At 41.0% G+C, this 72,089-nt stretch overlaps 1 pseudogene across 1 annotated transcript; it reads left to right on the plus strand.

Annotated features, from left to right (window-relative positions):
- Window positions 1–1,892: 1,892 nt before the first annotated feature.
- On the plus strand, window positions 1,893–39,420 carry LOC308415017 (annotated as a pseudogene). The gene is made up of 3 exons: window positions 1,893–1,944; window positions 5,458–5,657; window positions 38,817–39,420. The product of its transcript is annotated as an uncharacterized misc_RNA (transcript).
- Window positions 39,421–72,089: the final 32,669 nt, after the last annotated feature.

Below are 72,089 nucleotides of genomic sequence, written 5' to 3' on the forward strand. Positions count from 1 at the left end.
CCACTGTGAGCCCATTGTTTTACGTTTATATAAAATTATATACACGTGTGAGCATACACAGACATTTTTAAATAAAACTTTGCCCAGTGAGACGATGATGCGTCCTCTAAGAGCCATAGACTGTTAAAAATCAATGCACATGACCAGGGAGGAGAGACTTCCTTTTGAGATTTTGCACAGAGGAGTCCAAGAGTCTGCCAGAGACAATCTGGTTTACTATCATTGCCGTGTTTGCCTACTAGAACTTGAACAAAGTCCATATTGTTGAAGACACCAGGCCCTTTGGACATAGGCCTGGGGGAACTCACACCAGGTGTAGGAAAGCTTCCTTCCTCCTTTGCCTACACAGGAACAGATGCTGCCGTGCAAGCAGCCACATGTGAGGAAAGCCATCAGTGGTCTACCCAGCCCTGGTGCCTGTGAAACTTAACAAAGACCGGCATTTTCCAAATGTGCAACAGTGGCATTTGAATCATGAGGAGAAGCTACAGTTGGACCGACGGCTGGATCCATGGCTGACAACCCTCTCTTGTACTACAGACCTAGCCGACTACTTGTGTCTGGTGAGGATATGCATCATACAAGAGAACATACTTTCTTGAACCAGTGAAACTCCTCACTGCTTTCCAAATACTTATAGCCACAGGCAAGTGCTGATATCACTACTCATTAAATATATCCTCTCTTCAGGTGATGGCAGCTAAGGAGATGGCCCAGCAGTTCAGTGCACGCAGCTCTTCCAGAAGACCTGTCCTCAATTTCTGAGCTCCAATATGTTGGCAAACAACTCTGTGCAATGGCAGCAACAGGGGATCGCCGCCCTCTGCTGGCCAGTTAGGGAACTGCATGCCCATGCACAGAGTCACAGACCTAGATCCAGGCAGGCATAACACCCACACACAAAACAACACAACACAAAACCTGAAATAATTTTAAAATGAAGCTTCTCTTTTCTATCACGCAGAGACCATTGCTTGAACCCATAATGGTGAAAATGCAGAGCAAACCTGATTGTGGGTGCCCAGAGAGATCTGATACATACACACACAGTACACGCAACAGAACCAGGAAGAAAGTACACACCTGTTTGTGAAAGAGAAAACGCACACTTTATGTGTGACTTCTGCCTCGAGGTCACAGACAATGGCGCTGCCTATAGAGACAAGCTCTTAGAAACGGACAGACACAGGAAGCTCATTGCATGTAGCAGTTGAGGCCAAGCATGGGGTTATCCCAAAGGGCCCCTCAATCCCCTCCCTCTGTGCATGCTCAAGTTTCAATCCCAATGGATGGAGCAAGGGGGTTACCCTTGGGTTCATCATGGAGACTGGGGCAGCTGGATACTCTAGGGGCAGAGACTCAGAGAGGAGAGGCTGCATAGAGTGGGGATGAATGAAGTACACAATGCCCTGAGACATCCAAGCTCTTGGGGTGTGTAGTGGAAGCCAACTTTGGGGTCTCCAGAGAACGCCCCCCTTTCCCCTCAGTGCTGAGAATTGCCCGCCAGTCAGGCTGCAGCAAGTATAAATACATTCTGGAAGTTGTGGTCACTCAGCCGGAAGGTGGGCAGGCCGAGGAAACCTCTGGCCTCTAGAGCGAGGGACACCACGTATACATGGGAGTCAGCCTTAAACTGGACTTGTGGAGAGCCAATCTCACTCAGCAGCCGGGCACACTTCAACAACTTGTGCATGCGGCAGAGCAGCAGCCATCACCTCTATTCAGAAACATGTTGTGTGGACGGATTCAGTAAACTGGGCCACATATTAGTGGAAGGGATCTGTGTGTCAACAGATATACACTGGATACGTGGGAACCAAAAGAACCACAGAGAAGAAACAGCGACCAACTGATTCCATACAAAACCAAGCGTACAGAACCCAGCAAACCGGATGTTTACAGACTGGATGGGGACTGTCAGCGGACTATCCGAAGAGGAACAAGGTGAGAATTGCACTGGTAAAAGGTCTCTTTATGAGCTGCGATCACACTGCAAAGCCAAGAATCACAGAGGCTGGTGGGTGGCTAGTGATGATGGGGTCGCTCACCACTCGGGAAGCCAGGCTTGTGTATCTGTCTCCACAGAGGAAAAGGAAAGAGCTACAGGACTCAACAGGTGAGGAGTGTTACAAATCTCTCCAGGTGAAGCACTGGGGGGAGGTGAGGCAAGCTAGAGATTCTTAGGAGTGGGATCAAGAAGCCTAGTAGATGTATCCTGTAACACCGCGTCCACCATTACAGTCCTGGGGGTTGAGAGGAGAAAAACTACCAGGAAACCCTGCCTATTTTAGATGTGTGTGTGTGTGTGTGTGTGTGTGTTTATGTGTGTGTGTGTGTGTGTGTATGTGTGTGAGCTTTCCTTCTTGCACATAACATCACGTCCAATTTATACAAGTGAGAGGAAATTATCCATAAACTTTTATTATTTGAGAATCTCAAACATTGCATTTGGTCATATCTAACCTTTATTCAGTTCTTAGGTCCCTTCCAGTGACATCGACCCCATCACTTCCAAATCTCCTGTCTTCTCCCCCGTCTTTCTCTTTCTCTCTTTGTTTTTTCTTTTTTCTTTCCATTTCTTTCCTTTTTAAAAACAATCCATTGTGTGCTATTAGTGCTGAGTAAATTCCAGTGGGTTGAGACTGTCCCCGGAACACAGGTAATTTAGCAGGGGTTAAGGCCTAAACTTTATTGACCCAGTCTCTACAGCAACCATCAATAACCGCTAATAGCTCCTCACCCAGTGGTGGGACTAAAGAGTCTCCCCCTTGGTCTAGGATGCTGCCTGGCTGTAGTATGTGGAGGTAGCAATAGATGTTATGAGTAAGATATACAACAGCCTAGTCGTGTTTCCTTGGCATTATTAGTACCATTAACATATTTGTCAGATGCACACATAAGAAAGAGGTTACAAAACATAGTAAGTTTCATTATTAACTCTGATGTAGGGAAGTGGGAAGGAGGGATGGATGGGGAGGAGGGAGAGGAGAGGGAAGGAAGGAGGGAGAGAGGGGGGAAGGACAGGAAGAGAGAGGGTGAGAGAGGAGGGGCACTCAGGGGGCACATGGCCTAAATTCTCATAGGAGGAGGGCAGCTAGACCATTTATAATCTTGAAATTGTGCCTAAAATCTTTTTCTGGTAAGAATTTCCAATGAATTCTTGGCAAATACAGGCAAATATGGGCAAAAGAATATAGAAATAAAACAGACAATTATCCACAAACATGTACAAAAATGGCACATATACATATATATGGACAATGAGACTCTCAAGCAGAAGTTGGGAGAATGCTTTATTAGTTATCCTACTTAGGACCAGCTGTAGATTAAACGTAGTCCAGGCATTGGAGATTGTCTCTTGTGGGAGTGCCCAGGTCAGATCACCCCATAGCCACATGTGTGAGAAATGGTGATTACTGGTTGGTGTGAAGGTTCCTGCCCACTGTGAATGTTCCATCACTGGGCGGGTGATTCTGTGCTGCATCAGACAGGGAGCCGAACTGAGGCGCCACCAGACCCGAGGAGCCATCAGACCTGAGGACCATCAGACCTGAGGAGCCATCAGACCTGAGGAGCCACCAGACCTGAGGACCATCAGCGGGCTGGTGACCAGCATTACCTGTACTTGTCTGCTTCACTTTCTACCTCCAGGCTGCTGCCTTGAGTCCTGCCCCCATCTCACCCCATGGAGAACTGGGCATCTAGGATGCAATGGACACTTTCCTCCCCAGGCTGGTTTTGATCAGTGTCTCATCACAGCACCAGAAAGCAAACCAGAACACCGGAGAAGGCCCCCTTCAAGGATGTCAGGAAGACATCTCTAGGCAGAAGGATAGCAAATAAAAACTTGGATCTTAACAAGGAAACGATCCATGGGAAACACAGTAGATGGAGGCAAATCAAAACAACACAGTGGTTTAACTGCCCTGAAGAATAATTAAACCCGGAGGAAGCAGAGGTAACTTGCTCTGGTGTTACCTGTGACAGTTGTTCCTCTGGTGGCTCATCTTTTCCAGAGAGTGTAAGTGGGGGGTTCAGGGAGGATACCCAGGGAGAAGAAGTGCAGGCAAACAATCCTTGCTTAGGTAACACAGGTAACTAGAGGAGTTGTGGCCTCGTTGGAATAGGTGTGGCCATGAGAGCCAGCTTCGAGGTTTCCTAGGCTCAGGCTTCACCCAGTGATGAGTGACAGGCCCTTCCTGGCTGAAGGCTGAAGACAGTCTCGGCCGCCTTCAGAGTGGGACATGAGAGCCCCAGGGCCCCGACGGAGCTCAGAGCTCAGGGCACTGCACGCGTGTACAGCTGCAGCTCTCTGGAGTGAACACACAGTCATAGGGTGCCACCCTGGAGGGCAGGTGTACCACCAGCTCCCACATCAGAGGGTAGAAACACCAGGATGTGGCATGAGAAGTGCAGATGCGCCGGGCAATGGCACTGGGATGCGTAAGTGCCATTATTTCCCATCGCCATGTGCGGGCACACCAAGGAGTGTCACGTGCGAGCACACCAAGGAGTGTCACATGCAGGCACACCAAGGAGTGTCACGTTCGAGTACTGACACAGCACCATGACTGGCATTGCGGGCGAGGTGCTCCAGCCTGACTTGCTTGGGAGCACGTGTGCAGGGCACAGGCTCCACTGCAAGGGCAGATGCTCTAGTGGTGATCATGTGGTGTTGAGCTGCCCTGGGGACAGTCACTGGTGAGTGCAGGTGAACCAGAGAGTTACTTACAAATTCAGATGCCCCAAGAACACTTACCTTGCTTAGGCTTTTATTGCTGTGAAAAGACACTGTGACCACGGCAACTGTTATAAAGAAACCATTTAACTGGAGCTGGCTTACAGTTTCAAAGGTTCAGTCCACTGTCATCATGGCACGAAACTTGGCAGCATCCAAGCAGACATGGTGCTGGAGGAGCCAAGAGTTCTACATCCCGATCCAAAGGCAGCGGAAGGGGCTGTCTTCTGCAGGGAGACAGGTGGCGGCTGTCATTCCACACTGGGCACCAGGACACTTCAAAGCCTGCCTATGTGCTGACACACTTCCTCCTACAAGGCCACACCTAGTACAACCAAGCCATGCCTCCTAAGAGTGGCACTGTCTGAGCCAAGCATATTCAGACCAGCACAGTCCTCAACTGAGAACTCAGGCTCCTCGGTGTGTGTGAGGACAGCAGGAGTCACATCTGGAGGTACTGATGCAATGGGCACCTCCCCTGATAGTGCAAATGCACTGTGCCCTCGATGATTGGATGCAACCCAGAGTCGCATCTGGAAGTGATTGCACATTTGAGAATCCAGATTGATCTGAAGAAGCTTAGGGAGACTGTTATGCATAGGAGGGCCGTGTATGACAGGACAGGAACCACAGGTCTACCCAGGTGAGCCATTCTCTGAGAAGCAGGTATCACAGAGCAAAAGGCATTCGTACTAGACTCGTCTCTCCTGTGCATTCAGCTGCAGCCTGGGAACTCATCTGCATCTCCGGCAGGAAGGTTACTTGCTTGAAGTCTGCGTACACCACGGCTCATCAACCAGAGGTGCAGGTGCACCAGAATCTCATCAGAGAGTCCAATGGCCAAGAAGGTATGGCAGCAGGATTTGTTTGCAAGTCAGGGCAACTAGGGGAACACCTGGAGACGCAGGTGCCACAGACGGTCTGATTTCAGAGGCCTGGTACCTGAGGGTGTAATGCTGGGGTGTGTAATGTGCATCTGTGGTGCTCAGGCAGAAGTGTATGGACGAGGGTGTAGGTCATCTAGAAGAAAAGCAGGCTCCCGAGAGCATTTGTTCTAAAGTCAAAGGTTACCAGGGACAGTCCCCTTAGAGCAAAGGTGCACAAGGTGCCTGGCCTGGAAGGGCCTGCACGACGGGGACCTGTCACACCTCAGAAAGCATGTGCAGCAGGGAGTCTCCCCTGGAAGGACAGTTGTACCAGGTGATCTGACCTAGAAATGTGTACCCAGCAGAGAAGTTCACCTAGAAAACCTAGACAGGCCAAGGTGACTCTGTCCTGGGTCCCAGGGATTCCACAATGCAAGTGCAGGCTCATCAGCCTGACAGACAGGGGACTTTATTGCACAGAGGAATGTCTCCTGTGGTGCTGGTGGGGGGTAGTTCCCATGGAATCTGACAAGCTCCAGCAGAGGCAGCAGGGAGTCCTTCCTGGTAGGACAGGGACAAAGAAAGGTCAGCTGCTCTAGGGTCACTGCAGGGGCATGTGACCAGGACCACTGCTGTAGAGGTGCTGGTGCCTCAGGGGGCCTTGAGGTTATTACAAGGAGACTTCTGGGAGACTGCTGTGCAGGAGGACTCATCTTGCAGAAGGTCAGAGGCTTAAAACACACTCCCTGGGCCTGCATTAGCAGCATGACCTCTCACCCAGATGTGCCTATCACTAGGGAGAATCTCCTGGGAGCAGAGGCGCACACTGTCATGTCCCATGGTGCACGGTCACCAAGGAATCAATTATGGAGGCTCCAGGGGCAGAGTCTCTCATGTGGCAATGCTGAGTCAGCAGCCAGCCTCCTCAGGAAGAGACAAGACCACCAGGGACTCTCATATGGAGGTGTCTGGTGTTTCCCTGGGTCTCAGCTACCAATAGCTGAGCAGCAGAGTCTAGGGGATGCAAACGGGGTCAGTAGCTCTGCAAAATCTCACAGGGGATTTGAGGAGGCAGGGGTCAGCCTCCCCTCAGGGGTCAAATAACCCAAGGAGGGCTGGAAAAGCTGTCTTAGCAGATGGCAGGACCTTCAAAGAAACTGGTTAATCATGGAGATGCTAATCCAGCTCATCCTATGGGTAGGTACTGGTGTATCTTGAACCTGCACAGAAATGAAAGACTTACCTGCAAATGCAGAGGAACCCAGGACACTTGTCTGTTAGTACTAGGGGACACTCAAGGGAGGGGACATGGTGAGTCTACTGGGAACCAGCAGAATGTCAGGGATTCTCACTGAGGAGACAAGGCACACTGGGGATTCTTTCTGAGAATTCAGTCCCTTGTCTACCTGAGTGCACCTCTACCAAGATGTCCACCCCGGAATCATAGGAGCAAGGGAGAGTCCTGTCTGGGCCTTCAGGGACACTAGTGGAGGCAATCAGGCAGTACAGCTACATCCAGATTTTAGCATCTGTGCTCTGACCAGATGTTAGAATCTGTGTTCTGAAGGCATTCCCGTGACCTTCTATGAATCTCTTTTTCGACCTGCCAGCTGTCTTCATCACCTCTGGGGACATAATCTCTGAGGTCATCATGCCCCCTGTCTCTAAGTTAGCTTGTGTTTACTGGCTCCAGTGTTGGGAACAGTGACTTGGGGACACTGTGAGCAGCTCTCTTGTCCCATGGGACATGGGTCCTAGGACAGGAGAGTGTCAGCCACTGATACCAGTGTCACTTCTTGGTAGGGCCTCCTGCTGGGAAGTACATATATTCCCTGCCTGACAGTGTAAGCCTATGGCCTCAGAATCTGTATCTGAAGGAGCACAGCACGTAATGTCAAGTATCCTCTGAACAGGAAGGACTGAGACTCATATTTTTATGGGGACCTGTCCTCTCGAGGAACGTTTCGGCTCATGCCTCTGCATATTTCTTGGTCAGCACGTGCATCCGGCCAGTCAGAGTCCGAGGAGTCCTAACAAATGCAGCTCAACTGTGCAATGTGAGGCGGACCAATACACACTGGTGTTAGCAAAGAATCTTTCATCACATGTCCCTCCAGTGTTTGCTTTAGCAGAACATCTCTCTTCTGTGTCTGCTTCATTGAAATGTTTCTTCACAAGTCTGCCTCAGTTTCTCACCTGAGTTCTCTTCAGAAAAACACTCCTTCCCATGTTTTCCCCAGGAAAACACCACCGGACAAACTGACTCTCCAAGGAACCCTTACAGTTTCCACTCCAGGACATTCCAGGACATTCAGGACTCAGCTCCAGCACCTTTATTTTCCTGGGCCAGATGTCCCAGGACCTGACTCAGCTCTGAGCTAATCCTCTCTTGGTCAGAGCCATTGATGATTAACAGCCCACTGTCAGAAGCTCCCTCTGAGGAGCCCCATCTCCTTCCTGGAAACCCTACTCTTTTTCATTTTCAAGGTTATTTTGTGGGGGGCCTCTCAGTTCCCCCATACCCCATTCTCCAGTGTCTGTCTCCAGGTTCCTGCTTTGAATGCCTGTTCTGACTTCCTCACAGATCCTCCATAATTAGGAAGGATAAGCTGGACTTAACCCTTTCTTTGACAAGCTGTTTGTGGGCATGGTGTCCTGGGACAGGCAGAGAAATAAATAAGGTATTCGGCCACAGTCAATTCTCAACCACCCCGTGCACGTGTATATGGACCGGAGGCAGCTCAGCCCCCTTTCATATTCAGGGCAGGTGTGGACCTCTGAGCAAGGCAGGCTCAGATGCTGGTCTCTCTGGAACTGCTGTGTTCCATGCTCTGGTCACTGTCATTAACCTAGCAAGTGCCAGACTGGATCAAAAGCAGCCTTTGGGATGTAGCGGGTTGCGTTGTTCTGAGTGCAGGACCATCTGTAGACAGGGGAGCAGGAGGGCACAGATGGCCACATATACTTTCTGAGTAATGTCTGTCTTCAATTGTGCAGGCCCAACCTATACTCATCCCCACACGGTTCAAATGAATTAACACGAACCCTGGAAAATGACAGCAGTTTCATCTGCTATAGACCCAATACTTACAGAGATCAAAGGGTTAAGTTCCTACAGCATATGGACAGCTGTGTAAAGACAATCCTGTATGTGCTTTGTGGGAGCTTCACGGAAAAAGCCTATGGCCAATGACCCGAGGCAGGATTAGAAGGTCTGACATCTGTTAGGTAGGGATGCTGGGGTAGATTCAGGTATGATGTGAGATTCACAGCAAACTATGCAGAAGATGGTCTCTAAAGAGAGGTGACTAACCACATGGCAGGAGAGAACGTAATAAACAGAATACTTTAGTTAAGAGTTAGCTGAAACAAAGTAAAGTTCTTGGCTTAGGTAACTTTTCATAAATAATTCAGTCCCACAGTCATTATTTTGGGAACTTGTATGTGGGTGGAAAAGGCTGAGGTTTCAGAGATCTGCAGAGGTAGTCACTCTCTCCTTGAACATTACTGAGAAATGCCACAACAGAAAAATAACCTCTGCTTCAGGCAGTAACGTCCAAAATAGAACATGAAAGAAGACAGAACCAATGGACACAAGACATACATCCTCCCCACACACATGCACACATGTTAGAAAATGCAAAATTATGCTGATGTATATAAGACCTGTCTTCCTGGCCTGGAAAGGACCATCTTTTACCGAGTTCTCACTCGGCAGGACAGGAGGTGGGGTGTGGAGAGAGGAATCCTGGTATCTAACTATAAACAGTGATTGCAGGAGATCAGCATCCCAACTCTCTGAGTCATATAAAGGTAATCAGAACCACTAAGGTCATGTCTCCAAATACAACCACACCTGTTACTGATGCATCAGTGCATGGATTTTTATGTAAGGATCCAGTCCACAACTATGAAATAATAGGTTATTTTTTATGAATACACAAACACACACACACACATTTTAAATATTGATACTGGTCTCCCATCCCCACTCAGAAATTTCAGAGCACCAATTTCGTGTGGGCATTGGTGCAGGAGTTAGTGTCAGTGATAGACCATCACTGTAAACAATTCCTTTGAGAAATATTCCCCTTTCCTTTATATATGCCAATATAGAAGAGGACATGGAAATTTACCCTCCTAATTATCAGCTGAGAGACTTTTCCCTCCCGTCCTGGCTGTATTCAGTGAAGGGGAGGCAGGCAGACATCCAGCTAGCCTGCCTTCATGTCAGCATTGGTTCTACTGAACGGGGCCCACACCCTGAGCACATTATACAGCAAATAGAGCTGATTGCTCTCTAGCTTTGTCACTAGAAGTCAGTGCTACAGCAATGGTTCTCTCAAGACAGCTTGCCCTGGCACATTGCCACCTTTGTTTACATGAAGGGCCACTTTGAGAGCTGCAGGCACAGTCCCTCCTGTGCAGCTAGGACTGGGTCTTGACCAGAACAGTCGCCTGCATTCATTTGCATGAACAGCATCCAGACTGATAAAATAAGCAGGCCCATCTCCTAGTGTATTTCCCTTGGGAGTCTCATCTGGGCATGTAGATCCTCCAAGGGCTCTCACACGGAAATATAAATATACTACCAAAGCCTGACTGAGGTGTTTTTGGCACAAGGAAGACTGTCCTGGAAGTTCTGCCACAGAAGGAAATCTCACGTCCAGAGTGTGTGGAGTCTTGGCTGTAAATGTAGCATCTTCAGGGCATCAGATTGGAGAAGAATGAGTTAAATCAGACAGACCTTTCAGGCCATTTCAGGTTGTAAACATACAGCAAAATGGCCCATTTGTGAGTTTCTCAAGCACCACAGTGTCCCATGAAGCCACAGAGACTCTGCTTACCCCAAAAGCTGATAACCAGATGTTAAGAAATGCTTCATGTTGAAGTCAGGACATTCCCTATCCAGTACAAGGCAGCTCAGAGGGATGGCAAATACAGACCAGATTCCTGTTGGATCTCTTCCTTCTTGGCCACGTAACCCTGACATTGTCTTCACAGGGAACAATCTGGAGACCCGATTCAGAGTCAAGTATTTTAGTGATGCTGTGCAGGCTTGACTAGCACCATTACACCATGTTCCAAATCTCTAGGCCTTTGGCTGAAATGCACTACATGGTGTTGCTGCCCTGACCTCCTTACTTATAAAATACAGTTAGGCTTCCTCAAAGCTTTTAAGAAACTAGCTCCTGATATGTGTCAGTTTCCTCTTTGAAAATCCTGCCATTCGGAGTACGATCAATAGACACCCTACTTCAGACCAACTTTCAGTTAAAAAAAAATCTGTATGTAATCACACGATGAGTATGTCGCCAGGGAGGCCCTCCAGCTGCTAATAATTTGAATAATTTTGTCCCTGACCATATGCCAGTTTGTACCTCAAATCCTGAATTCGTGTCACTGATGTGAATGGCCTGTAGCATCTAGGAGGGTCTTTGGATTCCATTGGTAACAGTTTGCATAGTGGCTTCTTTTCCTCATGATTCATCCAGGGACAAGAACTCACATGTCAGAGACTCCCACGACTAGTACCTTTTGGAAAATTGTGCCTCCACACCCATACCTATATACATGCTCACACACACACACACACACACACACACAGGAGCACACATGAATATGTGCATACAGTACAGTCCTCTGCTTTTCACACACTACTGACAAGATTCAATGTTTCCAGTGAAATCACACTGCTTTTTCTTTGGCAGTTAGTTATACTGCATGCTGAGGGCTCGTAGAAGGAGCACAGTTCTTTCTCAACCCCACCTATTCCTTCAAGAACAATTTCTCCTGCCAAGATATGTGGTCAGATTGCTCACCATTTAAAAGACAGAATCTTGGAGTTGTTTCCAGCAGCTTGGGGTCCATGAGTTCTGCTGTGAGCACAGCTGGCCTCATAGAGGATCCTGCTGCCAAATCACTTGGATTAATTTAATGGTAAATGCATGCTCTGAGACCCTCTGGATGAATATGAGTGAGAGAATTCCATTGTAGAGCAATGCTGGGAGCTTCCATGCTTGGAACAGTTTGAAACTGGACACAGAATACGACTCTGTGGTCGCTTTAAAGGCTGAGGGTCTCTGGATGCTCTAGCTCTCTGAGTATACTGAAATGCTGACGATAACCTCTAAAAAGTCCTAAAAATGATCTTGCGATTTCTGAGGATTAAAAGCTGCTGTCTTAGGCAATTGACATCTGCAGCCTAACATAGGGGGATTAAGTAATGTTTGTTACATCTTTGTTACATCTCAGCAAAACTGCACTGCTCTAACTTTTGGCCTGCTAGTAAAAGTGGCAGGAAGAAAACGGGATACTTTGAAAAGTGAGTATAGCATTTATTACTAAGTTGTAAAAGTTTCCCATGAAAGCTATCTAAGAAATCCAAAGAAAGCAGAATTAATTAAAAAGAAAGATAAGGAAAAATTGTTCTTCAAACTCTTCTCTTGTTCTCAGTCCTTAGACATCTTTAAGAATACATGATCACATGGTAAGAATTGATCACACGTTCACACATAAAATTCAAATCTCATTGAAATAGCAGCTTTACAACAGATAATGATTACATGCACATCCATTAGGAGTATTTATGAGGCTGAACAGCCATCACCTGTCTCAGCTCCACAGGTTCATGGAGAGGTAAAAGCCATAAGTAAGTTATTAGTGAAGTTTTGTATAGGTGAACCAAATCAATATTGTATCTTCTATCTTAGCACCTATAATCAATCATTAGTTCCCTTTTTATGTCCTTTGGTTAATTGTTTTGCAACCTCTTGGAATGTGTTCTGATTAGGAGAAAGTCTGGTTACCATCACAGAGGCCATTAACTGCTAACACTTGGGAGACTGACAGAGTTCTCATTGCAGTTTTTACCATTAGAAAAGGACCAAACAGCAGTCCCACTATTAAAGAGCTTAACAAATACTATTATAATTTTAAGAATTCTGATAGGATCATCATTAAGAATTAAGAAATCATCTCTTTGTATATACGGCATCACCACCAGGCAGTACATCTTCTTAGTGCTGCAGAGATTTCTCAGAATAGGTGGGCTATTGCCTAGTCATATATGTGAATGATAATAACAAATAAAAATACTGATAAAACCGGAATAATAGCAGGAATATGTCCTAAAATGGTTTTCTCCTGGGCCTTGCCTATCAGAGCCTCATCCTAGATGTTAATCTAAGGGGAAGTCATTTCAGAAAGATCACCAGCTAGTAATTAGCTTGTTGGCTTGTGACATAGCAAATTTATGGTAGCTAGAAGAAACAGATGGGGCAGTAACAAACAATAGGCCCTTTGAGCAAGGAGGAGAAACAGCTCCCCTGAATGGGGTAAGGTCTGTATTCTGGGTGAGGAATGTCAGACTATAGGCCAGAAAAACAGAAAGATCTAACAGAGATCAGATCACAGTCATACATAAAAGCAGGAAGGAGATTCAATAGGAAGGTCAAATGAACCATGGATGTACAACTGGAATCGTAAGTTTCCCTGAAGGGCATTGTCATGCCTACATGATCTACATGCCCATTTGAAATCATGCTTAAGAAAGGGGACAATATTTTGGTTCTACCTCAAATCTTCTACTAGATAATTATTTCATGATATGATAGGCAGTTCAGAATTCCATACATTATTGACTCCACATGTCCCAGGACCAGAAATAATTTTTAGAGCCCTTCTCCTGGGTTTTTTTCTCTGTGAGTAATTAAAGTCTAGCATTTCAATTCCTGGTTTGGTAAAGTGATTATTATGTGGGAGGAATTCACATTTAATGATCTGAATAAAGGGTTCTCCACTGTAGCTCACTTTCAGACCTTAATAGACAATCATGTGTACGGAGACAGATAGTCTTTTGCAAGACCATCATCTAAGAGTGGATCAGGTGCAAAGAGAAAAGATAAAATTGAGGTACCAGTTCAGTCTACAAGCTCCAACGACTAAGAAGTGATCACCACCAACATGAAGAGTTAACTAATTCGCGACATGTTAATCTGGAGATTAAATTCCAGAGACTTTCACTGAAGATCCTGGTGGGTTTGAACCTCATTTTGTAGGTTTAGTAACAGAGATGAGACATGTAACTTTAACAGAATTGTCAGAACAATTCTAGCCTTGGTGAAATGATATCCTTGGAATCTATCCTTGATGAAATGATATCCTTCCAATTTCCAAGGAAGGGGAAATGTTTATGGAAAGACAGGATGAGACTGGAACATGACGATTACAGGGTGAAGGGAGTGAATGGCCTATGGTAGGCAAAACTAGCATTAAAGGTCATTTGAGTGTCTCCATGGAAAGCTACTTTTGTACAAGTTTCTTAAAATGGAGTCACCAAAATAATGGAAGAGGTAACGCCTTAACTAGATATCTTACATCCAGGGAAACCTCCAGTACCAGGAATGGAATATATCTAGCTAAGTTGTTGGCCAAAAGATTTCCTGGGCATGTAAAACAACCAAGGCTATGGTCACAGCTATTGCTTGTTTTCCACAATCTGATAGTAAAGCCCAAATGTAGAACAACAAATATGTAAGTCCAGTAGGTGTCTATCTAGAGCCCTGACCTCCGCTGTTAGTACTCACCAAAGGTCCTCTGCTCTCTACCAGAGCAGACATGTAACTACCAACCCATCTCTAAATCCTGAAACCTACCACAGCAACCTGCCTACATTATATATTTGTGCAATTATGGCAAAATATTGTGAGAACAACCAACTGTTCTCTGATTGAAATCAATGTGCACTCCACAAGACTGAAGCTGGGATTGTTTGTATATGCTTGGGCCAGGAAGTGGCACTTTTAGGAGGTGTGGCTTTGTTGGAGTAAGTGTGTCACTATGAGTGTGGGCTATAATACCCTAGTCCTAGCTGCCTGGAAGTCAGTCTTCCTCTATCACGCTTCAGATGAAGAGTTAGAACTCTCAGCTCCTCCCCACCATGCCTGCCTGGATGCTGTCATGTTCCTTCCTTGATGATAGTGGACTGAACCTCTGAATCTGTAAGCCAGCCCGAATTAAATGTTGTCCTTTATAAGACTTGCCTTGGTCATGGTGTCTGTTCATAGCAGTAGAACCCTAACTAAACAGAGTCATGAATTACACTGCCTTAATGCCCAAGAACCTGTAACTGGAGAGGCCATAGGCCAAGGGGACGTCCAAATACTAGTGTTCTGCTACAGGAACATAGCAATAAAATTACTTCCAAAAACCTTCTGCTCATGCATCATCAGAGATGTATCCTATTGCATTAAGTGATTTTACCCTCAGAGTTTTAATGTCAGCCAGAGTATATGTTTGTATAATCTTCTCAGGGGACATTAGAAAGGAGTATGGCTTTTTATTTGGTCATTGATCATTACTTTCTTGTTATTGGTTGAATCTGGCATATAATTTGTGTACTTGTGTTCCTCACACGAATCTCAGTCTTTTATTTTGAACATTTGTCTAGCCACTTACACAAGAGTAGTAAAACTACCAGCCTCTCTAGCCAGCGTTCCTGATGACATTTTAATATGTCCGAGGCTAAAGAAACAGACCAGGACCACCTGGTTAGAAATAGAAATAGAAAGTTTGTTATGAAGAAAACGCCCTCGAGGGAGTGGGCTAGTGAGGGGCAGGGAGACGTCAAATGCTCAAAGGTACTGGCCACTCTCACTGATGGATATAGCAGGACCCTCTCGTTTGTGTTTCTTGGGGTTTTCCTGCAAAAGCACCCCCTGTTGTACAGGTGAGGCGGCATTTTCAGTTCCTCTGCCCACTGACTTCTCCACTGTCATCTATATACTGTTCACTGTGGTCCTCACGCTCATGACATCCGGACCCCGAGTTGTTTTGTGCTCTCCGGATCAATGTGTAAAGATGGTGTATGTGCAATGTCTGTCCCTTTGAAGGCTTTCCCTGGTGGTGGAACAACTGTTTATGTGACAGGAGGTTCTGATTTTGTTTGGCAGCACAGTCGATCTGATTGCTAGGCTACATGGCCCGGTTTGGCATCTGTCTGCAGGGGTTTGTAGTATGAACGCTGTTTCTACTCTTCTTGAGTCAGTCAAGAGCCACCTGATGTCATTTCTGCTGCCTGATGTTTGAATAAACATTCGGGTGCTGGGTTTTATTGTGGGATGATGATTAACATGCTAAATTACATGTTAATTGGAGCTAATTTTGTTTGGGTAATTCTGTTGTGACTTGTCAAAGCCTGAGAAACACTCTATGCAATCTTGGTGGCCCCTAGGGAGCAGCCCTGTTGATTTCTCCTTTTAGTGTTCAAGAGTGGGCTCTGAATGTCTTTAACACTTTTGTGTGACATTTGTGTATTAAACTGTTTGTGTGTTACCTGACTTGATGCAGGCTGCTGTGCTGCTGTTTGAGGCAATCGTCCTGCTTGGGATTGATTCTTTTTTATTTTTTAACAACTTTATTTTACAAAACAAAGATAAATGTACAGATTTTAAACATTTTTTTTGCTTAAAATTATACATTTTTTGTCAGTACTTTTTTTCAGATTTTAACATAATTTTTACATAAAACTATATGAATATATTCTTTAGTCAGTACTTGATTTTTTTCAAGGTTTGATTGTATGCCTTGAAAACTTAATAGTTACAATGAGCTAAAGTACATGTAAAACGAAATGTAACATCGAAATAGTTAAAGTTTTCTTGTTTTGTAAATATTTTTTTTGTTTTGTTTTGTTTTCTTTATTTCTTGACTTCATACAGTCTGTGAGTTGTTTCTGGCGGAGAGCAAGCCTCTGGGATTAGCATCCCACTATCAGTGACTGCATATTATGTCTGTTCTTTTGTGACTGGGTTATCTCACTCAGGATGATCTTCTCTAGATGCAGCCATTTTCTTAAGAATTTGGTTAAGTCATTGTTTCTGGTGGCTGAGTAGTATTCCATTGTGTATATGTACCACAATTTTTGTATCCATTCATCTTCTGAAGGACATTTAGGTTCGTTCCAGCTTCTGGCTATTATAAATAGAGCCGCTATGAACATTGCGGTGCATATATCTTTGTTGTGTATTAAAGTGTCTCTGGGGTATATGCCCAGAAGTGGAATAGCTGGGTCTTCAGGTAGTACTATATCGAATTTTCTGAGGTATCGCCAGACAGATTTCCAGAGTGGTTGTATTAGCTTGCAACCCCACCAACAGTGGAGAAGTGTTCCTCTTTCTCCGCAGCCTCGCCAGCATCTGCTGTCATCTGAGTTTTGGATCTTGGCCAATCTGACTGGTGTGAGGTGGAATCTCAGGGTTGTTTTGATTTGCATTTCCCTGATGGCTAAGGATGTCAAGCACTTCCTGAGATGTTTCACGGCCATTCGGTGTTCCTCAACTGAAAACGTTTTGTTTAGCTCTGTACCCCATTTTTTAATAGGGTTATTTGATTCTCTGGTGTCTAGCTTTTTGAGTTCCTTGTACACCTTGGATATTAGGACTCTATCTGATGTGGTGTTGGTAAAGATCTTTTCCCATTCTGTTGGTTGCCGTTTTGTTTTCTTGACGATGTCCTTAGCCTTACAGAAACTTTGCAATCTCATTAAGTCCCATTTGTTAATCTTTGACCTTAGAGCTTGAGCCGTTGGTGTTTTGTTCAGGAAAATTTCTCCTGTGCCTATATATTCTAAGGTTTTCCCTACTTTCTCATCTAATAGTTTCAGTGTATCTGGTTTAATGTGGAGATCTTTGATCCACTTACACTTGAGCTTTGGACAAGGAGATTAGAAAGGGTCTATTTTTATTCTTTTGCATGCTGAGTGCCAGTTGGACCAGCACCATTTGTTGAATAGGCTGTCCTTTTTCCATTGAATGTTTACTGCTCCTTTGTCAAAAATCAGGTGACCATATACATGAGGGCTCATTTCTGGATCTTCTATTCTATTCCATTGATCCACATGCCTATTTCTGTACCAGTACCATGCAGTTTTCAGCACAATTGCCTTGTAATATAGCTTGAGGTCAGGGATAGTGATTCCCGCAGATGTTTTTTTGTTGTTGAGGATAGATTTCGCTATTCTAGGTCTTTTGTTATTCCATATGAAATTGCACATTGATCTTTCCAATTCCATGAAGAACTGGGTGGGAATTTTGATGGGAATTGCATTGAATCTGTAGACTGCTTTTGGTAGGATGGCCATTTTTAAGATGTTGATTTTTCCAATCCATGAGCATGGGAGATCTTTCCATTTTTTGAGATCCTCCTCAATTTCTTTCTTTAGAGGTTTGAAGTTCTTTTCATACATGTCCTTCACTTGCTTAGTTAGAGTCACACCAAGGTATTTCATAGTTTTTGTGACGATTGTGAAGGGTACCTTTTCCCTAATTTCTTTCTCCACATGTTTGTCCTTTGAGTATAGGAAGGCTACTGATTTGTTTGAGTTAATTTTGTATCCAGCAACTTTGCTGAACTTGTTTATCAGCTGTAGGAGTTCTCTGGTGGAATTTTTGGGGTCACTCAAGTACACTATCATGTCATCGGCAAAGAGTGATGTTTTTATCTCCTCCTTTCAGATTTGTATCCCCTTGATCTCCTTTTGCTGTCTAATTGCTCCAGCCAGGATTTCCAGTACTATGTTGAATAGGTAGGGGGAGAGTGGGCAGCCTTGTCGAGTCCCTGATTTTAGTGGGATTGCTTCAAGTTTCTCGCCATTAATTTTGATGTTGGCTGTTGGTTTGCTGTATATTGCTTTTATTATGTTTAGGTATGGGCCTTTGATTCCTGTTCTTTCCAGGACTTTTAACATGAAGGGGTATTGGATTTTGTCGAATGATTTCTCAGTGTCTAGTGAGATGACCATGTGATTTTGGTCTTTGAGTTTGTTTATATGGTGGATTACGTTGATGGATTTCCTTATGTTAGACCATCCCTGCATCCCAGGGATGAAGCCTACTTGGTCATGATGAATGATCATTTTGATGTGTTCTTGGATTCGGTTTGCAAGGATTTTGTTTAGTATTTTTGCATCAATGTTCATAAGTGAGATTGGTCTGAAGTTCTCTTTACTTGTAGGGTCTTTGTGTGGTTTAGGTACGAGGGTTATTGTAGCCTCAAAAAATGAGTTGGGTAATATTCCATCTGATTCTATCTTTTGGAATAGTTTGGCGAGCATTGGTGTTATATCCCCAATAAGTGTCTGATAAAATTCTGCACTGAAATCATCTGGACCTTGGCTTTTTTTGGTTGGGAGGCTTTTGATGACTTCTTCTATTTCTTTAGGTGTTATAGGGTTATTTAGATGGTTTACTTGGTCCTGGTTTAACTTTGGGACCTTGTAACTGTCTAGGAATTTTTCCATTTCCTCCAGATTTTCCAATTTTGTGGAGTATAAGTTTTTGTAGTAGGATCTGATGATTTCGTGAATTTCCTCAGTTTCAGTTGTTATGTCGCCACTTTCCTTTCTGATTTTGTTAATTTGGATACTCTCTCTTTGCCCTCTAGTTAGTCTGGCTAGGGGTTTATCAATCTTGTTGATTTTCTCAAAAAACCAACTCTTTGTTTTGTTGATTTTTTCCAATGGTTCTTTTTGTTTCTATTTGGTCTATTTCTGCCCTAATTTTGATTATTTCTTGCCGTCTACTCTTTTTGGGTATATCTGCTTCCTTTTGTTCTAGGGCTTTTAGCTGTGCTGTCAGGTTGCTGATGTGAGCTCTCTCCAGTTTCTTTTTGGAAACACTTAGGGCTATGAGTTTTCCTCTCAATACTGCTTTCATTGCATCCCATAGGTTTGGGTATGTTGTGTTTTCGTTTTCGTTGAATTCTAGAAAATCCTTAATTTCTTTCTTTATTTCTTCTTTGACCCTGCTATCCTTTAACAGAGCGTTGTTTAGTTTCCATGTGTATGTGGGCTTTTTGTTGTCTTTGTTGTTGTTAAAGACCAGCCGTAGACCATGGTGATCTGAGAGGATGCATGGGAGTATTTCAATCTTCTTATATCGATGGAGGCTCGTTCTGTGTCCAACTATGTGGTCAATTTTCGAGAAGGTGCCATGGGGTGGCGAGAAGAAGGTGTATTCTTTTACTTTAGGATAGTATGTTCTGTATATATCTATTAATTCTAGTTGGCTCAAAGTCCCTGCTAGTTTTGTAGTGTCCTTGTTCAGTTTCTGTTTCCCTGATCTGTCCATTGGTGAGAGTGGGGTATTAAAGTCTTCCACTATTATTGTGTGGGGTGAAAAGTATTTTTTTAGCTTTAGTAGGGTTTCTTTTATGAATGTGGTTGATTTTTTATTTGGAGCATATATGTTAAGGATTGAGAGTTCCTCCTGACAGATTTCCCCGGTAATGAGTAAAAAGTGTCCTTCCTTATCTTTTTTGATAACTTTTGGTTGGAAATTTACTTTATTCGATATTAGAATAGCCACTCCAGCTTGCTTCTTGGGGCTGTTTGCTTGGAAGTTTTTTTCCCACCCTTTTACTCTGAGATAGTGTCTGTCTCTGTCTCTGAGATGAGTTTCCTGTATGCAGCAAAAGGCTGGATTTTGTTTATGTATCCAGTCTGATAGTCTATGTCTCTTTATTGGGGAGTTGAGACCATTTATGTTAATAGATATCAAGGAATAATTGTTTCTGTTTCCTGCCATTATTGCCTTTTTGGGTTGAGTTGTGTCTGTGTTTTTTTCTTCTTTTAGTTTTCTTTTTTAGGAGTTTTCTTGTTTTTACTAGGCTGTATTTTCTCTCATTGTATTGGGTTTTCCACCTATAATTCGTTGTAGTGCTGGGTTTGTGGTCAGATATTGTGTGAATTTTGATTTGTCTTGAAATATCTTTGTCTCTCCATCGATGGTGATTGATAGTTTTGCTGGGTATAGCAGCTTGCGCTGGCACTTGTGCTCTCTTAAGGAGTGCATGATGTCTGTCCAGGCTCTTCTAGCTTTCATAGTCTCTGTTGATAAATCGGGTGTGAGTCTGATTGGTTTGCCTTTATATGTTACCTGACCTTTTTCCCTTACTGCTTTTAGTATTCTTTCTTTACCTTGGGCACTTGATGTTTTTACTATTATGTGTCAGGAGGTATTTCTTTTCTGGTCCAACCTATTTGGAGTTCTGAAGGCTTCTTTTATGCTCGTGGTCATCTCATTCTTGAGGGTAGGGAAGTTTTCTTTCTATGATTTTGTTGAAGATATTTACTGTGCCTCTTAGTTGATACTCTTCTCCCTCTTCTATTCCTATTATCTTTAGGTTCGGTCTTCTCATTGTGTCTTGGATTTCCTGGACATTTTGGGTTAGGAGCTTTTTGTTTATTGCATCTTATCTGGCTGTTTTGTCTATGTTTGCAATGTTGTCTTCTGCCCCCGAGATTCTCTCTTCGATCTCTTGTAATCTATTGGAAATGATTGCTTCTGTGACTCCTGATTTCTTTTTTTGGTGTTCTGACTCTAGGGTTATCTCTTTTAGCGTTTTCTTTATTGTGTCAATTTCTGTTTTAATTTCCCTCTTCCATTCCTTTATTTCTTTGGTTCTGTTTTCCTCTAGTTCTTTGAGTTCTTTGAGTGTTTTTCTTGTTTCTTCTTTAAAAGCTTCTGAATCTTTTTGCTTTTCCTCTCTTTTTTTGTTTAAGTATCTCTATCAGCATCTTGAGGTATGATTTCAGGTCTGTGTCTTCTTTTTCTGGAGTGTTTGGAATTCTGATGTTTGCTGTTATGGGAGAGCTGGGTTCTGGTGTTGCTAGATTGTCTTGGTTTCCTTGGGATATACTCTTTCTCTTTCCTCTTGCCATTTTGTTGTCAGTGATATGTTCTTGCCTTTCCTTTGTATCTGGTCTGTTTCCATGATTCTCCACTTGTCCAGGTGTCAGATGGGCTGAGCCCTGTTTTATGCCTCAGAGTCATCGGGTGTTAGCAGAAGTTCCAACGTTCTGTTTCTGGTTGCTGGATCAGGCACGGCAGGGCAGGGCAAGGCAAGGGTGCACGTTCTGTGTGCACTCCGCAGAGATCCCTCTGCTCCCCTGCAGCCTAGGTCTCCCACTCACCAGTTGTTCAGCCTCTACGAGCCTCCGTTCCGGATGGCAGATGTGCCAGGCTCCGCTCTCCGTCCTGAAGTCGCCTCTGGGTGGAAACAGAAGTTCTAATTTTCTGTTCCCAATCGCTGGATCGGGCAAGGCTGGGCAGGGCAATGTAGGGTGTGCACTTTCCGTGTGCACTCCGCAGAGATCTCTCTGCTCCCCGGCAGCCCAGGTCTAACACCCACCAGTTGCTCAGCCTCTACGAGCCGCCGTTCCGGGTGGCAGATCAGGATTGATTCTTATATGCATTTCCTGAACACAGAGGAGAAGAGATAACTTCTCTTTCCAGTTCATTCTGGGACACTCTTCTGAGCAAAGATTTAACAACAGTGTCAGGCTCTGTTTGGCACCAGGATGTCACAGAGAGTCATATGGGAAGGCTACACAAGTACCATGGTGCAATATGACCTCCAATAGTTCATTTGGGAGATACACATAAAGTTTAGTCACCCCAGTCACTGAGATACTCCATACCTCCTGCTTCAAGGACTTCCTAAGGCACTTCCCCACTGGTGGCCTTCTGCAATGGAAGTCCCACAAATCACCACATGATGCTTACCTGGAATAAGGCACCTTGGCATTGACTTTTGTTTATGTTGCCAAAATGATCCACTGACCTAAAATTTACTCTAGAATTCTCCAAAATTACAAACATATTTATGTACAGCCTTGCTATTTTAGTGCATTATTCTAGATTTCTTCATTTTTACCTTTATTATTATTAAACATAGGTGTCTGTGTACACACATGTTTATGTACCTGTTACACCTGCCCCTGGCCTTTGGGGCCCGGATAGGGTGTTCAATCCCTACTAGTGCAGTTTCAGAAGTGTGTGGGTTTCCATGAGGTGCTAAGCATCAAAACCAAGTGCCCGAAAGTACAACCAGTGCTTGTAGCTGTTACTGAACGTTTAAAGTTCCAACCATTCTAAAATTACTCTGACAGGACTAATAAAATTTTTCCTGACCCGCCTGTTCAAGGCAATGGTACCTGGGATCTCAGGACTGCTGTCTTTCCAACCCTCTTTTTTGTTTCTTTGTCTGTTTGCTTTTTCTTTCCAAGGTCATTATCTTCATCAACTCAAACTGAAATGTGAATTCCAAAATAGCTTGAGGCCCTGGTGATTTATTCAGGATTCGGCCCTATCAAAAATTAATTTTGGAAGTTTAGGCTGAGGGATAAAATCCAGAGTCACTTGAGGTTTACAAAATAGGGAAGGAACTGGATGCCAGCAAATGAAACCATGAGCTGAGTATCTCAATTCTACACACACAAGCTAGATATTCTTACCTCTGCACTAGCCAGGAAAGGTTATCCTGTCTCCCAAATGAAGGGACTCTCAACTTCTCAAACCCTATTAGGTAGAGGCCAGAGGTGGGTCAATGTGTATGTCACCTGCCCCTAGCCTGACAACATGAGTTCACTACCCTGCATCCATATGCTGTTAAGAGGGACACACCACCTGCACGGTGACCTCTGACCTTCCATGCCTGAGCATGCAGCACAAACACAGCTAAAAAATACTACAAGAAAAATAACTTGGAAGAAGTTGATGTCCAGTGTAGGTGTCTTCTATGTGTCATCTGTCCATGAGCCATAGTTAGTAATCTGTGACCTCAAACTACAAAGGAGAAAACGTCCCCATCCGAGTGAAGGAAAGCTTGTGGAGGAAGTTTCTTGATTAATGATTGAGGTGGACACATCTTCCGCACTCTAGAAGATGCCATCCCTGGACAGGTGGGTCTCTGTGGTGTAAGAAACTCGAATGAGCACGCCATGAGGAGGAATCTGTCTTCCTTCATAGGTTCTGCTTCAGGGCCTGCTCACAGGTTCCTGCCCTGCTTGGGTTCCTGCCTGCCTTCCAGGGACTACCAGTAGTGAAAGAAAATAAACCCATTCCTTCCCAAGTAGGAAATATCCTTGTCCTCTGGCCAGGGATGCCAGCGGTGAGCTCTGTCTTCTCCCCTCCTCCTAAGCGAGTACTCCTGCTTGTAGGATAAGGGAAGGCAGGACCCAGGTTCCAATCGAGATGCGAGTCGTGCTGGGAGTAATCTCTGACACAGGTCAGGGTTTTCATCATAAAATGGGCTTGTATTTTACTCTCCAATTCAACCCTCTCTTAAAGGATTTTAGAGGCTCTGGTGTGTGTGTTTGTGTGTGTGTGTGTGTGTGTGTGTGTGTGTGTGTGTGTGTGACAGTAGTCTCGGAGTCTATTAGGATAGATATCAGAACTCTGCAGAGGTGGTTTAAGTGAAATCTATTTCCATCTGATGAAGAGAATAGAATCCACCTCTGGGTGTGGCTGGCAACAAGACCTTGTGCACAGCTCTACAGAATGGATGTGACTTACTGTCCCCAAGAGTTAGTCAGCTGGGCCTGTCACTCACCTGCAAAGGGTCAACCCTCCAGCAGGCTCCTTTTCCTGAAGCAGTGCTGAGGAGATGGCAAGAACGGTTGTCCTGTAGCATGATGCTGTGCCTGTCTCTCTCAGGAAGTCCCGCCCCGGCACTGCAGACCCTTGCAGAGCTTTCTGCCCTCAGCACGGCAGAACCTGCTCAGAAAACTGGAACTTTTCCGTTTTCTGCTCCTTATCTTCTCCTGAACCACAAGCTTGCTTTTTTCTGATGCTCTTGGGTTTCCTGCTGTTTCTTTGTAGCTGTCCCACCTCCATTGCCATATGACAACTTTGTAAGGACATGGTTCACTCTCCCTCTTCTTTAGCTTCTGGACAGCTGCCAAGATCCACTGCCTGCCTCCCCTGGAATTTTCTTCACTGAATAAAAATTGTCCCTGGACTTTCCTCTGACTACATTTCTAAAGTAATTTATTAACGTGTCTAAGAACTCAAAATAGGGAACTCTAATTTTCCCAATACCAATTGGCACCCAACACAAAGGTCACCAAAGGATTCAGTGACAGCATGAACTCTGCGCTCTAGGAGTGTACAGACATGCAAATGATTCTGGTCCATGTTACATGTAGAGAGGACAGCTGGAATATTCTAAACAACATGGTGTGATGACAAATGATATTCATATTTTATCACCTGAGCTCTGGTTAGATAGATTTTAACACATATCTGTCCTGGACCTCTCTGCTGATATCAAACTCAAACATGAACATCTGAGAACATTTCATAGGGCACCATATGAACCTAGTCTCATGTAAACGTGGCCAAGGTGAGAACTAACACAGCTTGTCAACCGTGAGAAAGAAAACCTCAGAAAAGAAGCTGTGTGTGGCCATGATCACAAGACTTCCGGAAGTTGTCTCCATGTTCACAGACTGGCACACAGACTGGAGAGTCAGTGCGGTGAAGAGATTGGAATTATATAGGTTCAAAGGTCATGTATTCTCGGCTGGTTTTCAGAAACAGCCATTTCTCGCCACTGTCTGCATCTGAACTTGCATCTTAGAATAAAAGTGTCACACAATCTATTCGCTTTGAGCTAACATCTTGTAGTAATAAACAAAACCCCTTAGAAGCTATCAGTGCAGTAGCCTTCTACCTTCCACCAAAACAACAGCTATGATGTCGTCTGATATTGTCGGAGTCATGAACCAAACCTTCCTCCATCTCTAAGTATCTGCTTCTCTGCTCTCCCATCACTGTCATTAGAATTTGCCTGACTCATGACTGTATTTCTTTGTGCTGGAAGCATGCATACACACACACACACACACAAACACACACACACACACATATATATATTATACACACATATAAATTATATATACACACATGTATATACACATATATATATGTGCTGCACTCACACACACACACTTACGGTGCACTCACACACATGGAGACATATATATGAAACTGCTTCTTTTCTCAAACATGGAATTTGAGATAAAGTAAATATGTCTTTCCATGCCGTGGTCACTCATAAGGCTCCAGCATTAACTAGTTTTTATTCCTTATATGATGAGACCTGTGCTTGTTTTCAAGTAACAGTTACAACAACCAGAAAAGTCTTTCACTTTAAGAAGTGTAGAGTTTTATTTGATTCAGAAAATGATATTAAGTTTTCCCCCAGAGCCCACCATGAGCCTCTCTCAAAGTTTTCAACCAAGGGCTCCCTTCCTTCCATCCAGTGTTGCTGTTTTTTTCTGGTTGCACATCTGAACTGTGCCACAAGGTGGCACTACCACACAAAGAAGCTGAGTGTTCAGAAAGAGCTAAAGAAAAATCTAGGTGTTGGGATGTACTGGGTGGTAGAATTCTCGTCTGGCATGAACTCAGCAACCACAAAAATGTTCTGGCATAGGAGTTTAACTCGGTAGCAGAGACTTTGCTGAGCAGGCGTTTCCAAACACAGGGTTTATGTTCTCCACACCTCAGAAATGAACAAATAATAATTCCTTACGACCCCAGTTTCCCCGGGCCTGGTACAGCACACTTTTCATTGCAGCACTCACAACACACAGGTAGGCAGAGTTCTGTGACTCTGAGGTCAGCCTGTTGTCTATAGCAAGCTTCAGGTCAGTGAGGACCTAGTCAGACGGTCTAAACATTCAGTTTATGACCCTAAGTACAGAATTCTGTTATTCTCAGAGCTCCAGTAGCTGTAATACAAGACCATGCCAGCCAGGCCTCCAGCACGGTGAGAAATATCTAATACTCTCTGCTTATAAAGAGACTCTTTCCTCCTAGTGTGCACAATTACAGTCTTGGGTTGTTTGACTCTGTGGCTTTTGGTTTTACAACATTTGATTTGGTCACAGTAGAGCAAAAGTCCTGCTCATGGTTAGCGAGCATAGCCTAAAAGAGACAGGACAGCGTTCCATACATCCTTACCTTCAGAAGCACAGGTCTGATGGCATAGGGCCTCCAGCATTGCCTTGCCTATCAAAAGGTTACCTTCTTCCAAAGATTCAACAAATCGATCATTAGAGAATATCCAGGAGTCAATCCAGAACATATGCTAATGTGGGACCATGAAGTGTAGCCTAGTTCCTGATTGAGCAAAGACCGGAAGCCCTGGAGACCCTGATGGGAAGGGAAGCACTGTTCCCGTGTACCAGGCCCCTGACACTAGCCGCAGCTCCCCATAGATTTGTGGCTATCAGTCACATAATGGCCAGGCCCCAAGCCCTTCCACATGTAGAGGACATGACCTGTGGTTAAGTCGGCTCGAAACGGATCTCCATTTTAGTAAGGTACCTAAAGGCCTGAAGGGCTTATCCAATAACCTTTCCTTCTCAGACATTCCTCCCTGAAGAAGGTGTTTAATCTCAGGCCCTCCCTGAGAAGTGGGGTACAGTTTTCCTCATCTACTCCCCTCCATGACAATAAATGTCTTTAAACCATGTACTGCCTCTTTTCATTGGGATTTGGCACGGGGAGCCTTGCAGAGGGCCTTGACCTAGAGAGCCGCTGCCTAATCTCCCCTAGAAGGCCAATCTGAGCTCCCAGCCACAGCAGCCAAGCCAAGTCCAAGCCGATCACCAAGGAGACAAAGACTCCTTGCAGGACCAGCTGGAGCTTCCCACTTTTCTCCCTTGGCCTTGAGCTAGACCCAGCCTGTGGGAGCCCCAACTCAGTTCTCAGCTCTTCCTCTTCATCCAGCAGCACCGGGATGTCAATGAGCCCGAGAACCAGATGGCTTTGCCTCGTCACAGGCCAGGAAACCCCTAAGCCATCTCTGGCTGTCCTTCCTCATGCTTGGAGCGATGTCCAGGGGCTTCCCTATGGTCCAACACACGCCCAGCGGCAGCCTGGTGTAAGCGAGGTCCATTTCCTGCGTCCTGACTCCCCGAGTGACGTTGTCCTGTGGTGGCGCAGACACAAGACACCTATAACCCTACAGGCTAGAGATGTTTACTCTTAGTGTCCACATCACAAAATGCCAGGAGTCTTCTGGGGGAAAGGCAGCCTGTGTCAGGGAAGGCAGGCAGAGAGGTGGGGCAGATGGAGTTTCACTCCGGACAGCTGTGTGCAGAATGTACCGGAGAGGGAGAGACTGCAGAGGAATGGCCGAAATTGTAGGAACCTCTGGACGGATGGGATGTTAGAGAACAAGCATTCCACTCCCAGAGAGAAACTTGCAGTGTGCAGAGCTCAATCTGCGCCTGAAACAGTGAATGGAATGCACGTTTGACACATCAGCAAACAGAACTGTCTTAATGTGCCTGGAGATTTACTGCTCAGAAAGACTGTTACAGTGAACTCACCATTTCTTTCAGATAATTTACTGGAAAGGATTTACAGGGAAGCAGCTGTGCTGCCATCTAGTGGCCAGAGTCAGAATTTTCCTTCTGAGAGGCTGCACAGCTGACTGGACGGAGACCAAGACTAGGACCATGAAGGGATGGTATCATTCTGAGCTTTAGGGGTGGTTTCAATCACTAGGCGGTATCGCTTTTTTTACCATCCATTTCTAGGATATCTAACTTAAACAGACAAGCAGAGCCCTCTCTGTAGTGAGGGACTCGTGCACTTGGGACGGTAGAAAGCTAGAGGAGACGGGATCACATACATGCTCAACCATGAGGACATGTGTGCACTCACGCTAACAAAACTTTTATGCATTTTCTTCCTCCATAGCACTGACTACAATTAATGCTTTTCAACAGTCTGTTTATCCAAAACGCTTGTGTTAATCTGCTCACAACTATATTCTGTGATTTTTTAAATTATGAAATTACTATTTTTCTTGACTCTAGTTTAAAAGCTAAATAAAATTATCTTGAAGAAGGAAATCTTTCTCTCAGTGGCTCAGTTCTCTCCTCCTGTGTCAAATGTGTGTTTTGTCTATAGAACGGCACACATTCTTCTGACACAGTTCTGTAGTTCACACAGAGTTATGGCTTACCAGGAGTGCAATCTGCCTTCCGTTAGTAGAACCAGAGCCACCAACCTCCTCCTGCTTGTCTCCTCTCCAGTAAATTAATTACCTTTGTGCTGAAAATTTGGTGCCTGGGTGTGTTCTCTGCTGACTCTGAGGTCCCTTTGTATCTAGAATATGTAAACAAGTTATCAATAGCAAAGAAATTATTTTAAGGTTTTTTTTTTTTTTTTAGGAAACAGGATGGCTCAAGCCATTTTATCCAGAGGGTTGAGTGTGGAGAGGAGTTGCAGGGGTTCTTGCAATCACACAGCCATGTAGGGAGAGACGTCAAAGATCATGTGGTGACATCAGCTGCAGCTACTATTTTCCCATTGTGATCACATTTGACTCATCCCAGCAACCTTGTTTTAAAAAATATGGATGAAGGACCCAGATACACATTTCTATAAGATATAAAAGTGACCAAGAAGCACAGGGAAAAGACAGAATCACTCAGAGAAGTGAATGTCCACACCACACTGTGGTTTGCTTCATACTATGATTTTGCTACCACAATAAAATAATATAAAAACCAGGACCTCCCTCCAATGTTCATGCAGTACTTAAAATGTTGAGATTATGCAAATAGAACAAGCTATGGTCACCACTGACGGAAGTGTTTATAAAGCGAATGAGTTCTGCAGGTCTAATATATGGTAGTATCAGGGTTGTGACAGCAGGCAACAGTAATGTGTGTTATACTCAAAATTCATGAAGAGTCCTAGACCATCTTCCTGTCACAGAGACCTAACTTTATGATCTGCTGGATGTAGTCAGTAGGTCTGCTGAGGTAATTATTTCACTATGTATACATACATCACATCAACTGTCTACATCACTTACATGTATGCATTTCTGCCAATCATTTATACAGTAGTAAAACTGAGAAATAAGTGAGTAGATAATTAATTACCACCAGTCTACACACTGGAAGTGGCATGCCTCGTACTTCCTAACCAACACACAGAAGGACAGATCAAAGTGCCTATACTGAAACGTGTGCTCATCCTTTTCACACACTTTCTGTGTTCACAGCACCCATGGGTGGTTAATTTCCTACCCATCCTCACTTTACAGATGAAATCCTGAAGGGTGGAGGCAATAAGGATTTTAGTTGTGATTACACTGTCAGTGAGAGTCCTTGAGTTTGGAACCAGTACACTGTTCTGAACTGTGGGGAAATGTCTGGAACTTGCTGATGAGTGAAGAATGAGCAGACAAAGGGATGCACAGTAAAAGTAACTGATTTTTTAACTTCAGAGACCGAAAGACAGAGACACAAGACACATGCACATGGAGACAGTGAGACACACAGAGAGAAACTGAGAGACAGAGAGACCAAGAGCAAGAGAGAGACAGAAAAGACACATGTCTAGAGTTATAGATGAGGGGGCAGAAAGAACAAGAGAAAACAAAAATCAAAGCAGAGCCTCAGAAAGTAGTAACAACAGCAACTGCAGTCACCCAGAGACAGGGGATTCTAGGGTGTGCACAAAACTTGGAGAAAGCCCCCACCTTGGCATTTAACTTGAGCAGTGTTAAGATCTTTTTTGAGGGAGCCCTCACTGACTGTCCTATAACTCTGTACACAAACCATGAATGACTGAACTCATAAATGTGCCCGACTCTGCCCATTGTGTGCTGGGATTAAAGGTGTAAGCCACCAAGCCCTGCAGGAAGCTAATTTTTTTTCTTAAATACTTCTGCTGAGTTGATGGCTAGGCAACCCTAAAGGGTAAAAATCTCTAACTGCATATTTCACTCTGGGAACATTGGACAGATATAAGGGGGCTATGTTTTTTTAAAAAGATTTTCTTGTATGCTTGTTCTTGTGCATGTGTGTGTGAGGTGTCCTCTTTTATCACTTCTTCAACTTACTTTGAGACAGGGTCTCTTCCTAAATCTTCAGCTCTCCATATTTGCTGGAGTGCCTATCAAATGAGTCCTGGGGTCAACCTGCCCATGTCAATCAGCACTCAAGCCTCAGGGACACACTAACACAAGAACAGAACTGGACAGAAGGGAATAGGAACATACTGACTTTAAACACATTCTATCTATGTAGAAATAAGATGTCAAATCAACAACAAAGGGAGCAAACAAGAAATGTGGAGGTATCAAAGACAAAAATTACAGCACATTTAAATCCAAGATCTAATTTGCTACTGTTGTTAATTGCAGAATTATTAAAGCCTTTCTATAAGTAGTGTGTAAGCTCTCATGAGCTGAGCTGAGCTATCCTTCATGGAGAGATGAAATGAGCTGGAGAAAGCCCTACAGATTATGTACTTTAAGATGACCTACCTCACCAAGGTCAGAGGGCCTTCCTTGTATCCTTGGTTCAGGATGAATGGAACTTTCTGCTTTTTTGGAAAACTGAGCCAATTCAGACTTAAGTTTGGGAGTTATTTTTCCAAAAACTTCCATTTATTCTTTGTTTCTCATCATGCACCCCAGTCCTATTCAACTCTAGTATCTGCCCCTCAGTTTTGCAATGTCCTCCCAAAATAAAAACAAACACAAACAAAACTTAAAAATAAAAATAGCATAGAAAACATCTCTGTGGAAACTATATGAACCTGTTTGCTGGCTTCTCTTGTAGGATCTGAGTTAAAAAGAGTAACTTTCTATAAGATTTGTCAGAGGAAAAATGTCAAATCAACAACAAAGAAGTTTCAAACCTTCTCAAAGTCAACCAGTGAAGCCTCGAACAATGAAAAACACATTCTATATTCTAGTAGGAAAAGACTCAATAGGAATAAAAGAAAACCTCTCCACAAATAAGCATCTACACTCAACATGATTATATATAAAACATTATCATTGTCTTTTCTTGCTAACCTAGTTTTTATGTTTTTATGTTTAATTATGTACATGTCTGTCTGTATGTATTTGAGCATGTGAGTGCAGTTGCCCACAACTTCCAGAGGAGGGTGTCAGATTAACTCGCGCTGGAGTTACAGGCTTTGTGAGCCACCCTACACAGGTACTGGAAAATAAAACCAGATCCTCTGTGACGAGCAAGCAGCAGGGGCTCGTTACAGTTGGCCTGTCTCTCCAGTCCTCTTGCCATACATTTTATGGCTCTTGCAAAACTCATTATTTACAATCTTTCCCTTAGTTGTGTCTAACTAAAATGGAGAGATTGAAATGTTTCACTTTGAGCCTCCTGGTGGAAGTTCCAGTACTTTCAAATGTTAATTCTGTGAATAAAGGATAAGGAAATTTAAAAAAAAAAAAAAAAACCATTTGCTGATAATTCATACCAAATTAAAATGTAAGTTGTCTATGTTAATCTATCACACATAACTTGGGACCAGTCAATCTATACTATCTTACAAATGAAGGTACTTTTAACTTCCTAAACACCTCTTAAAAGAAGCAAGGGAAATAGCTCAGTGGGTAAAAGCATCCATTGCCTCAACTGACAGACTTCAATCCCTCAAAGCCACATGGCAGAAAGATAGTGTCACCTCCTCCATGCTGTCCTCTGAGCGCCACATATGTACATGTGCCATACGCACAACTTAAAGAGAAATATCTTTAAAATAAATTGTATAATCTTGCATATTAAATGTGATAAAGTATTGAAATGCTTTGATAAATGTTACACGTGCATAATAGGTTTAATTATGGAATTTTCACAAACTTATTTTTAATTTTTGTAGGAAATCACAGTTAGGAGACTTTGAATTTTTAGAGACCTCAAACTTTTAATGTATAGAAAAATTTAAAGACTGTAGTACTTTTAAAGTCTTAAACTTATTTTATATTGTTATTTACATGAGATATTGGGGATAAACAAAAATTATAGTTTAATAGTTATATGTGTTGAATTCACAGGAGTCAACTGTCCTTTTCGTTTTTTAACAACCTGATACCAAATTAGAGTCATGGACAAAGAACTACCTCCACCAGATTGGCCTGTGGGCAAGTCTGTGGGTATTTTCTTGATTAATGGTTGGTGAAGGAAGGCCCAGACTACTGTGGGCAGTGCCACTTGGGCAACCGGTCCTAGATTGTATAAGACAGGTAGTTGAGCAAGCCACAAAACCCCATTAAGCAGCTTTCTTCCATTTTTCCTGCCTCTGTTCCTGTAAGTTTCTGCCTCCCTCCGATGACAGGCTGAGACTGGGACTGTAAGCCAAACATACCCTTTCTTCCCTCACTTGCATCTGAATGTGTTTTATAACAGCTATGTAGAAGCAACCTAGTAGAGTCATATTTCAAATCTATTGAAAACAATGTATCAATAGCATCTTGCAATAGGACTTGCCTAGAATATCATTCACATTGTCAATACGGCAATGAATCCAAATTCTCTTTTCACTGTGGGGTGTATTTTTTTATCTTAGGATGTGCCCTGAGAGAAACATGGCACCAAGGAAGGATAGAGGAAAGAGCAAAAATATGCCAATATTGACAGAGTTGTGTCTTCCGCAGTGTTCTGGTAATGTTATCACACCAGAGAGGGTTATGCTGCCAAGAGTATGGGATCCCAGCTTATTCAGAAAATGTATGCTAAGGGTCATATGGGAAAAGGGAAAAGCCAAAAATGAAAGTTCAAAGCAACAGGGAAGGTTAATTTTAAATAACATTTTATTTAATACAAAGTGCCAAAACCCTGTAATTTTTAACTTGGAAACAATGTAAAGAAAATTGCTTATTACAGTGACTTTGAACAGACCTTTAAAGTTTTGTGCACTATACCATGATACAAGCATTACGAAAAACATGACAAATTTGAAATGTATCACAAGGGAAACATGACACATGAATTATAGCATATTTTAACAGGTTTTTCTTACTAATTTGGAAATACAGTCTCCACCAAACAAAAATTAATACAGTGACAGTTTTCTTATTGTGTCATGACTATAAAACATAGTTCAATTTATCTGCCAGTATTACTACTAAAACCAAAATTTTATTAGTTTTTATCTCCCATCAGACTGCAACTGAATGACTTCAATTAAAAATGTAAAAAAAAAAAAAAAAGATATAAGCCATTGCTTTTATTAAGTTATTCCAACAGAAAAACATTATGTGTAAGTTGTTACTTCTGTTCTTTTTGTTACTCGGTCATTGAAATGTAGTCAATTTTGCAGTACGTGAAAGGGACAAGTGTTATTTTATTTTTTTTTTTTTTTTTTAGCTTTACCATGCCATGCCTTTGGAATGCAGTCTGCTGTCTCAAGAAGTTAACAATACAAGTAAGATCTTTTGTTTCCATGTTCATGTATGTGCATTTGGAACTGGACCTTGGTATCTGGCATTTTCTTAAACCACTTCTAAACATATTTTCTGAGGCAAGATTTTTCACTGAACCTAGAATACACTAAGGATCTTTCTTCTACCTTTTCAGCCCTGGAGTTACAAACGTACCCTTTGGTGCTCATCTTTTTACACTTATGTTAGGTATCTGAGCACCGGTGAGCTTGTGTGGTAAACAACTGAATGAATAAGGCATCCCCTTAGCCTGGTGTAAATGTCTAATTATTGATGTGACATATATCATTTCTAAGTAAGTCTAAGATAGACAAACTGAATTTTTAATTATGTCATATTTTGGAAAATGAAATAAGTTGGTCTCAGTATTCACATGTGGCTAGTAAGTATGTATCATATCAGATGAGACACAGCTATTGTGAAAAAAACAGAAGCAAAATATATATAGGGAATGATTTATCCGACTAAGGAAATGTACAGTGTCAAAAGAACTACAGGAAGTGGGAGAAATACTGGGGCAAGGATCTTAAATACCACCACAAATTTTATGGGACAAAGGCTGGATACCCAGTTGAAAACTTTAAGGTGAATGGTGGAAACATTTCAATGGGCCTACGTCATGGATCATTGTATTTATGTTCTTGAGGGGTATGTTGAAATCTCACAACCTCTGCTGTCTTTCTTTCCTGGCCCATTGTTAAATCCTGATAGTTTCCCATAAGCAATTCAAAACAGCCTAAAGTAGCTTATGGGATGAAAACACTGTCTTCAAAACCCACTGCCATTGTTACAAACAGAGAAAGGAAAGCCTGTCATTGTCTTGATTTGTGTGTGTACCTACAAGCAAACCACACCGTATGACCAGGGACATAGCATAGCAGGACTTGATCATCCTGTAAAATATAAGTGCTACTATACAACAATCTATCAGTAGTAACAAAAAATACTCAGAACCTTCTGAAGTGTCTCAGCTTTTGCTAAATTATTCTCTAGAGGACTCACTTATACACCTATACTTCCTAAGTGCAATTCCATACAATATGAGAACCTTATAGATAGTGTATGGGTCAAGGAATAACATTTAGTACTTAAATGGTACATATCAGGTGAAAACTGGGCTGGACTGTTGAATTTACTCACAGTAAGTGATCCAGTTCATGTCCTCTCTGTGTGTGAGCTCTAGCATTGCCTTCAGTTGTAGTTGTACAATGGCAAGTTTCTGTCTGTCTAAACTACCCTGAAAATGCCACCTTTCATAGCAATGTATAGGAATAGGATAAATCACATATTTTAGCTCCTTCATTGTCGTTAAATTATGCATGACATTCACAAGCATAGGCATTGAGATGGGGTTAGAAGCAAAGCCCAGCACACGGAGATGGGTACATTTAGTTAGGGCAGGAATAAGAGCAGAGATTGCAGAATCATTTATAAGGCAATGATTTATCTCTAGATGCTGAAGAGTACCAGAGAGATTTGCCAGAACAATGTTAAAGGGTTCAAAGTCACCCCAATACATTGGGTTGTTACTAAGATTTAATAGCTTTAGGTGGGTGACCTGAGGACTCTGGGACATAAACTTGAAGTCTCTGTACGAAAGGTCACAGAATGGCAGATACAAGAAATCCAAACCAGGTGGTAAGACTCTGTAGGGAGAAACAAAAACACTTCCTGAAGAACGAAGATCCAAAGAGAAAAAACATACCTTTAAAAATTAGAATAAACTATCAATGTGCCAGTGTGTGCTAAAGTTTAGATAATAGTCTTTCTCCCCTCTTTCCCATTTTTCTTTCTTTCTTTTTTTGAGGCAGGATATTATGTGGTTCTGCTGTCCTTGAACTATATAGACCATGCTAGCCTTGAACTCTCAGAATCTTCCTGCTTTTGTCTCCCAAGTGCTGAGGATAAAAGGCCCAGTTGAAAGTTTGGTTTTCAACACTAAAATACATTTTTTTCGTCTTAAGAATGTGTATAATATATTATAACAAAATTTTCTAAGAAATATTAAGAGAAAAAATTGATTCACTGAGTACTTATAACATTATCCATTGTAGATTTTAGTTCACCTTTTTAGTGTGGAGGAATCAGAAAGAGCAGGCAACTGAAAATTCTGGCCTTTGGGCCAGTCCCTAAATAACAACTTCTACTTTCATGGTCTATAACTTGGAGATAATAGCTTAGCAAAGTAATTTAACATTATGTACATTAGCGATGTGGTAAAATCGCCTTCCTACATCTCAATTCCTCTCCCTCCTCCTCTTCCTCCTATCTAGAGGGCTAGTGGGTTTTTTTTTCACTTTTATATTTCTGCACTTACCATACTATCTGTACATTGCTGGCTGCTTAATTTTTGTAATTCTGTCTTTCTCTAGTTTCACATTCTCAGAAATGATGAAGTGGAAAGCATAAAAGGTTTTAAGGTGCTTAGGAATGCCCAAGAATATTTTCTATCCTGTCTCAATAGGCTATACAGGAAACCCAGAGTCCTACCCCAAACTCTTACCTGAGAACTCTGTCCAGATGATTTTTGAGGCAGAAGGAAGACAAGCTGAGTTCCTTAAGGTGTTCCAAACGCTGCAAATGGCTGAGAAAATTTTTAAAGACTTTCCCATTCAGAGATCTAAAAGTGACATTAGACAGACTAAGGCTTTCTACGTGGACCATCCGATATAGAATGCTGGTGATATCACTCAGTGAGCCCCTATCAACTGACAACTGATCAACACATTTCAGATCAAGAAATTTCAGGGTGCATTTGCATTTACACAATTTATCAATTTGCAAATCTCGACAGCATATATGCAAAGACCCTAAACTCTCCTCAATTTTATACATAAGCAAAACCAAAAATTCCTTTTCCATTAAGGAGCCATCAAGGGAAAGATCCAGTAGTAGTTCCATGGGCATGGGTAAGATATTCCTACACTCTGGAGTTAGAAAAGAAAGCTCTCTTTCTAGTTTTGTGATAGAGCGGTCAGAATAAGCACAGGCATGAAAACAGAAAGGTGAATTGGCGCGGACTTCAGGGCATGTGATTCTACAGTCAGTGTCTTGCCTTAAATCTAGGATCCTCAATTTAGGTCTCCTGTAAGGATAAGAGAGATAGAATATATGAGAAATAGCAAATGATAATGAAACCCAGTCGGATCGATGATGGTATATAAAAATGACACATGGATGACAACTCCTTGTATCCATAGCTGGCACTTCTTATACTAACTACCAATTTCTTTCCCATGAAAATACAAACTCCTTTCCTTCATCTTTTATACATCTTAAACTGTCTCCAGTCTTAAAGTTCCTGTCTTTCTTTTATGTAATGACACCTGTTACATAGACCTATCAAGAATACCCCCAATAAAATAGATTTCATAACAAACATTGACTATATCAGTCTTTGATTTAAGTGTTGGGCCAATGGCCTTACATATAAATCTTCGGCATTCACTAGATACTACTTCTGGAACAGTAGTGAGCTATGGTATAACACTCCATTTCTTACCATGTCTTTACTATACTCTTACCTAGAAGTAGAGATCCGTGCAGGATATACTGGAAAATTCTCAATAATGGCTTTCAGGAGTTCATGTTGAGGTTCCTGTATACTTAATGATCCAATATGGAGACAGTAAAAGGGCCAAACTTTCACCATAGCACTCAGTGTATTCTTATGCCCACCTTCGAAGGCAGCAATGAAAAATGGAACAAAAAGATCTCTTGGAATGTCTTCTAGGGCTTGGATTGCTGCAGATTCCTTGCTAAGCAGACTCTGCATAGCAAGATGCAACAGTTTGTTTGGGGTCTTTCCATCCATATTTGTGTACCTACACCAGGATAAAGAAACATTGAGAAGTTCTGGAAAAATACATACAGTGCTAGCAAAGTAGAAAATATTTAAAGAATAAATGTGTACTTTGCCACAGTACACATTATGCCACAGTCCTTAGATAAAATAACTTGATGACTAAGATAAAATTATCATAGATAAGAACAAAGAAGTGTTATATTTTCTTGAGACTTCAGGGATTTCAATTTTAGGGGAAGAGCATTTAAGCAGTCCTTAAAATATGTTCCAAAGTCTCAAAAAGATGGTCTTCTGTTATAGCTCAAGGTGAAAGACAGTTTAATTACATACTACATATGAAAAACGATCTTTTGTGTAAACCAAAAGTCAAAAAGCCTTGAAACAAAGAGACTGGGTAGTGTCAGAAAGCAAAGTGGCTGATTTTACACACTGTTACAAATGTTAAGAAAAACATATTCAAGAATTTGTTGTTTGTGCTATATTAATAGGTCATCATGTTCCCAGGATTATTTGCAAATATGCCAATATTTTGGCTCAAAATTTATTTGTAGATGTGTCTAATATAATTGAATAAGGATTCCAGATTCCATTGAAAAGACTGTAGAGCAATAGTAATCAAATTTGGCTTTTCCCTTTAAAACTGAACATTTAAAAAAATATCACTCCCCCCAAACTGATGTATAAATTTAATGCAATTTCAAAAATACTTACAAACATTTTATGGAGTTAGACAGCCTCATGGCAGGGTTAATAAGAAGAGCTAAAAAGAGGCACCCTCTGGGCCAAGCCAAGCTACCCTCAGCAACCTGCCAGCCTAGGGGGACTACCAATCTCTCCCTGCCTTTCTTTCACCCCCAACAGACTCCTGATCCACACAGGTTAAGCTGCCCTTCCCTCACCCACCTTCCCTGCTGGCTGAGCCCTCTGGGACAAAACAAGCTGCCCTAAACAGCCTGCTTTCTCCAGCTGCCCTCTCCCCACTTCGTCAGACCTGAGATTCCTGAACCACACAGGTTAGCTTCCCTTTTCTGACCTATCTATCATGATCTGCCTGAGCCCCATTACCCTTTCTGTCTGAACTCCTGGCAGATCAATGTGCCTTACCCTGGACACTAAAGGTAGTCTGTCTCACTGGAGGTCCACCCTAACCAGGGACATGGGGTCACAGGAAACTTGCTATAACAAGGGACACAGGAGTTCTTCCCTAACTAGAGACAGCACTGCCTTCCTCTCAGAAGGTCTTCTCTAACCCAGGTTATAAAGCTCTACCTTCCTCCAAGAAGACCTGCTCTAGTCTGAGATAACCAGGCCAGCTAAAAGCAGAATTAACCAAAAGTGGGACATCTACAACAAATATGGCAAAGAAAGATTAAATGGTGGAAGAGGAAGAGGTGGAAATCATTTTGACAGTCCATTTGAGTTTGTTTTCACATTATGGAACCCAGATGATATGTTCAGGGAATTTCTTTGGTGGAAGAGACCCATTTTTATTTGATTTCTTTGGTGTTCTAGGAGACTTCCATTTTCAGGCAGTAAGGATTTTCACACAGGAAAAGAAGTTGCTCCATGGCTACTAAGTATATGAGGTGACCGTGCAGCCTGCTGGTGGATTAAAGGAAGTAGCCAGTGAGGACTTGGGACCTAGTGAAGAACTAGACCAGCTCTGTTTTGAGGAGTCAGTAGAAGACGCCCCGAGTGACAAGCAGAGTGAGGTTTTGGATGTGATATTCAGTAAGGAGCTGGACCTCAGTGAAGATGAGTCAAGTGTAGGCTGTAGCTGGGGCCAGGGCAGCCTTCTCTGTGAGAACCTGGACCTCATCTCCAGTGAGAAGGAAGCCAGTCTCAGGGATTTGGAGGAGCTCAGTGAGAAGTATGAAGAGCTTCTGATCAAGGAGGAGCACAATGGGCCAGAACCCAAGGTGCTTCTTGTTCAACAATAAACAAAAAGTAATTGCCTGGGTTTCTGTTTTATAAGGTTTATTTTATTTAAAGTTTATCTAGAATGAAAAGAATTGCTTCTGTCATTAAAAAAGAATAATAAGAATGTAAGAGTGTGAAGATTCCTATTCCAAAGGGCCAGAAAACATTTTCAACAAAGTCATAGAAGAAAACTTCCTGAACCTAATGAAAGAGATGACCATTATTGTACAAGAAGCCTACAGAACACCAAACAGATTGGAGCAGAAAAAAATCCCTCCACCATAAAATAATCAAAGCACTAAATTACAAAACAAAGAAAGAATATTAAAAGCTGGAAGGGGAAAAGGCCAAGCAATATATAAAAGCAGACCTATCAGAATTACACCAGTCTCAAGAGAGATTCTAAAAGCCAGAAGATGTCATGCCAACCAAGCAACCATAGATGCCAGCCTAGGCTACAATACCCACAAAATCTCTCAATCACTATACATGGAGAAACCAGGATATTCCATGACAAAAACAAACAGTATCTTTCTACTCATCCAGAGCTACAAAAAGTACTAAAAGGAAAACTCCAACACAAGGAAGGAAACTACACCCAAGAAAATGCAAGAAATTAATTATCACACAACAAACCCAAATGAGAATCTCTCAATCTTTCTCTCTTTCCCTCTCCCTCTCTCCCTCCCTCCATCCCCCCCTCTCTCACACACACACAAAACCACTTCCAACAAGAAAAATATCAGAAAACAAAAATCATTGGTCTTTTATATTTCTCAACATCAACAGACTCAATTTCCCAATAAAAAGATACAGGCTAACAGACTGAATACACAAACAGAATCTATCATTTTGTTGCATACAAAAAACATACCTTAGCAACAAAGACAGACACTACTTCAGAATGAAGGGAAGGAAAAAATTTTCCAAGCAAACAGTGACAAAAAACAAGCTGGACTCACCATTTTAATATTCAATAAAATAGAATTTCAACTAAAAGTAATCAAAAGAGATGGACAAGAACACTTTATGCTAATCAAAGAAAAAATCTAACCAAATGAAGTCTCAGTTCTGACCATCTAATGTCACAAATGCAAGAACACCCACATTTGTAAAAAAAATTACTAAAGCTCAAAATACACATTTAACTTCATACAGTTAGAATGACTAAGATAAGAAACTCAAGTAATAGTACATGCTGTCACAGATGTGGAGAAGGAGGAACACTCCTCCACTGTTGGTGGGATTGCAAGCTAGTACAACCAGTCTGTAATCAGTCTGTCCGTTCCTCAGCAAATTGGACGTAGTACTACCTGAGGACCCAGCTATACCACTCTTGGGCATATACCCCAAAGATGTTCCACCATACCACAAGGACACATGTTCTAGTATATTTATATAGTCTTATTTGTAACAGCCAGAAGCTGGAAACAACTCTGATATCCCTCAACCAAAGAACAGAGTCAGAAAATATGGTTCATTTACAGAATGAAATAATTTTCAGTTATTAAAAACAAAGGCATCCTGAGTTTTGCAGGCAAATGGATGGAACTAGAAAATATTATCCTGAGTGTGGTAACCCAGACCCAGAAGGATATGCTTGGTATGTACTCACTGAGAAGTGGTTATTAGCCAAGAAGTATAGAATACTCATGATCCAGCCCACAGACCAACAAGAAGTTTAACAAGAAGGCCCAAGTGAGGATGCTTTAATCCCACTTAGAAGGAGCAACAAAATAATCATGGGACCTTCAGTCCTTTCTCTAGCTCCTTCAAAGGGGTCCCTGTGTTCAGTGCAATTGTAAGCTGCAAGCATCCTCCTCTGTAACAGTATGACTCTGGCAGAGCCTCTGAGGAGGCATCTATATCAGATTCCTGCCAGTAAGCACTACTTGTTATCAGCAATAGTGCTTGGGTTTAGTGGCTGCATATGGGATGTATCACCAGGTGAAGCAGTTTCTGGATGGTCTTTTCTCCAACCCTTGCTCCTCTATTTGTCCCATTATTTCTTCCCACGACTGTTTTGTTCTCCCTTTTAAGAAGGACTGAGGCATTCACCTTCTAGTCTTACTTCTCTTTGAGCATCATAATTTCTGTGAATTGTTTCTTAGGTATTCCAAGGTTTCTGGGCTAATATCCACTTATCAGTGAGTACATACCATGAGTGCTCTTTTGTGACTGGGTTACCTCACTCAAGATGATAGCTTCTAGTAGCATCCATCTGCCTAGGAATTTCATGAAGTCATTGTTTTTAATAGTAGAGTAGTACTCCATTGTGTAAATGTACCACACTTTCTGTATCCATTCCTATTTTGAAGAACATCAGGGTCTGAAACCCCATGGGATGAACAAAATGATCAACTAACCAAACCTGCCACAACTCCCAGGGACTAAAACACCAACCAATGAGTTCAGATGAAGAGGCACATTGCTCCAGTTGTTTATGTAGCAGAGGACATCATTGTCTGGCATCAATAGGAGGAGAGGTCTTTGGTCCAGTGAAGGCTCATTTTCCCAGTGCAGGGGAATGCCAAGGTGCTGAGGTGGGAGAGGGTGATTGGGAGAGGGAGCAATTTCATGGAGGCAATGGAACAGGGAGGGGGATGAGAGAGGGGGAGAAAGGGGATAACACCTGAAATGCCAAGGCACTGAGGTGGGAGAGGGTGATTGGGAGACGGATCTCCTTTGTGGAGGCAATGGGGGGGGGGGGGAGAAGTGCAGAAGAAAGGGGATAATACCAGAAATGTAAATACAGAGAATATCCAATAAAAAGAAGTTGTACAATTTAACAGAGGCCTGGATTAGTCACAGCAAATTTTAAGTACCAGTACTATGGTGTACCTTAGAGTAAGATTACTCTGTATTGGCAATGCACTTATTTATGTTGCCCATCATATATACTTATTATATAGATTTTATGAACTGTTGGATTAAAATAATTAGTCAGAAAATTAGTGTTGAAACTGTAGAAAACCTATAATTATGACTCTGTGAACAGGAGAAAATGAGAGACAGACAGATGAATACACACACATATATGATATTGAGTAACTATACTAAAAAGATTTTGGCTTTCTTTTGGAACTTACATTTTCTGATAAATTTTAAATAACAATAATTTACCCCAATAATTAACATCAATATGAATAGATTGACATTAATTATATAACAGGCTCTCCCTTCGTGATTTAATGAATTGTGTGCAATTAATTAATACATTTGTTTCAGTTGATGAATATGATAGTTACCTATTTTTCTTAATTGATATCTTATAAAATATAATAATTAGAGCTAAAAATAATCATTGGAGGCAGTGGAATAGAGGTACCTGGGTATGGGGGCAGTTAGGGAGAAGCTCACAGGGCCTGTAAGAATGAATGGAAATATGCAGTTGTGGCGGGTTGGAGGGAGGAACTTCTAGAAAGTCCCAAACACCTGAAATGTGATAGGCTCTGGGGACTCAATGGGGATTTCTTAGCCAAAATGCACAACAGTGGGGAGATGCAAACTGAGGAGACCACTGCTAGTAAATACAAAAGCCCCCAGTGGAGGAATGGGGTCACCAACCTAACTTCAAAAATTTTCACACAGAATTGTTCTTGTCTAAAAGAAATACAGAGATAAAAAATAGAGCAGAGACGGAATGAAAGTCAACCAGTTACTGGCCCAGCTTGGGAACCATCCCATGGGTTGTCACCGAACCCTGACAATATACTAAGATCATGTTTTGCTTGAAGCCAAAAGCCTAAAATGGCTATCCTCTGAAAGACTCTACCAGCAGCGCACTGAGACAGATATAGATACTTACATTGTAATGAGATTGGAGACTCCTATGGAAGATTAAAGGAAAAACTGCAGGAACTAAAAGTGATGGTAACCCCATAAAAAGACCAACAGTATCAACTAAACCAGACCCCAGGGAGCTCTCAGAAACTAAGCCACCAACTAAAGAGTATATGTGGGTTGGTCTATGAACCTTGGCATATGTATCAGAGGACTAAATTTTCTGGCATCTGAGGGAAAGGATGCACTAAATCCCGTAGAGATTTGATGTCCCAAAGAAAGGTGATTTTGGGGTGGAGGCATGTGAGGTGGTCCTGAGGTGGGTGGGTGGCATGGGTAGTGAAACTACTTTTTAGAGGGAAAGGGCAGTGGATACTGGGTGAAAAACTCTGGGAGGAGGGACCTGGAAGGTGGGCAATATTTGGAATGTAAATAAATAAAACAACTTAGAAAAAGAACAGCTTAAAGAAAGATGGAAAACACTAGAGCAGGGACTTCTGATATCATACTGGGAAAACACAAACTTTGTGGAGAACTTTTGTAATTATATCATCTTGTAACTGCTACAAGAATAGACAAATAGACAATAAGGTAGGTTGGGAATCCTAGAAATAGAAGCCAACACCAATGGACAGTAATGCTTAATAAAAGTAATGGGCTGAAGAGATGGCTTAGCAGTAGTTAAGATGTTCTAAAGGGCTCAGATTCCATTCCCAATCGTTGCAAATATCCATAAACCCAGTTCCAGGGGATCTTGATGCCCTCTTTTGGCTACTATGAAAATTTCACAGCTGTGCTACATAGACATCCAGGCAGGCAAAACCCATACACATAAAAATACTTAATATAAACAAAGAAATAAAGGTGACATCAACAAACCACTAGAGGAAAGACAGACATGGCAATATGCAGAGTGAGACTTAAAAAAAAAAAAAAGGAACCTTAAAGTAAATCCATGGCACATGCCATGTATTAGAGGAACTGAAACTTTAAAGATTTAAGCAAAAAGTTGAAGCACAACTTGGGATCTGCTCATGGAAGGCTGAACTCCCACATCAGCTGCACAGGCACTTTTTGGACCAAGGGTGAGCCTTAGGTACAGGTCACACTGGGAGTTCTCAGAGCACGGTGCTCTCTAAAAAAAGGGTCCCTTCCGGCCCACAGTGAGTGCCAGGTCTTCACCACTGGGACTCAGGATCTTCCCTCAGGAGGTTAAGATCCCAGATCAAGTTCACAGGCGATTTTCCTCTTGGACTAAGGTTTAGCCTGAGGCACAGGCCTGCTGGCTGTCCAGTGAGGGAACAATGGAAGTTCTAGGAGTGCAGGAAACTGGTACTCTCTGGAAAAGGGTCTTTTTTGGCCTAGAAAAGAGCTGAGTCTCTGACATTAGGACTCAGGACCTGTGGGCAGAGGGCTGAGCTCCCACAACAGCCTCTCAAGAGCACTCACACCTGAGCCCACAAAGACAGAACTGAGTCACTACTATCACAACTCACTGCCTGCTCACAAAGAGCCAAACTCCCAGGAGAAATCTCCCTCTTGAGCCAATGGGCCTTCAGACCCACAGGAGAGAAGAACACCAGTCAGAAACAAAAATATCACTTACAATCACTGACAACAAAATGGCAAATGGAAAGTAAAAAATCCTAAGCAATAGAAACCAAGACAACTTGGCAACATCATAACCCAGCTCTCCCAACCACAGCAAGTAGTGGATTGACACACACACTAGAAAAACAAGATTTAGACTTTAAAACCTTACTTCATAATGATGATGTAAGATCTTCAAGAAGCACATGAAACACTATTACAGGAGAACCAGAAGAAATCACTCAAAGAACTACAGGAAATCACAAACAAGAAGGTGAAGTAATTGAAAATGGAAACAGAATCAATAAAGAAAACACAAAAAGAGACAACTCTGGAGATCAAAAACCTAAGAAAGAAATCAGGAGTCATAGATACAAGCATCACCAACAGACTGCAAGAGATGGAAGAGAGGATCTCAGGGGCCAAAGACAACACAGAAAACAGACAAAACAGTCAGAGAAGATGCAAAAACCAAGAAGTTCCTAACACAAAACATCCATGATATCCAAAACACAATGAGAAGACAAAACCTAAGGATAATAGGTGTAGAAGAGGGCAAAGAATATCATCTAAAAGGCACAGAAAATATCTTCAACAAAAATCATAGAAGAAAACTTGCCTACCCTTAAGAATGAGATGACCATGAACATATAAGAAGATTACAGAACTCCAAATAGATTGGACCAGAAAAAAAAATATTCTTCCTGACACATAATACTCAAAATACCAAATGTTCAAAACAAAGAAATAATACTAAAAGCAGTAAGGGAAAAAGGACAAGTAACATATAAAGGCAGATCCTGGACTGACGTCATACAGACCGTAAGAGAATGCAAATGCCAGCACACGTTACTATATCCAGCAAAACTCTCAATCACCATAGATGGAGAGACCGAGATATTCCAGGACAAAACCAAATTTACACAATATCTGACCAGAAACCAGCCCTACAAAGGATAACAGATGTAAAACACAACACAAGAAGGGAAACTACACCCTAGAAAAAGCAAGAAAATAATTATGCAAGAGAACCAAAAGAAGACACACATACATAATTCTACCTCTAACAACAATAATAACAGGAAACAAAAATCATTATTCCATGTTATCTCTTAATATCAATGGACTCAATTCCTCAATAAAGATACACAGACAATCAGACTGGAAACATAAACAAGATCCAGCATTTTGCTGCATACAGGAAACTCATCTCAGAGACAAAGACAGACACTACCTCAAAGTAAAAGGCTGGGAAACAAACTTCGAAGCAAATGGTCCCAGAAAACAAGCTGGAGTAGCCATCCTAGTATCAAATAAAATACATTTTCAACCAAAGGTTGTCAAAAAAGTTAAGGAAGAACATTTGATACTCAATGAAATAACAATAGCATGGTCAAGAAAGAAATAAAAGAAATTAAGGACTTTTTACAATTTAATGAAAATGAAAGCACAACATATCCAAACCTATGGGATGTAATGAAAGCAGTACTAAGAGGAAAACTCAAAGCTCTGAGTGTCTCCAAAAAGAAACTGGAGAGAGCATACACTAGCAACTTGAGCACAGCTGAAAGCTCTAGAACAAAAGGAAGCAGATACACACAAGAGAAGTAGACGGCAAGAAATAATCAAACTCAGAGCAGAAATTGACCAAATAGAAACAAAAAGAACTATACAAAGAATCAATAAAACCAAGAGCTGGTTCTTTGAGAAAATCAACAAGATCTATAAACCCTTACCCAGACTAACTAGAGGGCACAGAGAAAGTATCCAAATTAGCAAAATCAGAAATGAAAGGGGAGACATAACAACAGAAACTGAGGAAATTGAAGAAATTATCAGATCCTACTACAAAAGTTTATACTCAACAAAACTGGAAAATCTGAAGGAAATGGACAAACTTTTAGACAAATACTAGATACCAAAGTTAAATAAGGATCAGATAAACCATCTAAACAATCCCATAACACCTAAAGAAATAGAAGTACTCATCAAAAGCCTCCCAAGCAAAAATAAAAAAAAAATCCCAGAACCAGATGGGTTCAGTGCAGAAGTGTATCAGATCTTCATGAAGACCTAATACCAATACTCTCCAAACTAGTCCACAAAATAGAAACAGAGGGAATACTACCCAACTTATTCTTCAAACCACTATTATGCTCATTCTTAAACCACACAAAGACTCTAAAAAAAAAGACAGCTTCAGGCCAATCACCCTCATGAATATTGATGCAAATATACTCACCAGCGGTTTGAAAATAAGATAAGTCTGTACAACAGAAGAGTGAATACAGATGGATATTAAGTTAGGTATCAGTAATGAAAATCTGATTCTTCAGACAGAGAGAAAGACAGATTGAAATACTTTGGGATAAGGTCCTAGATTTACAGAATTTTTAGAAAATGTATGAAAAGTTGGCTCAGATTTAAAAAAAAAAGTAGTCACTGACTCTGAGAGAAAGAGAGTGGTGATTTTTGCAGATTAAAGGGTCTCTCATTGATAGAGATCTGTGTCACAGAGAATATATACAGACATATATCAGGGGCGTTATTAATAATTAAAGATCTGATACTCCAGATTGAGAGGTAGACATATTAAAATACCTAAACCAAGGTCTTGGTTTTACACATTGCTTACTTATTGATTTGTAAGTGATAGTACTTTGTTTGGTAAATTATCCCACTAAGGCCACATGGCTCGTCAGATGCCGGCTAGCGAGACTTTAAACACAGAAATAGAGAAAAAAAGAGATATAGAGATAAAGAGTAAGTGAGAGAGAAAAAGAGAGAAAGAGAGACAGAGAAAAAGAGAGATAAAGAGAGAGATAGAGAGAGAGAAAAAGAGATTAGTAACTATTTGATTCCTTTAAAAATTGTTTTCAACATTTAAAGTGAATTAACTCGCTAAGGCCACACATGGCTCATCAGATGCCAGCTAGTGAGAATTTATAATTATCTTAATTGTTTATATTGTTTCAAAATAGATATGATGTTGAGTTTTGTGTTTATATTATTTCTGTGGGAGAGAATACAAGATACAAGATACTCTAGTTGCCAATTTAAGGGCATGCTATTTTGGGAGAAAGGTTTTGTCTTTGTGTTTTTAAAACCTGTGACTTGGCTCTATATGCCATCCATGGTTATTTGGATTAGAGTTGACTGAGGCAGACCACCTGAAAAACTGAATTAAAAAAGATCAAACAAAATATTTCTTGATACTAAAATGTTTTCTGTTGAGTTTCATATATGTTTCAGAATGTACAACTATGGTGAAACTTGTCATCAGAATGCTGAACTGGCCTGATTCCAGACATCAGAGACTACAGCAACTGTCAGTTTGTCTTTTCCTCTTGAGGACTGTCTGGCTTCTTCATTCCCCTCCCGTCTTCTAAATTCTCAACGCCCATATATTCAGCTTGAAGAAGCTTAAGGTGAGTCATCGCCCGATTCCCTGGGCTTTGGGAGGGGGTAAAAGTGGTTATTTTAAGGTTGCTTTTATAAAAATTTTAGAAATGGTCATAATAATACAGGGAAGAATTAGCCAGATTTGATTATACATTCATAATCCTATTTTGGTAACTAAGCTAAGGCATATCTTCATTGGTAAGAATCTAATTGACACAAAGTTAAGGCTATAATCCTTACAGTACTAAAAATTTATTTGATAGATTTAAAGTTTAAACATTGTGTTTAGTTGGTTAAATGATACTTTAGGAGGGTTAGACAACAAGCTCGTGGTTCTGAGTTATTAAAGGGTGCTTTTTTAATAAAAAGATAATTTCAATTTAAGATAGCCAAGAGTAGTCAAGGCTTAAAGGTTCAGAGATACTTTATGTAGATAGATAACCTTCAAAGGTGTCAGAAGTCCACAGAATATGATAGTTATATACTTTTTAAATTTAAAGATCATTAGACTAGGGACCTGTCTGCTCCTGACAGCACCCTTCTTAGATTCTAAGAAGAATTTGAGCATCAATAGAGTTGCTGCAGTTGTGGTGAGACAGCCACTATGCAAGAATTGCCTCCTTCATCTACAGACAATATTGTCCAGAAAGGGACACTTTTGCTGAATAGTCCACTGATAATCTTTGCCAAGCCAAAGTTACCAGTCCTTCAGATTTCTGCACTAAAAAGGTCTGTCATATATGATCTTAGGCCAGAAGGCTGAAGACTGATGCTCCAACATTTTGAGAGATGCCAGACTGTCTTATTCTGCAAGTTAAACATTGTCCATAATTCTGGCAATGAAACCCAGCATCAGGACAGCTTTATAAACCGCCCAAGGGATTCTATATGCCACCAAACTAAGTACTCAGGTCATGGGAAGTGCTTCTTAAATTTGTGTTCCTATACCTCAATATTTCCATCACTCTGAAACTGAATCAGGCAAATTTTCAGCCTCTGCCATAGACCCCTAGGTCTCAGAGACTGGAGACCCACACAACTGCACAAGTATGTATGAACATTTGTTTTATTCTATCAGATTATATTATTTTACTACTCTTTTAGATATCTGTTTTCTAAGGAGAGAGAAAGAGATGGATTTGGATATGGAAGTGGGGAGGATCTGGAAGGAGTTGGAGGAGGGGAAACTATAATCATAATAATTGGGCTTCAGCCTCAGAACTGGCCAGAGTCATGTTATAATTCTGTCTAATTGTCCCTTTTTTCTTTCAATCCTCGCTCCTTCGCTGGAGAACCTTTTGTTTGAACAAGCTGGATTTGGTCAAGTGGTGCCTTAACATGGGACCTCCAGTATGTGGGATACAGTGAAGGACACAGCAGGAAAGGAAGCACACACAGAAGAAAGCTTGGGCCAGCAGTAAATAAAACTGGTAAAAAGGGACAAGGTCTAAACTCTAAATAGAATGCTTCTAAATCAAATTCCATACAACATTTTAATTGGCCTGGGATGAATGAAGTTCTGGATTGTAAAGGAATAGGACTAGAGACAACACCAGGTCATGGCCATCAGGACTCAGGGACTGCCCACAGACTGCTGAGCACCCAGAAGAGCCTCAGAAGTGCTCTCCCACCTGAGTCCACCAGTGAGCCTTCGACTTTCCTCCCACTGACTATCCTGGGAGAGACTGACAGGACCTCTCAGGGTGCAGGTGGCATGGTGTTGTCTAGGAAAGAATGGTCTGTTCAGGACCAGAGACAAAGCTGGGGTAGAGCCATCAGAACTCCCTGCCTGCACTCTCCAGGTGCAATTACCCTCCTGAGCCTATGGGCCCTCAGATTCACAGAAGAGACAAGCTCTAGTCAGAGACAACAAGATCACCTAACATCATAGAAAACTAGATGGCAAGAGGCAAGTGCAAGAACCTAAGCAATGGAAACCAAGAAACTCTAGTAATATCAGAACCCAGTTCTCTCACCACAGTATGTAGTGGATATCCCAAATATACCAGAAAAACAAGATTTAAACTTAAAATCTTACTTCATGACAATGATGGAGGTCCTCGAGAAGCACATGAATAACTCCCTTAAACAATTACAAGAGAACAAACATAAACAAGCAGAAGCCCTTAAAGAGGAAACACAAAAGTCACTTAAAGAGCTACAGGAAACTACAAACAAACAGTTGAAGAAGTAGAAAATGAAAATATAAACAATAAAGAAATCATGAAAAAAAAGACAACCCTGGAAATAGAAAACCTAGGAAAAAGATAAGGAGTCATAGATGCAAGCATCACCAACAGAATACAAGAGATGAAACAAAGGGTCTCAGGGGGAGAAGATAACACTGAAAACATTGAAACAAGGGTCATAGAAAATGCAAAACTCAAAAAGCTGTTAACCCCAAACATCCAGGAAACATAGGACATAATGAGAAGACCAAACCTAAGGATAGTAGGTGTAAAAGAGAGCAAAGAGTCCCAACTCAAAGGCACACTACAAAACTTCAACAAAATCGTAGAAGAAAACTTCTCTAAATGTAAGAATGAGATGACCATGAAAAAAAGAAGCCTATAGAACTCTAAATAGATTGGTCCAGAAAAGAAACTTTTCCCGACACATAATAGTTGAAACACTAAATGTTTAAAACAAAGAAAGAATACTAAAAGCAGTAAGGGAAATGTATAGGTAACATATAAGGGCAGACCAATCAGAATTACACCAGAGACTATGAAAGCTAAAAAGATCCTGGACAGACATCATACAGACCCTAAGAGAACACAAATGCCAGCCCAGGTTACTATATCCAGCAAAACAATCACCATAGAGGGAGAGACCAAGATATTCCAGGACAAAACCAAATTTAAACAATATCTGTCTACAAATCCAGCCCTACAAAGAAAAACAGATGGAAAACTCCAACACAAGGAGGGAAACTACACCTGAGGAAAAGCAAGACAACATCTTCTTGCAATAAAACCAAAAGAAGAAAAGCATACAAACATAATTATACCTCTAAGAACAAAAATAACAGGAAACAACAATTACAATTCCTTAATATTTCTTAACATCAATGAACTCAATCCTCCCCCCAAAGACATAGACTATCAAACTGGATATGTACACATTTAATGGAAAAAGGACAGCCTCTTCAACAAATGGTGTTGCTTCAACTGGCAGTCAGCATGCAGAAGTATGCAAATTAACCCACACTTTTCTCCTTGTACAAAGCTCAAGTGCAAGTGGATCAAAGATCTCCACATTAAACCAGATACACTGAAACTAACAGAACAGAAAGTGGGGAAGAGCTTAGAAAACATAGGCACAGTGGGACTAAAACACCAACCACTGAGTATACATGGAGGGACCCATGGATACAGTTGCATAGGTAGCAGAGAACAACATTGTCTGCCAGCAGTGGAAGAGGTGGCCTTTGATTTAGTGAATGTATGTTTGCCCAGTGTAGGGGAACGCCAAGGCACTGAGTTGGAGAGGGTGAATAAGAGAAGGAGCACCTTCATGAAAGCAAGTTGAGGGGGAGGGTTGATGGGGGAATGGATAACATTTAGAATGTAAATACAGTGGATAGCCAATAAAATAATAAAAATCATTATAATTGTATTAAAAATATTTTTTAATGAAAAATGCTGTTAAATGAAAAATAAAATATGCATCTTATGGTTCCTCTCATGTAATAAGGCAATGTAAGAAACCATTTCCTTTGTGAAAAACAAATATAAGTGATATTAGATCATAAAGTGCAGGCTGTATGTTATTCCTGCAGTGGAGGCTGGGAAAGAAATGGGAAATGAGAACACAGTACAGAAAAGGAAGAGGGAGTGGTACTTTTCCAAATCCACATTGTTATATTGGATTATCTGAGTAACAATAATGTTTCTCATACTCAAAATATACACACAGTTGGACTTCTTTAACAGCAGCCGTGCATCTGTTCTTCATGTCTGGTGTCAGGTTTCATATATCTGCCATTGCTGACACCCCATGGTGAATGTAATTCTCACTCCAAAATGGGCATGGGGAGGATGAATGCCATTAGAGCAGGTGTTTTTGTCGCAAATGTATAATTTCAATACAGTCATAATAAAATATGGAATTGCAGGGTAAAATAACTTTAGCAGCCATATACACACTGCATGGTAAACAGAAAGAACTAGAGCAAAGCCTAGGTGTCATGGCATCTGCCTGCAATCAGGATTCAGGAGGTGGACAGGTGGACTAAGTAATTCAAGGTATTTACAGCTATATAGTGAGTTAAAACACCACTTTGCTGCATGTTATCCTATATAAAAAATCCAGATCCATACAAGCAAACAAAAAAGAAGTCAGGGTAAGGGAAGATAGACTACTGAAATGGAGAAACATTAAAACACCAGGAAGGGCTATGACAACTGAGAGGCACCAAGACACAGACAGGAGTAGCAAGCTCTCAAAACCTCTAGGACTGGTTTCATGGTAGGGCTAGTTGGTTTGAGAAAAAGCCATTTCCAATTATGATGTGTCTGTGATAAAAACAAAACAAAAGATAGACACTCCAGTCTGATAATCAAGGTAAGTCCACGATTCTCATAAGCATTAATTAAATCTCAGAAATATGGGGACAGTGACCCTGCTGCTGATACTAGTCAATATAATTTTTTTTCGTGTTTTCAGTATTTCAGAGGGTTATCCAAACAGTTGCAATTTGAGAGGGGCCAACTGTTTGAGACAAAAATTCTCTGGTAAATAAGAAACCAAGGAACTATTGCAAAATGAGGTCTGGAGAGAGGCTGCCAGACTGGCTTCATGGGAGAAACCTGTAGAAGGCAGTGATGATGTTTGCTGAATAACAAGGACACTGAAAAATATGCAGGCAGCAGACCCCCAGGTAATAAAAGAAACACTGCTCAGAGGCCACACCACCAATGTGTTAGTGAGTAAACCCTACCACAAGGTCACAACCCAGGACTCAGATAATGCCGTGCCTGAGGTCACAGAGAAGCTCGACATCTAGAGCTGCTTACCTTCTGATGGGTCAATGCTGATGAAACCAAGAATCCTGAGTTACAGACCCACGAAGGCCTTAGGTTGCAGCAGCCTCCTTCCTCTCACAGATGCTCTACTGTTGGGGGAGAAATGAGCGCAGTGACACCAAAATTTCAACACAAATCTCAGGGCTCCATTTCCTTCCCCTAGTCCATTCTCTTTATTAATTCATTATTACTTCTACTTATAAAATAGAACATTTTAATTACTTGAAAATTTCATACAAACATACAATGTATTCTGTTCATATTTAACCCCAGTCCTGACCCCAAATCCTCCAAGATCCAACTCTTCCTCTAAACTCCTCCCAGCTATATGAGCCCTTTTCCCTAGCCATTGGGCACAATTAAAGCTTCTACTTTTACCCAAATTGAGTTTAAGCTTCATTGTTTACTGTACAATAACTTTTTGTCAGTGTCTGCTTCATATTTGCTGGGGCACAATATCTGGCTTTAATACTGTGTGTTTTTTTTATATATAGTTTAGTTAGCTATTACAGTGGCTTCTTTTCTTTTCTTGTTTTTTTTTTTTTTTTCTGAGATTTGAGACTGAGTCCTCTATCCACTGTGAGAAAGGTAAGCGTGAAGATATTCACATCCAAAGTAATATAGTAATCATAACACACAAATATAAGAAATATGAAAAGCCAAGCAAATGAACACACTTCTTCAAATGTCATATCAAAACAAATGTTGAAGTCTTTAACATGCTGTACAAATAGTTTGGAGGAATACTTAAAGGGGCTAAAGAGATGGCTCAGCATTTAAAAGCACTGGCTGCACCTCTAGAGCATCTGGGTTCTACTCTCAGCACCTACATTGCAATTCACAACTGTTTGTAACTCTAATCCCAGAGGATGTGACACCCTCATACAGATGTGCATAAAAGTAAAATACCAAATGTAGACAAAATACAATTAAATTAATTATTAAAAAGGGAAAGTATACTTGAAAAAAAAAGTTCTGCAACTTTCATGAATGTACTGGCTGGTTTTGTGTCAACTTGACACAAGCTGGAGTTATCACAGAGAAAGGAGCCCCAGTTGAGGAAATGCCTCTATGATATCTAGCTCTGAGGCATTTTTTCAACTAGTGATCAAGGTGGGAGGGCACAGCCCATTGTGGGTAGTGCCATCCCTGGGCCGGTGGTTCTGGGTTCTAAAGAAAGCAAGCCGAGGTCCTACCTCAATCACGGTGCAGAGCCACAGGCAGATCCGGTACACTGCCACCAGGACTCGAAGCCTGCCCACCGAGAAATGAGCGCCCAGGGGAGAGACAACCGGTGAGCCCACACTCTCATAACTGATTGTCTAGGGAGAGCCCTCTGGGAACTCTCCGGTTGCAGAAATCATGCTACTGCACGAGTCTGTGCGCTTCAGGCCTCCATCTGTACTCGGAGCTAGAGACAACCCAATGGCATCAGAAATCACAGCCTGCCCATAGAGAGTTGAACACCCAGTACCAATCTCCCTCTGGAGCCCACAGTCTACGGCCCACAGATGCACAGGAAATACAAGCTCCATTCGGAGATAACAAGATCAACTAACATCGAAGATAAGAAGATGGCAAGAAACAAGTGCAAGAGTCTAATCTACAGAAACCAAAACAACCTGGCAACATCAGAACACAGCTCTCCAAGCAGTGTATATTCCAACACACCAGAAAAACGTATTGGGACTTAAAATCGTGTCTCATGCTGATGCTAGAGGGCCCCGAGAAGCACATAAATAACTCCCTCATGAAATACAGAAAAACAAGGGCAAGCCCTTAGAGAAACACAGGGAAACACAAGCAAACAGATGAAGAAACTGTACAAAACCACCCAGGAACTAAGAACAGAAATGGAAACAATAAACACATACACACACACACACACACACACACACACACACACACAAAGAGAGACCCCTGGAGATAGAAAATCTAGGAAAGAGGTCCATGTTCATAGATGCAAGCATCACCAACAGAATATAAGAGATGGAAGAGAGAATCTCGGGGGCAGAAGATAGCATAGAAAGCATTGATACAACAGAGAAAATATTAAAATTAAAAAGCTCCTAACCCAAAACATCCAGATCATCCAGAGCAAAATGAGAAGGCCAAACCTAAGGATAATAGGAATACAGAGAGTGAAGACTCCCAACTGAAGTAAATATCTTCAACAAAATTATAGAAGAAAACATCCCTAACCTAAAGAAAGAGATAACGTGGCAAGGAGCAGGATGGACATATTACTCTCTAGCTATGGACATTTTATAGAGAATTAATATTTAGACACTTTAAAGAACATAAAACATTAAATATCAAATATAGAAGCTGCCAAACTGGTAAATGGCAAATCAACTTGACTTGGCTCAAAAGAAGAAATATTAATGGTTAATAAATACACTAATAAATGCTTAACTTCCTTAGCCCAAATAAAACTGATAATCAAAAGTACATTGAGATGCTAAATGACAACAAATGTTTGTAAGGATGTGGGGGAAAGGAACCTTATATAATGCTGTTGAAAATATCCTGCTTTACATGTACTTGCTGCTCATTGTAACTAGTAAGATCTTAATGCACACTATCAAACCTTAAAAAAATCCCCAAGCATTGACAAAAATGTATTCGTATACTTTTATGCAAAAATGCTTAAAATTTGTGCATTTATCTTTGTTTTTTAAAATACAGTTGTTAAAAAAAAAAACCTTTATCCCACCTCACTCCAGCCCATAAGGACAAAATTAACCTTGACCTCAGTATCTATCTGTTCTCTGTCTTTGGATTTCTATGTGTTGCTCTTTTGATTATTTTACTGTATGTAGCCAACCCTGATGTATATGTGCACATTTTTGTGCATGCGTGTGTTCATGTGCTTGTGTGTGTGTGCTCATGCATGCACATGTGTGTTTTCCTACTAATTTCTCTGGGCTTCTTGATCATCTGTCTGAATGATCTGCAGGAACTAATTGCAGATGTCTAAATCAAACTTCTCCTGCTATGAAATTGTCTCTCCGGTAAACTGGATTGAAAAATTTCCTACCCTTATCAGAAGAATGAAACAAATCAAAATGGTAAAAAAAAAAAAAGAAAATATGAAAACACTTATGGCTCCTTAAGAAGATGAAATCTATAACTATCTTACCATCCACACACAGCATCCGAAGCAATCTAAATGAACATACCATAGAGATAACGGTAGATTCACATTTCTTATGTTACTTTTTACAATAAAAAGATGTTCACAGCAGAGCTATCTGAGAGAACATATTTTAGAACACTAAAATTATTTTTAAATGTTTTAAAGATAAAAGTCAGGTCTGGAGGAAAACACCTGTAACTCTCACTCTCAGAATGCAGAGATGAAAGATCACAAAATTTCTGAGCAGTCACAACTGGGCACTGGAAAAATTCTAAGTGCCTTGGAAATGAAACCACACTTATCTCAGACAGGTGAATGAACAGATATTTGTATTAGACACAAAAGTATTTAAAATATAAATTAAATAAACTAAGAGGGAAATAATGAAATTATTTACCCAGCTCACTTTTCTACAACTTTAAAAATACGACATATAAATACTAGTAAGACTAACAGGCAAAGGAAGAAAAAATGGTATTTTTTGTTGTTGTTTCTATTTTGGGATTTGTTTGTTTGTTTGCTTTTGTGACAAGAGTTTGCCATGTACCCATACTGACTCAAAGGAAGAAAAACATAATGGTGTTTGTGAATTTTTAAAAATGTGTTTCTTGGTTAGCTTTTTCCTTTGGAGGAAATAAGTTATTTCAGCTTACAAGTTAGCCGGGGCAGGAACTGAATGTCTACCCTGTACCCGGGCTGATGCAAAGGAAGAAAAAAAATAAATAACAGTGTTTTGTAGGTTTGAGCTTTTTGTTTGCTATTTTTTTTTTTTTTTTTTTTGCTTGCTTGCTTTTAGATAAGGCTTCACTGTGGAACTAGACTCTTGTAAAAGAAGAAAGAAAATAATTTTTTGAGGCAAGACCTAGCGCCGTACCCAGGCTGCGGGAGAAAATAATTTTTTTGAGGCAAGACCTAGCGCCGTACCCAGGCTGCGGGAGAAAATAATTTTTTGAGGCAAGACCTAGCGCCGTACCCAGGCTGCGGGAGAAAATAATTTTTTGAGGCAATACCTAGCGCCGTACCCAGGCTGCGGGAGAAAATAATTTTTTGAGGCAAGACCTAGCGCCGTACCCAGGCTGCGGGAGAAAATAATTTTTTGAGGCAAGACCTAGCGCCGTACCCAGGCTGCGGGAGAAAATAATTTTTTGAGGCAAGACCTAGCGCCGTACCCAGGCTGCGGGAGAAAATAATTTTTTGAGGCAAGACCTAGCGCCGTACCCAGGCTGCGGGAGAAAATAATTTTTTGAGGCAAGACCTAGCGCCGTACCCAGGCTGCGGGAGAAAATAATTTTTTGAGGCAAGACCTAGCGCCGTACCCAGGCTGCGGGAGAAAATAATTTTTTGAGGCAAGACCTAGCGCCGTACCCAGGCTGCGGCAGAGCTCGAAATCCGCTTGCTTCAGCCTCCAATACACCATCACACCTGGCCTAGAAATAGAAATATCTGAACAAAAGAGTAAAGGATGCGTCGAAGATTTTAAGTAGAGAATGTGAAGCAATCGGTCACAAAATTGAAGCGACTCACACCTCAGGAACCAATGCCTCTAGACAGTAACATAAAATGGATGCCTCGAACAAATAAGGCAGAACCCGTAAGAAATCCAGCAAAATAAATGATAAATCCCAAAACCTTGTATTTTAGCCCAAAAAAGTTCAAGTTATAAAAAGCAATGTCTGTCGTTTACCTCAGTGGGAAGGTAGATAGAATCTTCTGACTTTTCTGGCACCTTTGTGGCACGGCAGCGGCTTAGATGAGAGTCTCAAAAGCTCAGAGTGCGAGAGAGCGCGCGCAAAGCACCCAGAGCGCAAGACCACTCAGGGTCCTCAAAAGCCCCTCTGAGGACCCCAACGGTTACTTTTCAAACTTAGCGCTGTAATTGGGGGATTCCAATTGGCTTAGCTGGGTCAGCTGACTTCTCTCTGACTCAGCACGTTGCTTTGTTGCTCTTCTCGAAGTTACGAGGCTCCTGACTGGCACGTTACGTTTAGGTACTTACGTATATGCCTACATTTTTTTTCTTTCTTTTTTCTTTCTTTTTTCTTTCTTTTTTTTCTTTCTTTTTTATTGGATATTCTATGTATTTACATTTCAGATGTTATCCCCCTTCCATTGCCTCCATGAAGGTGCACCCTCTCCCACCTCAGTGCCTTGGCGTTCCCCTACACTGGGAAAACGAGCCTTCGCTGGACCAAAGGGCTGTCCTCCCATGGACGGCAGAGAATGCCGTCCTCTGCTGCATAAAGTTACGTGGAATACACGAGTATTGCTTAAGCACTGTCTGACTAGGATATCCTCCTAAGGTAGATTTCAAACTCGGAGAACTAAGGTCCCATTGAATAAACAAAAAAATAGAAGCTTTTGACTTAAAAACCAAGCCGTTGCTGGAGAGATGATTCGGAACTCTAGTTCCTCGGAACTCAAAGCCTTTTTCTGACCTCCATGAACAGGCGAAATACTCATATACATAAAATAAATGTCTAAAAAGGTTTAAAACACAGAAAATAGAAATTATTCTTAATTGTAAAATTTTGGCAAATGGTTCTTATTTTAAGCAGTTTTTTTTTTTTCACGGCTGATGACACAGTAAATTTTTTAATGTGTTAATATAGTCAAACAAAACTTGTGGTTTTGTATTATACTTTGTGTCGATAGATTTAATCTACTAATGTTTTATTGAGTCTTACAACTATGTACAAGAATATTTCTATTTTTTTTTCTGACAGCGTTGGTTGGGTTGGCACAGAGAATCTAGTGTCATAAAATAAACTAGGAAGGAGATCAATTTTATCCTTGAAAATGTTATACAAAGTAAATTCATCTTTAAATTTTGTTGGAAATCACAACTTTATTACCCTGTCCCAGAAATTATCATTATTAATTTTGAACAGCTTTTCAGCTATTAATTTATTATCTTTATTTGCTCTAAGGCTAATAAAAATTTCAATTCTTTCTATTCTTTGATTGTATCTTTTAAAGAATTGTCAGGTTTGCCTAGTTTTCATATAAACCCACAATTAATAAGAAAACCACTGTCAATAACAAACTCCAATAAAATATACTTGAAAACATATTTGACATTATTGATAGGAAATATATACATATCTCATACAACAATAAAGAGGCAATGATCAGTTAAAATTGTTCAAAAATATTTGAAAGATTATTTCTTCAAAGGCAATGTATTTTTTTCAAAGACAATGAAAAAGCATATTAGATGCTCAACATTTATAACAACCAGGGAAAGGAAAATGAAAATGACAAAGACTTACCTATTCATACTAATTGATGATTATTACCCTTTCCTAAGAGTATGACTTTAAAATTGCATATTCACTCTGGATCACCTTGTGTCATTTAATAATGAAATATATTTAGGAACATACATATACTTTATACTCATGTAATAAACTTTAATGAAAAAAGAAATTGTGAATTTTGAAGACAGTAAAGAGAGGCACATGGAAGAAGTTGGAGGGAAGAAAGGAAATGGGGAAATTATGTAATTATAATTTCACAAATATAATAAATAATAAATAGAGTTTGCATTATTATATATCTAGTAATTCTATAGGTAGACGCTCAAAGGTATTGGAAGAAAAAACTTGAACAAGTATTTGCAAGGCAATAGGCATATCAGTAATACTCATAATACTACAAATATAGAACTAAGTCAATTTTCGCTGTATGTGAGCATATAAGCCAACAACAGCATGTCCTATTCAGAGAATGCTGTTTGTCTTGAAAGGGAATGACAGTGTAGAAAATACAACATGAATAAAAATTGACATTTTGTCTTAGAGAAATAATATGACACAAAAATACAAATGCATGGTGTCATTCAAATTATGTAGTTAAAATAGTAAAATTAATTGATATAGTGAAATCATAGTCACTAGAATTTTAGAAGGGAGTGGGATGTGAAGTTATTGGTCAATGGCCAATCGTTGATTAGAAATGATAAAAAAAAAAGGTTCTGGAGATTGATTTTTACTGATCTTTCATAATAATATAAATTCTCTTAGCACTATTAAAGTAAAAACTCTAAACCGATGACACTATACATTTTAGGTAATGCTATCTCTACAAACTTTTCAATGAAGAAATGACATAGCACTTGAGGAAGAGGAAGGACCTAGACTGCTGGAAGAAAAAGGAGGGAAGCACTCCATTGGTACGCAAGGCTTTCCGCTCATGTTTGTTTTAGCTCACCTGTGGGGACCCATGCTCACTAGCACATGACTTTTCTGGAACACAGCCAAGGTTCTTCTGTCCTCCTTTGGAGGCTACCTAGACTGAAAGGGTACACATTGACTGTTGAATGAATCTTCAAGGGACCAGTGTTTCCTTTTGCCATAACATTCCTCCTTCCTCCCTCTTGCAGAAAAATAAGCAGAATATAATGAAGCATTTATTATGCCATGTGTCCCCCGTCTCGCCACTGAACCTCTATGTTTGTAATGACAGATAAGACAGCAAGGGATACTTAATTAGCCTTCACTTAGCATTTGGGTGAGAACATTCACTGCTGAATTCCGGGGGAGCCACCACACATCTCCTATCCTATGTTAATAGTGTCGTATTACCGTTTAAGAACACAGTCCTCATTCAACATAAAACAGAAACAGAGGGCAGGAATTGAGAGAGAATTTGATGGGGGTATGTGGGAGGGATGGCAAGATACAAAATAAAACTGTTTGAATTTCAAAAAAAATCAAAATATATTTTCAAATTCCATCAAAAACTACGGCATGTGCAAGGTTTTATTCTACTTTTAAAGTCTGTCTGCTGTGGCATCACAGATTCTGACAGAATATACTGAAAGCACCATCAGGTTTTTCTGAGACTGTTAAGTGAGAAAAACATCTTGAAAATAGTTTAATGGGAGGATGTGTGCAGCAATTTTAGGTTGATGGTGAAATGATTTCAAACTTCAGATCCTCTTGACTCAGAGAGTAACATGACAGGCATCACAACCATACCCACCCGAAATTTTTTTCTCTGTCAAGTGTTCCTGCTTTGAGTCAACTGTGCATGTCTTTCCTATAAGCAGGGTCAGTTACTGCACCTTCATGACTCTCCAATTTGTAAATTCATTTTTATTGGGTGCTTACTTGTCTGATGTTGGGCAGGATTTTTCCCTAATTTTATACTAGGCTTCATTTTAAGTAATTTATGGTGTGTAAAGGGTGGGGAGGGGGGGAATTACAGATATTGAGTGCTTTCATTTTTCTTGCCCCAGGTCCACAAGACATCCAAATATTTCTATAAATTTCTGATTGTGTGTGAGAGAATTGCCTTCCTCTACCTTTTTAATAGGGTAAGGAATGTATAATGGTACTGCTAATGGATATGTAATCATGGCCTTTTCATGGTTTTCCATTGACACTTTTACAAACTTTATCACATAATGAATAGATACTTGTGGCTTTGGGGGTGATAGAGTTCACTGAATATATTTGATTTTTTAAATGCAAATATTAAGGTCAGGAGATGAGGACTCACTGAATTTTCTGCAGTAATGCCCTATTTCTTCCCGCAGGCTTGTATCAGCCAATCTCCCTCTGATCATTCACTTTCTTCCCCATTTCTATTATGAACATCTAGTAGAGGTCAATTGATAAACATCCAGAAAATAAATAGGGCCACCTATGTTTCTGGAGATTCTGATTTCCCTCCCCCCAGCTCTCTCTCTCTCTGTGTGTCTCTGTGATAATATATAAATATAAATATACATTTCCTCTTGTGGAGAAAGTATAACAGCACCAGGCTTCTAACATGTTTATCATTTGTTTATATGCATGTGCCATTCTGCATTCCTCTATTTGGAGGAATTTGTTCTGTCCTACCATGAGAGATTCAGAGGTTGAACTCATGTCATAAAACCTGTCAAGTTGTAAGTGATTTTATCTACCAAGCTCTCTGCCAACTGCAGACTGCTAGTGGAATATGTTTTAGAAATACTGTTGGGGGGGTGACATTGGTTTTCCCCATTTGTGAACCCTATAAACTAGAAATTTGACCTGCCAGGCAAGATATGCTCACCTGTACAAAAGCAGTTTGATTTTGGGGGGAATAACCAAATATCCTCTAATCGGATTTAAGGCTTGCTTCATAGGCCCGAGGATCAATGCCTGATAACTGTTAAGTTCAGATAACCAGATCTAGAGAATTCATAAGCCCAAGTGTCAGGAGACATCTATGATAGGTTAGGAGGTGGCCTTCCTGGAGGTGACCCACTGTTTTAGCATGGTCTGTGATAGGTGAGCTTGATGGCAAGGTCCAAAAAAGACCATCTCAGGATTCTTATTGCACTTGATATGCTGTTCCTGTAATTATTAAATTACTATAATAATCCATGGGACTGTCCTATTGATCAGATTTCCTGCAGGTCAACATAACAATGAATTTCCATGAATTAATGCTGTTTAGAGAAATTAATGATTCTATAGAATTTCTTATTTTATCCAAATAATTTTAGGAAGAAAGTTTTAAGAGATGGTCTTAGTTATTTTGCTAGAAAAATGAATATAGTTAGAAACAAGAATAGAATGTGACACTAGTCCCACCTCTTCCTCACGTTCCCATAGTTAACCCTAGTTGGAAGAGGGGAGTCCAGTCTCAAAATGGAGGCAAAACTGCTGCCTGGTCACTCCCAGACTGACTCTGGCCTTCTCCACCGCTTCTGGGGAAGCTGTTTCTTGGTGGTCTGATCTTTGAAACCACAGATGACAGTTTAAAAGAACAGTTTTAGAAATGGGGCACACTTACAGACTGTGTGGTAATGAGAGATCCTCAAACAAAACATTCCAAAGGCTTTGTTGCCTACTCTTATATTAAAGAGGTAAATGCTGCAATGTGTGCTTAGCTACACAGGATTGATGGGCGTGTGGTGGAACCAAAGAGAGCTGTTTCTAGAGAGGATTCTGTGAAGCCTGGTGCCCATTTAACAGTGAAGAAAATTTTTGTTGGTGGTATTAAAGAGGATATGGAAGAATATAGTCTGAGAGACTACTTTGAAAAGTATGGCAAGATTGAAACCGTGGAAGTTATGGAAGACAGGCAGAGTAGGAAAAAGAGAGGATTTGCTTTGTAACTTTTGATGATCATGACACAGTTGATAAAATTGTTGTTTAGAAATACCACACTATTAATGGGAATAATTGTGAAATGAAAAAGACCCTTTCTGAACAAGAGATGCAGTCTGCTGGATCACAGAGAGGTCGTGGGGTTGGCTCGGCCAACTTCATGGGTCATGGAGGAAAGTTTAGAGGTGGTGGAGGAAACTTTGGTGGAAGAGGAGGCTGTGGTGGCGGCAGCGGCACTGGTGATTATGGAGGTGGTGAAGATGGATATAATGCCATTTTGAAGGCTTTTTTGTGAGTTAACAAGTAAAGAAGATCATTGTTAAATACTATTTTGTATGGATTTTGCTACAGTTAACTGTAAAGACTTACAATTTAAGGGGAATATATTCTCCCCAGTTCCAAAACCGTGGTGAATGCACACTGACGTGTGGAGAGAATAGGTGTTTGTATGTTTTCAGTGTGTATTTCAGATAAATAGGATTGGGAAATAAAAATAGCATATCTGTGATTTAATAGCATTAAGATTGCTTTCTTTTTTTGAACAACTTTATTTTAAAAAACAAAGATAAATGAACAAATTTTAAGCATTTTTTGCATAAAAGTATACAAATATATTTTTGTCAGTACTTGGCTTTTTTCCCAAAGGTTTGATAGTGTGCATTAAGGTCTTACTAGTTACAATGAGCAAAAAGTACATGTAAAACAGGATGTAACCCGGAATTAGTCAAAGTTTTCTTGGTGTGTAAGGATTGAGCATAATGTTTTTTTTTATTTTTTTTTTTTTCGTAAACTTCACACAGTCTGTTTGTTGCTTCTGGGGTGTTCAGAGCTTTCTGGGGTTAGTATTCCACTATCAGTGACAGCATATTATGTCTGTTCTTTTGTGACTGGGTTACCTCACTCAGGATGATATTCTCTAGATGCATCCATTTTCTTAAGAATTTAGTTAAGTCATTGTTTCTGATGGCTGAGTAGTACTCCATTGTGTAAATGTACCAAAATTTTTGTATCCATTCATCTACTGAAGGACATCTGGGTTCTTTGCAGCTTCTGGCTATTATAAATAGAGCTTCAATGAACATTGTGGTGCATGCATCTTTGTTGTGTATTGGAATGTCTCTGGGGTATATGCCCAGAAGTGGAATAGCTGGATCTTCAGGTAGCACTATATCCAATTTTCTGAGGAATCGCCAGACTGATTTCCAGAGTGGTTGTACCAGTTTACAACTCCACCAACAGTGGAGAAGTGTTCCTCTTTCTCCACAACCTTGCCAGCATCTGCTGTCATCTGAGTTTTGGATCTTGGCCAATCTGAGATCTCAAAAGTTACTGTTTGGTATTTGTGCGTTTTATTTCAAAATGTAGTCATGATTTTAGTGTGTTAGACTTACTAAGTCCTAGCCATGATAAAATCATCTCCATTCCACATTCTCCTTGATCACAGTGAAACTGCTGCCAATAGTTTGGGGTTTGAAGTGTTTATACTGCCCTCTACTTACCAAGGCTGGCAGATGTGTGCCATCTCCCTGCTTAACAGTCTTTTCATATAGAACCACCAAGTCTGCTGAGTCTGAGCAAACTGGTGGGTGCCTGATTTGTTTCTGCTTTTAAATTTTAAAGTCTCAAAGTCCCATTGGTTTAGTCACTTTCTTTGATTAAGGTTCCCCCCCCCCACACACAACTTCTCATAGCAAAGGAATAAAAGTCACTCATTTGACCCACTGACTGGCTAGCATGCTTTCCTGTTTATACCCTATCCATTTTGCTGGATGTTGAAACAAAGGATAGTAAGGTGCTGTCCAAACAAAGCAGCAGAAGATGTAGCACACAGTTGCTCAGTGCAAGCACCTCACTTCCTAAATATCTCAGTTCAAATTTAGAGTGTCTTGAGTCCTTAAATCCCCAAAGAACACATGGTTATTCTTTTTATATATCTCATTTTTAAAATGTTGGGTGGGACAATTTGTTTGGAGATCCTGTTTGAGAGGAGTTTTAGATACTAAGGTCATGTATATTAATGATGCCAACTGTTGTGCCAGCTAGTGTTTAATGATTTCATTCAAGTCCTACATGTGTGCTGTGCTGTTACTTTCTTTGGCAGTTGACCGCTGAATTCAAATTTTTGCTTGATTTTTAAAGTATAAGTTAAACAAGCAATATAAGGGGAATGGGGAAAATAGAATTTGCCCACTTCTCATAATAGTAAGTAAAGTCCACATAATAAAAAATACAATGAGTGTTCATAATGAAACTAAAAAGAAAATTAGGCTTGGTACAATTGTGTGTTCAAGAAAAAAAAACTTTTAGGTCTAATGATGAAGCCACAGGTATCTGCTATGATAAGATAGGGCATGGAATTATAATGAGCATGGGCATATTAAAATAAAACACTGCTTTGAGCTTAATATCAACATCATTCTCATTTTATCTCTGAGGTAATTTTCTAGAAAAGTGATTTTTTTTGTTTTGTTTTTTTTTGTTTTTGATTTTGTTTGTCTAAGAAGGTATAAAACGAGCAGAGAAAAGACATAAAGTTGTTGGATGGATGGTTTGGCTTGGGGATCTCTGCCCCATCCATGCATCCATCTATCTAAATGTATGTCTATTTTCTCTCTCTCTCCCTCCCTCCCTCCCTCCCTCCCTGTATACATGTATGCATATAAACATGCATTAATACTTGTGGAACTGATGATCTGGCCAAGCCACAGTGTGGGTGAATATATGTGTGTCTGTGCATATTTGCCTATATAAAGCATTTTAATTCTTTTCCTTTTCTTCTTGTCTGGTTCACAAACATTTTATTTATTTATTTATTTATTTATATTTTATTTTTACACTCAATATTGTATTCCCTTCTCAGTACACCCTTCTACTGTTCCACATTCCATACCTTCTTCTTGCCCTCCTGTCTCCACAAGGATGTCTCCACCTCACAAGACCTCTCCATTCCCTGGGGCCTACAGTCTCTTGAGGGTTAGGTGCATCTTCTCTAATAGAACCCAGACCTGAGAGTCCTCTGCTGTATATGTGTTGAGGGCCTCACATCATCTGGTGTGTGCTGCCTAATTGGTGGTCCAGTGTCTGAGAGATCTCAGAGGACCAGGTCAGTTGAGACTGCTGGTCCTCCTACAGGGTCGCCCTCCTCCTCAGCTTGCTTCAACTTTTCCCTAATTCAACCACAGGGATCAGCAGCTTCTGTCCATTGGTTTGGTGCAAATATCTGCATGTGAATCTTTCAGCTGCTTGTTGGGTCTTCCAGAGGACAGTCATGATAGGCCCCTTTTGGTGAGTGCTCTATAACCTCACTGCACCTCCCCTTGAGCCGGATCCCACTTTGGGCCTGTCCCTGGACCTTCTTTTCCTCAGGCTCTTCTCCATTTTCATCCCTGTAGTTCTATCAGACAGGAATAATTATGGGTCAGAGTTTTGACTGTGTTATAGCAACTCCATCCCTCACTTGATACCCTGTCTTTCTGCTGGAGTTGGGCTCTACAAGTTCCCTCTCCTCACTGTAGGGCATTTCATTTAGTGTCCCCTACCCTTTGAGTCCTGAGGGTCTCTCACCTCCCAGGTCTCTGGTGCATTCTGCAGGGTCCTCCTAACCTCCTCCCTCCTGAGGTCACCTGTTTCCATTTTTCTTTGGGCCCACAGGGCTTCGTCCTTACCCCCCCAACCAATGTCAGATTATGTTCCCCTCAAAATATCACTATTTGCAGATCATATAATAGTATATTTAATTGATTCCCAAAATTCCACCAGAGAACTCCTATAGCTGATAAACAATTTCAGCAAAATGGTTGGATATAAAATTAACTCAAACAAATCAGTGGCCTTCCTCTATTCAATGAATAAACATGCTGCAAAAGATATTAGGGAAATGACACCAGTCACAATAGCCATAAACAATATGAAGTACCTTGGTGTGACCCTAACTCAGCAAGTGAAAGATATGTATGACACGAACTTCAAATCTCCGAAGAAGGAAATGGAAGAAGATCTCAGAAGATGAAAATATTTCACATGCTCATGGATTGCAAAGATCAACATAATAAAAATGGCCACCTTTCCTAAGGCAATCTACAGACTCAGTGCAATCCTCACCAAAATTCCAACTCAATTCTTCATAGTGTTAGAAATAGCAATTTGAAAATTCATTTGGAATAACAAAAAACCTAGGGTAACAAAAACTATTCTCAACAATAAAAAATTTCCAGGGGAATCACCATTTCTAACCTCAAGTTATATTACAGATCAATCTGGATAAGAACCACATGGTATTGGTACAGAGATAGGCAGGTAGATCAACGTAACAGAACTGAAGACCCAGAAATGAACCCTCACACCTATGGTCACTTGATCTCTGACAAAGTAGCTAAAAACATCCAATGGGAAAAGGACAGCCTCTTCAACAAATGGTGTTGTTTTGACTGGCAGTCAGCATGCAGAAGAATGAAAATTGATCAATTTTTATCTCTTGTACAAAGCTCAAATACAAGTGGATCAAAGACCTCCACATAAAATCAGGTACACTGAAACTAATGCCGAGATTTCCTCCTTATGGGACAAGATGAATATTGGCAAAGAGCATGCAGTGAATTTTTTGGAAGAGATTAGCAACAAATACCTTAAAAATGAGGGGCTTCAGTTTAAAAAGGGAACTAATTGGATTATCCCCTAGTATAATAAAAGAACTCCAATTTATGGAGCCCTACATTTTACACTGATGTTAATAAATCAGGAAAGGCAGGATATAAATCAAGTGATTGAGAGTTCTTATAAATTGGTTCAAAAATCAGAATCATACGCAGTACTTATGGTGTTATCAGATTTTCATGCATTTCTTAATATAGTAACTATCTTAGTCAGGGTTTCTATTCCTGCACAAACATCACAACCAACATGCAAGTTGTGGAGGAAAGGGTTTATTCAGCTTACACTTTCACATTGCTGTTCATCACCAGAGGAATTCAGGACTGGAACTCAAGCAGGTCAGGAAGCAGGAGCTGATACAGAGGCCATGGAGGGATGTCACTTACTGGCTTGCTTCCCCTGGCTTGCTCAGCCTGCTTTCTTATAGAACCCAGGTCTACCAGCCCAGGGATGGCATCACCCACAATGAGCTGGGCCCTCCCCCCTTGATCACTAGTTGAGAAAATGCCTTACAGTTGGATCTCATGGAGGCAATTCCTCAACTGAGGCTCCTTTCTCTGTGATAACTCCAGCTTGTGTCAGGTTGACACAGAACCAGCCAGTACAGGCTCCCAGAACATATGCAGCAGATGTGCAACTTGGTCTTCATGTGGGTCCTGAAGAACTGGAACAGGGATTATCCCAAAAGCTCTTTCTCCTAAGTGGGATATGGTCTTCTAGCTGGGCTGTCTTGTCTGATTTAGTGGGAGAGGATGCACCTAGCTCCACAGAAACTTGATGTGCCAGCGTTGGGGTATACCCAGAGGTACTGCCACCTCTCAGAGAAGAAGGGTTGGGGAGATGCATAAAGGGCTGTGGAAGCAGTGACCAGGAGGGAGGCAGTGAGCAGGATATAAAATGAATAAATAAAAAAATTAAAAACCAAAACAATGAAAAATATATCTAATATATATGACCATATTTTAAAAAAGAGATGGTTAATGTTTTAATATCTTCTTTTGAGACAATTAACAGTAAGTTTTTAAATTTAAATTTTTAAATCTGATCTTAAGGACAAGATATGCATTATCATACAGTTTTATACATTTTATTTCATTGATCCTTATTCCAATTCTCACTTTACAATCTAGTCTGTATTTTCTAAGGGTATACTTTATCTTTAAGAGATGGTTGCTCCTAGTCCAGGATACATTTTTCCCTATTAAACTATTGTTTCACCTCTAGATACGATTAACTTATGTTTGTGCTTTAAAATCTGCTTATATATTCATGAACTTATATGGAAATAGAAATATTTTGAGGTTTTTAAGAATACATTACCACTATGGCTTGTACAACAAATGAATAAATAGATATTTCAAGATCCAATAAAGGACCTCTCTCCTATCATCTATGTTAAGCAACTTCATACCTTCATCTGTGTTAGCCTAAAATGATCACAGCCATCATCAGAGAAGCTTCCTCCTGCAGCAGATGAGGACAAATACAGAGATCACAGCCAGATATTACAGAGAACAAGAGACCTTGGAACACTCAGCCACAAGTGGAATGTCTCCATCAAATTCCTCTCCCCTCAAGGCTCAGGGAACCCTGCAGAAGTGGAGGTAGAAAGAGTGGAAGAGCCAGAGGGGATGAAGAATACAAGAAAACAAGGCCCTCAAAATCAATATCATCAATGCACACATGAACTCACAGAGCCTGAGACAACTTACATAGGGTCCGCAGGGTTCTGGACTGGGTCCTCGGTATATGTATTATGGCTTCCAGTTTAGTGTTTTTAAAGGAATTCCTGAGTGTGGGAACGAGCAGTTTGTTGATTTGTATGCCTTTTCTCAAGCAATTTTCCCTCTGTTAACTTGATTTATACAATTACAATATGTTAGGTTTTGTTTTATCTTATTTTATTATCCCTTAGAAGCCTGTTTGTTCTGTAGAGACAGAAAGGAATCCAGATGGGAGGGAAGGTAGGGAAGGAACTGTAAGTGGTAGAAGGAATGACAGACATATTCAGGGTATACTATATAAGAAAAGAAATCTATTTTCAAAGAAAAGGAATACAATTCAAAAGAATGTGTGTGTGCATGTGCGTGTTTTGTAAAATAAAATTTAAAAATGTCATTATTTATCCTCTGTATAACCACTGCAATGGTTAACTCACTGAAACTATAGCTTACTGAACACAGTTTAGGCCTGCCATCAACCAGTCAAGAAAAGAGGATGAGGGCTGGAGAGATGACTCAGTGGTTAAGAGCACTGACTGCTCTTCCAGATGGTCCTGAGTTCAATTCCCAGCAACCACATGGTGGCTCACAACTATCTGTAATGGGATCTGATGCCCTCTTCTGGTGTGTCTGAAAACAACTACAGTGTACTCATATATATAACATAAATAAACCGTTAATAAAAAAGAAGAGGATGAGTTCAAGGGGCCTCGCCTTTATTACTGAAGTGCAGGCAATTGATAGACTGGGAGAGGTATGATTATCTTCAGTTGTGTACCCGCTGCTGAACACACAAGACTCCTATGGAAACCTTTAAAGCTATGGCCACTCAGATACTCAGATTGATTTCAAGAGTGCCCAAGGTGAAATAAATAGACATGAATATGAAAATGAGATCAGGATAAGGGAGGGAGGAGAGAAGAGCTGTAAGGGGGCGAGATGAAAACAGTCACTCTGCATTGCTTACGTGTGTGAGATTTGCTAAAAACTTAATTCATGAAAAATTTTATGGGTAAATAGCCATAGACACAGCATGTCAATCTCTGGTCTCAAGTACACACGCACATATGAACACACACCTACACATACACATATGAACATGCCCACATCATAAAGCCCACTAAAGTAAGTTACTTCTTTGAAGCATCATGTCTTTAGTTACACTTTATTCCTACCTAAGTGCCCTTCTATTTTTAATAGACTCTAACTCCAGCTTAAAAACGCTAAAAATCAATCTTGTAAAGAGGGCAGGGAAAAGATCACAGTGAATTAAGTGCTTGTTGCATAAGTATGAAGTTGTGAGCTGGAATCCCCTGCTTTCATTTGTAAACAGCTAGTTTGGCAGTGCATGACTATAATAGCAGAACTTGAAGGCAGAGACAAAAGGATGGGCAGGGATGGCTTGTGGTCCAACAAATCTAGCTAACTGGTACCTTCCAGACTCAGCAAGCAAACCTGTCTCATGCAATAGGGTGGGGAGTGACTAAGAAATAGACCTTGAGCTGATCTCTTCCCCTGACCCGCATATATATAATACACAATACACACACACACACACACACACACACACACACACACACACACTAAATAACCAAACCCTGCAGAATCAAGCTTTGTGGGGAAAATGCTCCAGAATTAACATCAGTCCATGTTTCTTTGACATAGAAGACTTTGGTTGTAGGTTAGCAGTTAATTCTTGAGGTAGGATATTAAAAATTAGTTTTTCCTGTACCTAGAAGCATTGCAGGTGTGGCTACTCTGTCACATGTGTCAGAGGCAGCAGAGAAGAGGTGAAGTCTATGTGCAATTTTCTGACTTATGAATATCTGTGTTTATTAGCCGAATGTCCCCTGAAAAAGGGAGCCTGAACCGACCACCAGTCTGGTACCATGCAGGCTCTGATGGTACCTAAGACTGGGCACAAGCCTGAGACTAGAAGAACCCCACCAGAGACTGAGAGTCTTGAGTGAGGGCGAGCCTGAGACAGGTTGTGGGACTGTAAAAGGTAGCTTGGTTTCCGGTTGAGCTAATACTCAAAACCCCGGAGAACTTGATGAGAAAGTAGATATTTCACCTGTTCCTGAGCACCAGGCCCATCTCACTAGCTGAAGCTCCCCATAGATTTGTGGCCATCAGTCACATAAGGGCAATGCCCTAAGCCCTTCCACATGTAGAGAATGTGCCCTGTGGTTGTGTAAGTTCAAGACAGATCTCCAATTTAATGAGATACCTAAAAGCCTGAAGGTATTAGCCAATAAGCTTTCCTTCTCAGACATTCCTCCCTGCAAAAGG

The sequence above is a fragment of the Micromys minutus genome (genome assembly GCF_963924665.1).
Source record: "Micromys minutus genome assembly, chromosome: X".
In the NCBI taxonomy this organism is placed as follows: Eukaryota; Metazoa; Chordata; class Mammalia; order Rodentia; family Muridae; genus Micromys; species Micromys minutus.